The 72089-nt window shown below is 43.1% G+C and overlaps 2 protein-coding genes and 2 pseudogenes across 2 annotated transcripts; 2 read left to right on the top strand and 2 right to left on the bottom strand.

The window, feature by feature from the left end:
- LOC120063542 overlaps positions 1-451 on the top strand; it is a 2859-nt pseudogene extending 2408 nt beyond the window's left edge.
- Positions 452-2885: 2434 nt separating this feature from the next.
- LOC120063540 (kinesin-like protein kif7) lies at positions 2886-11793 on the top strand. Its single transcript, XM_039013902.1, has 13 exons — positions 2886-3003; positions 3386-3595; positions 4454-5209; positions 5309-5367; positions 5530-5598; positions 5799-5908; positions 9052-9172; positions 10078-10242; positions 10393-10608; positions 10705-10834; positions 10876-10925; positions 11168-11366; positions 11480-11793. Exons 1-13 carry the CDS (start codon positions 2886-2888, stop codon positions 11791-11793), a joined length of 2517 nt encoding a protein of 838 aa, XP_038869830.1.
- Positions 11794-16323: 4530 nt separating this feature from the next.
- LOC120063539 (small G protein signaling modulator 1-like) lies at positions 16324-64590 on the bottom strand. Its single transcript, XM_039013901.1, has 24 exons — positions 64561-64590; positions 61844-61919; positions 51298-51460; positions 50895-51047; positions 50730-50797; positions 50435-50580; positions 48396-48533; positions 47903-48027; positions 45876-45943; positions 45450-45613; positions 40716-40845; positions 36686-36812; positions 36421-36485; positions 36062-36207; positions 34859-34987; positions 34584-34775; positions 34207-34278; positions 23715-25349; positions 23470-23594; positions 23223-23305; positions 22402-22511; positions 20698-20794; positions 19947-20114; positions 16324-17165 (listed from the first exon to the last, which is right to left on the bottom strand). The coding sequence occupies exons 1-24, from the start codon at positions 64588-64590 to the stop codon at positions 17077-17079; spliced, it is 4299 nt and encodes a 1432-aa protein (XP_038869829.1). The 3' UTR covers positions 16324-17076.
- Positions 64591-65589: 999 nt separating this feature from the next.
- LOC120063538 lies at positions 65590-66370 on the bottom strand (annotated as a pseudogene).
- Positions 66371-72089: the final 5719 nt, after the last annotated feature.

Below are 72089 nucleotides of genomic sequence, written 5' to 3'. Positions count from 1 at the left end.
CATCACGGTCCGTGTAACCCCTCACATTCCTTTACTGACGTGGTGACATCCTATCTCACTAAGTCACATCAATACACAACAGAACCTAAACGTGCATGTTCTCTCTAGGACAGGAAATTATGTTGAAATAGTGGTAGCAACTTCCTTTGTGGGGGATTTTCTGGTTATCATGGAGGCTAGGGGAGAGGAGGCTACTCTGCTGACTACAGCGTACAACAGGCCCTAGTCCACCTGGGGGCACGTCACTACTCAGACACCCTGACAGAGACATTAAAGAACGGTAAGTATTTTCCCCCTGTTATGCGTGCATGTACTATGTGTACGTGAACCTCTTTTGACCTTCTTCTCTCAGGTGAGTTGCTCAGCTCAGGCGACAGTAGAAAGGTGGAGATTTGTGTCTGCTCTATCTGGTGTGTGGGAGGATCAAGGTGCACCTGTGGAGTCTGGTTGAAGAGCGAGATGGCCAAAGCTGCAATATCAACTCTTTATCTCTGACACAGACCCACACAGAGAAACAGCAGACAATCTAAATGTAGTTGTTTTCCTGTAAAAAAAAGTGTGAAAAAAGTGTGAAAAATACAACAAATGGGAGAAATCCGAATAATGTAAAAACAAAAGAGAAAACGGAATTTTGAAGAAAAAATACCGAATATAAAAGGCCCTACTAACGTTTTTTTGCTGTGCATGACTGCACTTTAGAGTGTGTGTCATGACTAGCTGCGTGGTTGGTGGGTAGGGGTGTGCATTTTGGGCAAGGTTGAGGTCAGGTCCAATATTGACTATGCACCCAAGAGGAAAAGAGGTTGGCCATCCTACGTTGGGCCATCCATTTAGAGTAATATAATATATATACAATTTAGCAGACACTTTGAACCAAAGCGACTTACAGTCATGTGTGAATACATTTTTACGTTTGGTAGATCCTGGGAATACCAAGATGCATGACAGGGTTATAAATGCTTTGTGAAGCCTCAATTTAATGTGATTTATAAGGCCTTTATTAAGGGGTGCTTATGTCACCCTTTACAAAGCACAGGTTTATGTCTTATTTCAGTTGAAGTCATTCAGTTGTACAACTGACTAGGTATCCCCCTTTCCCTTTCCTTTCCTTTTTTATTTGACATAGTGGGTTTTGTCACGTTTGATATTGGTGGTTAAGGCACACAGTTATGCCACATTTATTAACCTTTTATAAAGCATGACATACGGTTGTAGATGATTTGTAACACATGTAGTGTTTATGAAGGCTTTATAAGCTGCACTTCATTTAAAGCAGGACACAGTTTTGACTTAAATCACAAGACCTGAAAATGATTGTCTAACAATGACTGGGCTCCCGAGTGGCGCAGTGGTCTAAGGCACTGCATCTCAGTGCAAGAGGCGTCATTACAGTCCCTGGTTTGATTCCAGGCTGTATCACATCCGGCTGTGATTGGGAGTCCCATAGGGCGGCACACAATTGGCCCAGCGTCGTCCGGGTTTGGCCGGGGTAGGCCGTCATTTTAAATAATAATTTGTTGTTAACTGGCTTGCCTAGTTAAATAAATAAAAAATTGAATTCATTCAACAGCGAACTTTACAGAGCTTGAAGAATTTGGAAAAGAATGGGCAAATGTTGCAAAATCCAGGTGTGCAAAACTCTTAGAGACTTACCTAGAAAGACTCACAGCTGTAATCGCTGCCAAAGGTGCTTCTGCAAAGTTTTGATTGAGTCAGGGGTGTAAATAGCATACTTATGTAAATTAGATATTTCTGTATTTAATTTTCAATAAATTTGCACACACACAAAAAAACATGTTTTCACCTAGTCATTATGGGGTATTGTGTGTAAATGGGTGAGATTAAAAAAATAACATTTTATCAATTTTGAATTCTGTTTGTAACGCAACAAAATGTGAAATAAGTCAAGGGGTATGAATACTTTCTGAAAGCACTGTAAACATGGCCTTATATTTTTTACAGGTAATATACCACATCTTCTGTCTGAAATGGGTACGAAAGACCTAGTCATGATTCCTGCAATTTCACAGACCCTGCAACCAAAATACAGGTATCGGGTCTGTGAATCGTCTCATTGTTTAAAGGCCCAATGCAGCCGTTTTTATCTGAATATCAAATCATTTCTGGGTAACACCTTACTGTGATTCTTTTCAAACAAATCGTCATAAGAAAAAAAATTGCTTCTTAGCAAGAGCAATTTCTCAAGCAAGAATTTTTATATGACTGTCTGGCAGTGGTCTGAGTGGCGAGGGGGAAAATGAAAATGAGCTGTTATTGACAGAGAGGTTTGGAACTTTTTCTTATTAGGTCTATTAACTAATTTATTGCTTGGGGATGTCACCAGGCAGGCCAAACACCATCCCACCAAAACAGGCTGAAATTTCAGACGGTCTTTTAAAACAGCTCCTACACTAAAAAGGCATTATTATAATTTTCACAATTTCACAGTATTATTACAACCTCATAGTGTGGAAATATATATAAAACACAGGAAGCCACGTTTTTGACTGCACTGGACCTTTAATACCTTCCTAATTTGCAAACAGACCCCATGGTTTAACAACACCTCCTAATTTGCCAGTTACCCACTGATATGTATAAAAGGGGTATACCTGCAAGAAACTATTAAAATAATGGCTGTTTGGAAGGGGGTTGCCTTATATTTTCTATTGGTAATACCGGTGTCTGAATTGTGTATTTGATTCCTTAGAATTTGCCTGCAGTGGCATAACCATGCCGTAAGGCGGCGCTGTAGCATCAGAATGTGTCTTTTACAGCGAATCTCTTTTCTTGGATAGAAAAGCACGAGCTTTCCTTGATTTATCGGTGAAATCCATGGCAACTAGAGGTAGACAACAAAAGTAGTCAGACTACAAGTAACAACAATGGAGATGGACGATAAGATAATGGAGGGGTCTGAGTGGGAGGGGGAACCTGAAAATGTGGTTGATGTCACCATGGAAGGCTTAAACTCCATCCATACAAAACAGGCAGAGATTTCAGGTGCTTTTCAAACAGCTCTTACACTAAAAGGGCATTGTCATTATTTTCACGATTTCACAGTATTATTCCAACATCATAGTGTGGAAATATATATAAAACATAGGTAAAATCTAGTTTTGACGTCACTGGGCCTTTAAAAGTGTGAGCCCAATTGTACTCTTTGACATCATGCAGACGCCAAGTGCATTGAGGGATGATGATGTTCTGACATGAATCCTTGAATAATCTATCTACTATGATTCTACCCTGAACTGTCATTTGAGGCAAATGCAGAGAATTTTATGATTATACAATTATACGATTATATTATCATCAGACAACTCTGCTTTTGTGTTTTCACCAAGGAAGTTGCTCTCTCTCTCTGTACTTGTACCCTTGTTAGCATCTCTGCCGGAGGAGAGTGGGATCATTGGTCGGGTTGCAGCAGATCTGTTTGTGCTCCTGGTGGAGAGGAGGGCTGTGGATGCCAGGGCTGCGGTAGACGTTAGAGTGTCCTACATGGAACTGTACCAGGAGGAGCTCAGGGACCTGCTGGAGGTCCAGACTGGAAACAAGGAGCTGCACATCAGAGAGGATGACAGGGGCAACACTGGTTACTCACTCTGTCTGTGCTAGGGTGTGTGTGACGTGTCAAGTGTGTGTGTTTAACCCCCTAAGGCCGATGTCCGCGCCCCATAAAAATCTGTCAGTTTGCATGGGATGTGTCTCAATCCACTGCATCTGCCTATGTCGTACTTCCGCATCTCTGGTGAAAGGTGACAGAGCTAGAGCGTGGTTTGTCAGACCATAAGACATCCCGAAAATCGGTCTTCTCACAAAATCATCTGTATCATCCGAACGGTTTGGCCTACAAACTATGGAAAGATGAGACTCTCAAGAACACGAGGGTGTTCTCCGGTTTCCTCTACGCCCTCCACAAGTGTCAGGAGACTCGTCTGAAGTCGGTACAACCAATCTGACATCTTCTGTCTGTAGTGTCCGAACTGTTAGGGCTAAACACTAATATGACCCCTCTGTACAAAGGTGAGACTCTCACACACATGCTTTGCTCTAGGACGCCCACAGGCCTCACAGGACTCGTCTGAAGGTCCCCCCGGTACCAGTTGAAAAAATGAATGGAAGTACAGTGCATTCGGAAAGTATTCAGACCCCTTGACTTTTCCACATTTTGTTACTTTACAGCCTTATTCTAAAATTGATTAAAGAATTTCCCCCCCTCATCAATCTACAGACAATACCCCATAATGAATGACAAAGAAAAAACATTTCTAAAAACCTGTTTTTGCTTTGTCATTATGGGGTATTGTGTGTAGATTGATGAGGGGAAAAAACAATTTAATCATTTTTAGAATAAGGCTGTAATGTAACAAATGGGGGAAAAGTCAAGGGGTCTGAATACTTTCCGAATGCACTGTATGGAATCTGACTGTAGTGTGTGGGTTTGTTTCAGTGGTAGTTGTGGCAAGAGAAACTGTGATTACCTCCGCTGAGGAGTTGCTGAGCGTCCTGGAGGCTGGCAATGCCCTGAGGCACACTGGCCCCACTCAGATGAACGAGTGCTCCAGCCGCTCTCACGCTATCGTTACCCTACAGCTAATGCAGCATCACCACGACAATGGCTCCCTCCGCTCCTCTAAACTCCACCTGGTGGATCTGTCTGGGTCAGAGCGGGCTGCACGCACCGGGAACACAGGCCTGCGCCTCAAAGAGTCCGTCCACATCAACACCGGCCTGCTGGCATTGGGCAATGTCATCCGCGCACTCTCCAACCCCCATCGCCGCCACAACCATGTGCCGTACCGTGACGCCAAGATCACGCGCATCCTCCGGGACTCACTGGGCGGCTCCGCCCACACACTGATGGTGGCCTGCGTCAGCCCTTCCCACCACAGTGTCGCAGAGACGCTGAGTGTGCTTCAGTTTGCCTCACGGGCACGCTACGTGAAGAACCAGCCTGCGTTGTGTCCTGCCAGGGCGTGTCCGGGCTGGCAGCCTGGAGAGGCTCATGTGGGGGAGCTGGAGCAGGAGGTCCAGACTCTGAGAAAGGCACTGAGAGAGAAGGATAAGACAGGGAGAGGGATTGCTTTGAGTGACAGCACCAAACAGGCCACTCAGGAGGAGCGTGATGACAGGGGGGCGGCTCTAGTGGAGGAGTCCCAGTACTGCTGCCTTGCACAGGATGCTGCCTTCCAGAGTTCCACCCGGAGTCCTGCTCTGTAGCAGCGTTTGCAGGAATGGCTGGAGAGACACAGGGAGCTTAGCCACTCTGGCCACACTGACTATAAACAACCTGTGGGGGGTGCAGGGGATGAGTCTCAACAGATCACCATCCTCCAGCTCAGACGTGAGCTCAAGAACTGCCAGGTAGTGTGTATAGTGGGCTCTGTTTCTCAGCTTTGTTTGCTCAATATAATCTGTTTACAAATGATATTCTAAACATAGGTATAAATTGTATTTGTCTCTCTTTTTCTCCCCCCCCAACTCTATTTTACTCAGTCTCTCTCCCAATCTCCCTCCTTCCATCAGGATACTCTGGCTATAGACAAGCAGGTGTTTGACCTGAGGGAATCTGAGCTGGAGCAGGTGCAGAGGCAGGTGCAGACACTGCTACAGGAGAAGCAGACACTGCTACAGGAGAAACAGACACACCTCCAGTCCTGACAGGAGGAGAGGGAGCACAGACGCATTCAGGTAAAGAGAGAAAGAGGATAGCGAGAAATTGAGATACAAAGATTGAATGGGGCATTTCTACAGTGGTTGATGACTGATGTTTTTTCCGTTGGTTGGGCGTGCAGAAGGAGCAGCTGGTGGAACAGCAGCTGTTGATAGATCGTCTCTGTGGTGACCTCCTGACCTTCAGGATGGGATCCTTTAGACCCTCGCTGGACACTGGGGCTTCTGGGAAGTCAGCGAGGAGACCTCACAGTGTTCCCATGATCAGCCAAGGCCATGGTTGTACGAGGAAGTGTAGGAGTAATTGATACATATGTAGGTAGATATCACACTATTAAACAATAGACAGGTGTACACTAGAAAATAGGAGAAGAAGGCAGACGTGAGTGCATTTGCCATTCTGGTAAATACAGGAAACCAAAGATTAGCAGATGGCCAAAGTCATACGTGCTTTAAAGTGCATGTATGGAAAAAGCAGGACACCATTATGAAGATAAAATTGACAGGAACAGCCATAAGTGCTTAGGGTAAAGGCCATAAGTGCTTAGGGCAAGATAGACATATATTAATTTTAGGGGACAAGGGGGTCCTGCCCCCATTATAATCTAATCAAGAGCGGATACAGGCGTTATTGGGCGTAGACAAGCAGGAAGCCTGAAATGAAGGATAATGGTGGCAGATGACCATAGGAGAAGTAATTTAATTAATGTATGTAATGATCTCATGTGTGTGGATGTGTATAAAGAGCGAACCAGTGCTCTGGGAAGGGGTGGGATCCGCGGATCGTTCCGGCTTGTGATACATAGTATTAAAAGTCTATTTGAATTTACAAGTTCTTGTAAGTGTTATGGTTTGAACCGATTTTCCACGACAGAAGGTACGTGTCCAGAGCGTGTGTGTGTGTGTGTGTGTGTGTGTGTGTGTGTGTGTGTGTGTGTGTGTGTGTGTGTGTGTAGGGCTGTGGCGGTCACAAAATATTGTCAGCCGGTGATTGTCAAGCAAATAACTGTCAGTCTCCGGTAATTGACCGTTAATTAACATAAACACATTTAGCATCTCCTGGCTTCCACACACAGCCTACAAGCCATTTTAAAAAGTCTAATAAATCCATGTAATATAGCCTACACCTTCACAATAAATGTATTATTTATTTTAGACAGGTCTAAAGAAGCATGATATGAAGAAAATGTAGTCTATTTCAGAAGAAAATAATAGTACAGTATACTCTGAGTTGTTCTGATGTGGCTATGCCAAATGGCTGTGGGCTACACTTGTTCATTTAGCAGACAAGATTTGCTTATAATTCCGTGGCATTATTTTATATTGTTTTATAGTATGAAGAATACAATTGAACAAAGCTGAATAAAATATAAATATTTTCTCCAAAGGATTTGAGGGAGTGCGCACATTCGGCTATTCAGTGTTAAGCGGTTAACAAAGAATTAGGTATTCCTATATGCTTAGTTTAGAGTTATTAATGTAACTTTAGTTGTTCTACAAACATTGGGCTATATGTTTTGATTTTTAATACATTATAAGGCTGCATGATGCGACTAATGAGGATTTGAAAAAATTGACCATATTTACTTTTCATCAGCCAACAAGATGAGAAGGCCTAACGAACAGCAATAACACTAGCCTATGTCAGTCTACTATTCCCCAAAGTACAAAAGTCGACCTCTTCTATTCTGTGCAAGAAATAAATATTCCAAACATAGTCTGGGACAGTTGTGGGATGCGATAGATCCCAAATGAATACAACCGCTAGTATCAAAACCTCTTTTTTATGCAATGTGGCTGTCGCAACAGATCAGAACGTTTAGCTTAAAATGGTGAATAACTATTAGGCTATTTCTTCACATTATAAGGGCAGCAATGCGCACACGGCAGTAGGCTATAAGCATGATTGTTCCATTACTGGAACACACCCTTATCAAAAGTGACCGCAAATACAATTATGCATGTAATGCTTTTATTATAAAGGTGCATTTTTATGGTGAAAATTATGTTCCCCAAACTTGAACCTCACGCGTTGCTTATATCTGCCAGTTAGGCTCTACACCCCTTGTAAAGCGGATTGATGTGCTTCATTTTAAGAAGTTATTTGGCCACTTTAGTTGTGATAGGCCTATGGGCTAGGCTGCATGAGGGTTGCGACTATGATTTGAAAAAGTTGTTTCTTACGCTGCCCATCATTCACAAGTGATAATGTATAATTCACAAGTGATGGGCTAATATTGTCACCCATCAGACTATTCTTGATTTAATCTCGTCTTTACATATACTAAATAATATATGTGTGACATTTGTTTTGATTTAGAATGGACCATTATCATGCACCTGTATCGAAACAGGGGCAGCAGGAAAAAATACATGTCATCTATGCACTTAAATAGCGAAGGGAGGATGCTTTTTTCCGTGGTTTATTTTCATGCCAGCCAGGTAGGCTATACTGCTGTTGTAAAGAGAAGCAATGTGCTTAATATTAGTTAAGTTGAGTAATAAATATAGTAGGTCTAGCCTATAGAAAGCTGATGGGATCCTCCTCTTTTTATTAGAGGCCATCACTCTGTTTTCTCAATTGCATAGCCTATAGAAATATTGTGAAACATGAGCTCATGGGGTCTCATTAAGTGTTTGATTTAGATTTCAGAATACATTTGCATTGATGTCAGAGTGATTAGAGGGACAATAGAGTGCTGAGTACCAGGCAGTTAGCAAGTTTTGTAGGCCACTAATGACCAGCAGCAGCATCAGAGTTTGGAGAAGCCTAATTACTGTGACTAAATGGTAATTTGACTGCCTTCATGACTCGTGACCGCCGGTGTGGCGGTATGTGTGCAACAATGGAGTTTCTGTTTGTGTGTTTCTTATGTAGATCCATACTAGTCCTCCGGCCTGTTCGTTGGAGAGGGTGATGGCTGCCTTTAAGACCCGCAGTCAGCTGCTGCTGGCTCAGATAGAGAAGAGAGATGAGGTCCTCTGCCCTCAAAAAACACTGAAGGAAAGGAGGGAAGACGAGGAAGAGGAGGGGGGAGAAAGGGATTGAGGTGAGCGAGACTGTAGTACTGTAACATCCTGCTTCAGAGCTATGTAATTGTTCTGCTTGCTCAAGACAGACTACTTCTTTAATCAGATGGATATATTGCAGGCGCTCTATGAACCGCACATTGACAAGCAGACAGAATCCAGCCTGCTTTGGCCAGAACCAGGCACAAAATACTAGTTTGGACCAGATTCAGGACGGGCTCCAGTTACTTCAACCGTCAGAACGCCCTACAGGTAAATACAGTTTTTACTACACTATGAGTCTTAGGTGGAATATTTCCTGTAATTTATGTTTCATTGCCAAGACCGGCCTGTGCCTTCTGTAAGGTGCAAGGAGCGCAGAGAGAGGCGGAGTCAGACGGTGACCCTGCTGCGCCTAAAGAAGGCGGAGACACAGAGCAGGGTTAGCCTGCAGACCAGTGGCTCCAGTAATCTGCACAAGAACAAGGTCAGTGCTAACAATATAGCATTCAAAGAACACTCATAGAGCATTAAACACTCATAGAGCATTAAACACTCATAGAGCATGTATACAGACCTCCTACAGCATTTATACAGACCTCATAGAGCATTTATACAGACCTCATAGAGCATTTATACAGACCTCATAGAGCATTCATAGAGCACTCAGAGTATTCATATAGCATTCATACATCACTCAGAGTGTTCCTAGAGCATTTATACAGCACTAATAGAGTATTGAAGGAGCATTAATACAGATCTCCTGTTGACCTTTCGGACGGTCAGTCTTTGCATCCATATAGCCCCATCTGTGAATGTGGTTACATTTCTCCAGTCGCATCCTTTAGCCTCATAGCAAACCAAGTGGTGGGGCTGCCATTTTGTTGTCTTTCATTAAAGAGAATACATCCTGTAAACAGCATCCTGTGTTGCAGGACCCGAGGACAGACAACAAGGCTGTCTTTCAAAATGGAGACTCTAAAGAATCAGAGGAAAAGGTAGAATGACGTTCCACAATTAAAAGTGTGGCCACATTACATTGGCAAAGGATCACAGGTTTGAGGTGCCCATCCCTGCAGGATTACATTTAAGTCATTTAGCAGACGCTCTTATCCAGAGCGACTTACAAGTACATACATTCATACTTTTTTGTACTGGTCCCCCGTGGGAAACGAACCCACAACCCTGGCGTTGCAAGCGCCATGCTCTACCAACTGAGCCACACGGGACATACAGCCACACAGGATGAGTTTGTTATGGAAATGTTCACCATGCAGTCATGGTGATTCCTTAGATCTCATTTGGATATTCAACATAGTTAAAAATAAGCAAACCGTGTGTGTGTTTTGACGTGTTGATGTGTTCGTTTTGCCCCTGTACGATGCCCAGCAGTCTGAGAGACGTGTGTGGCTGGAACACGAGGAGGAGCGTGCAATGCATAGGAGGAGGGGCCTGCAGGAGCTGGAGCTGAGGTGCAGAGAAGAGGTGCTGCAGCACCGAGAGGCCGGTGTCCAGGAGAGGAACCAGCTGCAGATCAAGAGGCTTCGTTCCAGCCAGGTAAACACAGAGCGGGGCATAGAAATCCAAAGTATTGACGTATGAAAAAAAAAAAGAACCGTACATTTTGTGTGTGTGTAAGTTACGGCATTCCAATGTTGTTATCTGCAATTGAAAGTGCGTGTGCGTACGTTCACGTGTGTTCCTCAGACTCTGAGTCAGGACTTGCTGCGCGTGTCGGCCCGTCTGGGAGATCTGGATGAGGAGCTTGAGGAGAGAGGAGGGGTAGAGAGGCGACTGTCCTCCTCTGCAGCAGGGCTGTGTGGAGTGTCCGCGGAGGAGCTGCTGAAGGAGAGAGAGAGCCTGCATCGGAGGAGGGACACGCTGGACACGCAGCTGAGGGACGGCAGGGTGCTCATGCCAGAGGTGAGCTCCTTAACGTTGCCTATTTTCCTTCAGCCTGGATGTCACTCTGACTACAGGGGGCTGATGTGGAAATACATGGTGTGTGTGTGTGTATAGGAGGAGCATGCTCTGCTGCAGTCGGAGGAGGTCTTGGAGGCTCTGGATGCTGCAGTAGAGTTTAAGAACTATTCCATCCAGGAGAGACAGAGAGACCTCGGGGACACGTCGGGGACCTCGGGGGAACTCCGCCCACGGAGACGACCACAATGACGTCATGAGGGCACAGAGAGCTGTCACTTCCAGAGGCCTCAGCACTGTTGGTCAAATACTTCAACCAGGTCAGTCCCAACACACACACTGGGCTGGGGGGCTGGGATTGAGATTAAGGGGTCGAAAAGAGTTTGGGGCAGAATTGAAACTGGAAAAGGATTTGGGACAGAAGTGGGACTGGTTTAAAAGCTCTCCATAGGCAAACATAAAAGAGATGGTTCACTGCACTACTAACCTTCCATTACCCTCCTGCTAAACTACCAGTCAATAACTGAGCGGATAGTTGAAAGCGTTGCCTTGGCCCCTCCAGGTGCTGTGTCTGCGGGAGTTGGAGCGGCGGCTGCAGCTGCACTGTGAGGAGCTGCAGCTGCAGAGTGGAGAGCAGGAGGCGGTGACCAGGGAGATGGAGGCAGCTCTACAGCGCCTCACTCTGGACACAGACCTCCGGCTCACTGAGCAGCATCACGAGCACCAGCACAACATACAGATACTAATGCAGCAGCTCCAAGGTCAATTTGTACGCGTCAATGTGATAAATGTTTATGAGTGGGGTATTCCTGCCCCTTCGTTGTGTTGGTCTGTTTTACAGTATTCTCACTGCTCGTTTTGTCCTCGTGTGTAGAGGGTGGCTCAGGGGACAGTGGACAAGCGGTCCAGGCTAGGCTGCAGCAGCTGGAGAGAGACCTGTCACAGCTAGTCACCGACTCCCTCCGCCCCCAGGCTCCAGACCTGCAGACCCAGGGCAGGAAGGCGGCCAGCGACGGAGCATTGGACAGCCCCAGCCCGCAGATTCCCAGAGTGGAGCTGGCCCCGGTCCGTCTGTCCCATAGAGAGCTGAGGCAGATCTCACCCTCTGCCTTCTGCAGCACTAGGAGGCACTCTACCCTGAGGGCCAGCAGAGGCTCATTCCAGGAGGACTCCATCGTAGTGCCCTGAAGCACTGACCACGAGGCTCCAGCACACACTGACCACTTCTTTCCTTCGTCCACACTAATCTAGAAGAACAGGTTAGTTGAAACTAAGGGCTCTTTTCAATCAGAGCCGCTTTAGCCGACATCCACATAGCGGTTGTTTTGGAAGAGGTGGAACTACGTTAGAGCTGTCAAATCCAAAAGTGGCTCACGACAGTATACCTAAAGCTGGACATTGCCATTAGCTGCACGGAGTCACATTAAGTCATCTCATGCAGCCACGTTGAAACAGCGTAATGTGAGATGTAATCTACACCTCCATTAGGATGATAGAAATCCTCATTATTTAGTTGAATGATTTCAATTTGAGTGTAATTACAATGTATATACAAAAGTATGTGGACACCCCTTAGAATTAGTGGATTCGGCTATTTCATCCACACCCGTTGCTGACAGGTGTATACAATCGACCACACCGGCATGCAATCTCCATAGACAAATATTGGCAGTAGAATGGCCTTACTGAAGAGCTCAGTAACTTTCAACGTGGCACCGTCATAGGATGCCACCTTTCCAACAAGTCAGTTGGTCAAATTTCTGCCCTGATAGAGCTGCCCCGGTCACCTGTAAGTGCTGTTATTGTGAAGTGGAAACGTTTATGAGCAACAACTGCTCAGCCGCGAAGTGGTAGGCCACACAAACTCACAGAACGGGACCGCCGAATGCTAAAGCGCATAGCAACACTCACTACCGGTTACAAACTGCCTCAGGAAGCAACGTCAGCACAAGAACTGTTCGTCGGGAGCTTCATGAAATGGGTTTCCATGGCTGAGCAGCCGCGCACAAGCCTAAAATCACTATGCGCAATGCCAAGCGTCGGCTGGAGTGGTGTAAAGCTTAACCTCATTGGACTCTGGAGCAATGTAAACAAGTTCTCTGGAGTGACGAATCCCACTTCACCATTTGGCATCCACCGTTTGGCGGATGCCAGGAGAACAGTTCCTGCCCCAATGCATAGTGCAAACTATAAAGTTTGGTGGAGGAGGAATAATAGTGTTGGAAAATGTTAACACTACAGCATACAATGACATTCTAGATGATTCTGTGCTTCCAACTTTGTGGCAACAGTTTGGGGAAGGCCCTTTCCTGTTTCAGCATGACAAGGCGAGGTCCATACAGAAATAGTTTGTCAAGATCGATGTTGAAGAACTTGACTGGCCTGCACAGAGCCCAGACCTCTACCCCATTGAACACCTTTGAGGTGAATTGAAACGCCGACTGCGAGCCAGGCCTAACCCCAACATCAGTGCCCGACCTCACTAATGCTCGTGGCTAAATTGAAGGAAATCCCTGCAGCAAGTCCCTGTTACAGCAGCAAAGTGGGGACCAACTCCATATCAATGGCCTTGATTTTGGAATGAGATGTTCGACGAGCAGGTGTCCACATACTTTTGGTCATGTAGTGTATTTCTATGTAGCCTACTCTTAACCGAGTGGGGCGGGTGTGGCTTCATGACAATGATCGCAAGAGCAGCTGCTCACCGATTTGACGGCTCCGATGCAGTTACACCTCTGCTATCACCGGTTAATGCTTGATTTGATTGAATCTAGGCACAAGTCAAATAGGACTCCTCTATTTGTTGTTCTCACTTATGCAGTGCGATTCAGATCAATATGGATGAAGAAGAGGCTGCAAGGAATGGAAGCCACTAACTCTGAAACTATTGAGACGCACGTAGACTGATCCAAATCGCAGAGTGAAAGCCCTGTTCACTTTGCAGCACTTAAAGCAGACGGAATAGCACTTCAAACTGCAGACTCATCACTTACTCTGAGACCAGATGAGCACACAGCTAAATTATATCACAATCATGTGTATTATCAATAAGTTGTTTAAATCATTTCCTTTCTTTTTTTTTTTTACTTTTAAAGATGATTTAAAATAATTTGTTTTTTTTGCCTTTGTTTACAGTGTGTTTTATACAGTAGTGTGTTTGCAGTGTTCTAGAACTTCAGGCCACTCGATAACCCTAATCAAGCCATTGGTCCATTCGTGCAATAAAATGTACCTTCCCCTGCTTCCGTAGGTGTGGTTTGGTTATTTTAGCGTTGCACAACTGTTGACATCAAATGAATTGGATCAAACCTCTTAATTTGCAGTAGTTCACTAATTGGATGTACATTTTCTTTGCAGACTGCTGGTTAATGCAGGTGGAATCTGCAATCTGCAATGGTCATGGTTGCATGGTTTAATGGTAATTTCAATAATTGATATACCGGTACCCATTGATTCTTGAAAAATACTAATGCATGCCTCTAAAATCATAAAGCCAAAAATGTTAGTCTGATGCCTAGTAGCCTGACTGACACACAAGGCTAGTGACCCACCATCACCCCTGAAATGTTTTTGTTGCAAAACAAAAATGTTAAAATTCTAAATGTCATTGTTGGTGGAGATGTCATTCATGCTTGTGTAATGTAGTTCTCAAAATATGAGCTGCAGAAATACATCTAAGAAAGGCAATTGGAAAAATAAGAATCATTCCATACATTTTTTTTTACAAATACATATACCATTTAATATCTATATATTTAGAATTTGATTGTTTTCATTATATTTTCTTTTACTGACCACAAAGTAACAAGTATATAACCTTTACATACAAAAGCAGAAACTTCATGAATAAATAAATAAATATGTTAACTAATAAATAGATGTTAGAAGATAATACAATTGTTTGGTTTTCTAATTCTGGTGTAACATACAGCAGTTTGCCTTCACAGAGAACCATCAATACTCAATGCAACAGGTGTCAACACATTCATGAAACAACACTGGTAGAAGTGAAATGATGTTCTACCTAGGCAATGGAAAACAGGAATGGTGGTCCACGAAATATATTCATTTACAATTAGCATTAGTTTAAGGGAATGACAGCGCACACATGTTCCCCACAAACATCTTAACTAGCCAGGCTACTTCAAGATATAGTAAAACACCCTAATCCTTCATCTGTTTCCTAGATTCACCCGTTTTAGATGGATTTCTAAGGCCATATCCATATCCGTCTTGATCTTGCTGGCCAGGGATCTAAGCATCCCCCAACCTTAAATTGGCAACCATGATTGGCAATTGTCACAGAGCACAATAGCTGGGATATCTAGTAGGATATTCACCATTATGTTCCAACTTGTAAAGCAAAACTGAATACATCATTCTTTTTGGAATCCTATTTCCACTCTCTCTGCAAATGCAGCCAACCACCTCTCCAAAAGACAAACAAAAAACATTAAGAAGTGGATTAAAAGAACAGTGGAACATGAAATGCCAGAAGACAAGACGAGGTTCTGAGAAAGCAACACAGCTGACATAATATAGAGTGGCTCACTGGAGTATATCAATAATTTAAAAAGAAATAAGACCAATGTTAAATAGTCAACTGTTTTTTTGGGACCCATTTCTGCTCAGACAACTATAAGTCACATGTACGATCATATATGTATCATAAATATGTTTTGAAGGTTGAAGGTTTAAAATTGCCTTTGTGTAGTTCTCATTGAAGTACAATTAATACACAACAGTATACAGAGACATAATATAGAATAGACAAAAGGCAGAATGAGAAATACTCAAAACTCTGCCCATTACTAAATGACTGACATGGTTCCAACTGATTCATGACTCCTACCAGTGTGCAGTGCCACACGTCGTGCCCATACACACAGGTTTACAGGGGATACAGACAAGTGGCAAGTGTCTGTTAGGACCTGGCTGATTTGGGAGTTTAACAAATACAAATGATGTAGAAACCAGTGATTTAATCAAAGATGGAAGGAAGAGGAAAAAACTATTTGAACTGTCTGACTTTTCATGTCTCCGCGTAAGAAGTTACCATTCTATCTTTAAAGGGTCAACCTGCCGTGATCGGGAGTCCCATAGGGCGGCGCACAATTGGCCCGGCGTCGTCCAGGTTTGGCCGGGGTAGGCCGTCATTGTAAATAAGAATTCTTAACAGACTTTTCTAGTTAAATAAATGTATCATGGATGGATCAGTCCTTGCATCCATAGCTCTGTCTATGAATTTGAGAGTGGTTACATTTCTCAAACCCCATCCCTCAGATTTTTACCAAAACAGGGGTGGGGAAATTGCTTTGTTATTGTTTCTACTGCTGATTTCAGCTTTAAGCAACCCAATGAATAATTTTTCTTCATTTCAGTTTAAAGAAATTCTCAAATATATTGTGATATAACACCTACCTACATGCAATAACAACTTACTTGGGACAAGGTTACTTACGAGGTAGTCCACTTATTCAACACATCTGGTAGGTACCTTACCTGTCAACTAATTTACGTAGGTAAACTACTGCTCCAGACAGGCTGTAAATGTAAGTTTAAACTCCAACATTATGGACATTTCACTCAACCAGGTTAATCCTACTCCTGTACTGAATTGCATTTAGTAAAGATTCATGGTAACTATCACATCTTAAAATATTCCAGGACTAATTGTTAATCTTATTTTGACAAAATGAAATAAAATGGTTAACCGATATTCAGTTCTTGAGTAACTATGGGAGAATTTTTTTTCTATATTCATTTGAACTGGGTCTGTATATTCTAACCCCACTTCAATCAAGACAGGCCAGTGTATACAAGGCATACCACATACACATCCTATGATGACTAAGTATATGTCACAGTTAACAATTAAAAATAAATCAAACTTTCACTGACAGAATAACTGGAGGTAAAAGTCACCATTCCCTTGGTGTTCCATGACATGACCTGAAATGACAGAGTACCGGTATAGCATGAAATGTTATACCCTGGCTGGTATTACATAGATAAGGAGAAGGTAGTGAACAGTGGAGCACATCTCAGTCATGTTCATCAAGGCACGCAATTGAAAACGTTTTAAAACATTTGGTGACTGAAAATGAAAGTGACAGTTTCTTATAGGACTAGTCTAAGTAGTGCCTCCCTACGTCTGTTTTATTCCATTTGGTGCCTAATGAACTGGACCCTGATCTTTCTGTTCGGTTGCAGCTGTTCAATATGACCATAGAGAACGATAGAGGTCTCTATTAGTCAAAATGCTGATTTAGCATGGGCAGCACCGTGTCATCAGGAGAGATCAGCCAATCGTAAAGAAGAAAATGGACTACTTTGAAATGGAGATAGCCTCAACGGCACTGCCCATGCTGTCACAGACGCTATAATGGAACAGATACAAATATGAGTCCTCTATCTATCTCTATGTTTGAGAAAGACTGTTGGGGAAGAGAAGTGGATGACTCCTGGAGATCACTTGTTCTCAATGAGAGTCTGCACCTTGCACACCAGTTCCCGGGCCAGTGTCAGGATCTGCTTGCTGTTGTGATGCTCAGCCATTTCTGAAAGGAGATGAGAGAAGATTTCATTCCCGCTGGACCACTTCCAACATTGATGCACAAGGCTATAATACCATATTTATTTTGTGTGTGTGTGTTATTCATTGAACCATTAACTTACTCAGCACAGGTACTCATTCAACATTATTATTTGCCTTTCAGCTATTGACAAAGTGGGAAATTACTACAAAAAAAATTTACTTTAAGATTTCTCTAGGAAATTAAAGCAGTGGAACGCTCCACATCAAAAATACATCTATAATCTACAGTTTACCATAAAAAAAGGTATACTGTAGTACTGTACACATACAATTTGAGATCAGAATTTAGACATTCACAGTGTTAAATGTAAAATGTTCTTAGAAATGATATGTGACCCATAGGTGTGTAATGGTTCACCAAACCCATGGTTTGGAAAGTAGTGCGGTTTTGGGGTCACGGTTCAGTTCAGGTTTGGGTACAGCGGGAAAATATAATCCCATTCACAATGTTCAGCATTCACAATGTTAATGGCATTGTCTGTTGTGACAGGATTGTTATGTTGGGCCTCAAGTTTCCACTTTGATGGGAAACTTGTCTGAGTCGTGTGAGCGAGAGGAGAGGGAGCAGCACACACTTAGTGGAGACAAAGCAGCAGTGGGAAACGACTTGTAGCGAATTACATACATTTGCTCTGAGGTGGTTTAAACTGCATTCTAATGTTGACTTGGTTTAAACTGCATTCTAATGTTGACTTGGTTTAAACTGCATTCTAATGTTGACTTGGTTTAAACTGCATTCTAATGTTGACTTGGTTTAAACTGCATTCTAATGTTGACTTTGCTTAAAGAAAACGGTATCAAGCTAAGTGTTTTATTCATGCTCAGTTCTTGGGTCTTGGGAGCTGCCCGAATTGAAATTTGAAATGGAAGTTTTGGAACTCCCTCGCGTGGTTCATTTTATGGGAAAAGTCCTCAATGAAACTGATACTGTACATTTGCATCTGTTGGCCATCAAGTAGCCTATTCATCTATATGCTATTGTAGGCTACCATTTGATACAATAAATATGTTGAAATTACACTACTGTTCAAAAATTTGGGGTCACCTAGAAATGTCCTTGTTTTTGAAAGAAAAGCAAATTTTTTTGTCCATTAAAATAACATGAAATTGATCAGAAATACAGTGTAGACATTGTTAATGTTGTAAATGACTATTGTAGCTGGAAAAGGCAGATTTTTAAAATGGAATATCTACATAGGCGTAGAGAGGCCCATTATCAGCAAACATCACTCCTGTGTTCCAATGGCACGTTGTGCTAGCTAATCTAAGTTTATCATTTTAAAAGGCTAATTGATCATTAGAAAACCCTTTTGCAATTATGTTAACACAGCTGAAAACTGTTGTGCTGATTAAAGAAGCAATAAAACTGGCCTTCTTTAGACTAGTTGAGTATCTGGAGCATCAGCATTTGTGGGTTCGATTACAGGCTCAAAATGGCCAGAAACAAAGAACTTTCTTCTGAAACTTGTCAGTCTATTCTTGTTCTGAGAAATGAAGGCTATTCCATGCGAAAAACTGCCAAGAAACTGGAGATCTCGTACAGAGCTGTGTACTACTCCAGTCACAGAACAGTGCAAACTGGCCCTAACCAGAATAGAAAGAGGAGTGGGAGGCCCCTCAGTGGTTAGAGCGTTGGACTAGTAACCAAAAGGTTGCAAGATCGAATCCCCGAGCTGACAAGGTAAAAATCTGTCGTTCTGCCCCTGAACAAGGAAGTTAACCCACTGTTCCTAGGCCGTCATTGTAAATGAGAATTTGTTCTTAACTGACTTGCCTAGTTAAATAAAGGATTTTTTTGTTGCAGAATTCCCAGCATGCCTTTCAAGTGAATGTGAGAGATACCCACCCATGACTGTGTTGTTAGTGACAGAGCCATGGTTGTTGCATTCAATAACTAGTCCTGAAGCCTTAACCAAGTGATTACCTAAGTGAGTCTTTCAATTAAAAATAAACCCTCTATGACCATATATTATACATTTTATAAGCCCTTTAGTTGTAGCCTGGTTATCCCCAACATTGTGGCCTGAAAATAGTGGCTCATGGGCCACATCTGACCTGCATGTCACAATAAGATGGTTAGTGAAGTGATTAGTAATTCCTATTGGAATCCAGCCAGAGCGAGGATATTCAACACTATGAATATTTTATCACCCACAACCTGCATTCAGAATGACTGCAATGGTGAAGGACTTGATAAACAAGACTACCTAAACCATCTAAACTGGAACAACCATTTTAGTAACAGGTGCAATAAATCCAACCATTTACAGATTGGATTCGTTTAGAAAAATGTAAGTTATTTATCTTTGTATCGTATAAGATCAATTAATCAATCAATGTGCATGCAGAAACGTAGATACTAAAACAATCTATTAAACAAAATCTACCTGCAACAAAGCATTCTGGGAAGAATAATGAGGCCCCACCCATGTCTTTTACACTCATAGAGTTAACGAAAATCAACTCGACAGTTGAGTAACAACTACACGTAGTGTTGACTCCACTGTGATTCCACTGTCCTAAGCTCTCGATATGCTGGTTGAAATGTTTTCGTTTTTTCTTGCTAGCGTCACACTGTAACACTGTGGGAGCAGGCTCAATTTAAGTTTGATCTTCTTAAAACCACCTGCGTCGCGGTGAAGGGTAACTTTTAAACTAGGGCAACTGTATGAAGAAAGACTCCAGACTTCCAATGCTCCACAAACAATTGAATGAATGTTGATTCATTGTTAAGACAATGTACCGTTGAAAAACTTAATGATGTCGGTGAAGTCCATGTTGTTCTCCAGAATGATGTCCCGGTAGACCTCCACCAGTGCCAGAGCGATGAAGAGGACAAAGTGGCCAGAGGAGGCGTACTTCGCTGCCCAGATGGTCTCCCACACCGCAAACACATCGTCATACACCAGCTCTGAGAGAGAAAAAGATACAGTGGATGCAGAAGTCAGGTGTGGTTGGGGTATGGCAGAGCCGGATTAACAAATCAGCCCCGGGTGGCCCCCATTGATGTTGTTAGTCACTCTCACTCAGATATCAATAACATGGCATAAGTCATGGCAAAATGTGTCGAATTTCAGGTAATTGGCTTTAAAACTGAAAAAAAAAAATGCCTCTCTGCCCCATGGCAAAATGTGTACAATTGCAGAAAATTAACTCTCTCCGCCGTCAAGAGGGGGGGGGGGGCAACTAAAATATTTTGCCCGCCCGGTGGGTGGGCCCCCCAACCAATTCTCGCTTAGGGCCCCCAAAAGGCTAGGGCTGACCCTGAATCAGTTACCCAACCAAGGCAGGGCCCCCTAGTTACCCAGGTGGGCCTGTTTTTCCTAAGTGATCTTACATATCTTTTATGTGGAAACGGCTCATTAGAACTAGGTCTTGTTAGCCTTCTTCTTTGCTGTTTGACATTTGGTTGACGGTATGAAAACACTCTCCTTTAAGTTTAATTGGCATTTGCTATGGTATAAAATCCCCTAATAGCAGGATGTAATTATTACCACGCTTTAAGTCTAGAAGGAACCATCGGTAGCAGAAGTAGAAGTGGGTGTAGTCGCCATTTTGGTGCATGAGCTCAAAGAGCTCCGAATCCAGGATCTACAGAGGGGTAAGAGGAGAGAGGAAGGAGTAGGAGAGAGGGCACACAGACAGTTGAAGGAAGAGGGATGGTTGGGGGGAGTAGAGGAAAAGGGTCGGGAAGAGAGGAGGGGGAGGTTAGTGGAGAACAAAGTTGGATGTGTTATATTCACTGCATCCTACTATTCATGAAAACAACTGGATGCATGTCAAAATATACACTACTTGACTAAAAGTATCATGGGAATTAATATGGAGTTGGTCCCTCCTTTGTTGGTGCATCCTGTTTCCATTGATCATCCTTGAGATGTTTCTGTGGTCAATTTAATTGATTGGACATGATTTGGAAAGGCACACACCTGGCTCTATAAGGTCTCACAGTTGACAGTGCATGTCAGAGCAAAAATCAAGTCATGAGGTTTAAGGAAATGTCCGTAGAGCTCCGAGACAGGATTGTTTCGAGACACAGATCTGGGGAAGGGTACCGAAAAATGTATTCAGCGTTGAAGGTCCCCAAGGACACAGTGTCCTCCATCATTATTAATTGGAAGAAGTTAGGAACCACCAAGACTCTTCCTAGAACTGGCCGTCCGGCCAAACTGAGCAATCGGGGAGAAGGGCCTTGGTCAGGGAGGTGACCAAGAACCCGATGGTCACTCTGGCAGAGCTCCAGAGTTCCTCTGTGGAAATGGGAGAACCTTCCAGAAGTACAACCATCTCTGCAGCACTCCACCAATCAGGCCTTTATTGTAAAGTGACCAGACAGAAGCCACTCCTCAGTAAAAGGCACATGACAGCCTGCTTGGAGTTTGCCAAAAGGCACCTAAAGGACTCTCAGACCACGAGAAACAAGATTTTCTGGTCTGATGAAACCAAGATTGAACTCTTTGGCCTGAATGCCAAGCGTCATGTCTGGAGGAAACCTGGCACCATACCTACAGTGAAGCATGGTGGTGGCAGCATCATGCTGTGGGGATGTTTTTCAGTGGCATGGACTGGGAGACTAGTCAGGATCGAGGGAAAGACGAACAGAGCCAAGTACAGAGAGATCCTTGATGAAAGCCTGCTCCAGAGCGCTCAGGACCTCAGACTGGGGGCGAAGGTTCAACTTCCAACAGGACAACGACCCTAAGCACATAGCCAAGACAACGCAGTAGTGGCTTCGGGAAAAGTCTCTGAATGTCCTTAAGTGGCCCAGCCAGAGCCCAGACTTGAACCCGATAGAACATCTCTGGAGACATCTGACAATAGCTGTGCCGAGATGCTCCCCATCCAACCTGACAGAGCTTGAGAGGATCTGCAGAGAAGAATGGGAGAAACTCCCCAAATACAGGTGTGCCAAGCTTGTAGCGTTATACCTCAAAAAACTGTAAAGGGTCTGAATACTAAATGTAAATGTGATTTTTCAGTTTATTTTTGTATACATTTACAAAAAATGTGCAAACATTTCTAAAAACCTGTTTTTGCTTCGTCATTATGGACTATTGTGTGTAGATTGATGAATTAAATTGTTTTTTCCCTTCATTTTAGAATAAAGCTGTAATGTAACAAAATGTGGAAAAAGTCAAGGGTCTGAATACATACATTAGTGTATATATAGAAGTTACAAAGTGTCTCTGTGGCCTCACCTGGATGAGAGAGCGCATGTTGGCAAATTGAGTGTCCATGCCACCGCCATGGGGGAAGTTCTGATTCATCCGCTTCATGAGCTCAGTGAAACAGCTGAAGGCCATGGCCTCTGAGTGAGAGTGAGTGAGTGAGAGTGAGAAAGAAATAGAGAAAAAAGACACAGGGAGAGATGAGGAAAGACCAGGAGAGAGATTGAGGAAAGACAGAGAAATATTGAGCGGTCCACTTCCATCGCCATTTCTGCTGTCCTCCCCGAAGCACAACAGTATCCCTGTCCTCTGTTTCATAAGATTATATTCATTGTACTCTTTCTTTACATTCCAATACCACCGTATGATATAGAGCCAGTCTATGATGAGTCTCATTGACTGATTGTTGTTTGACTAAGCTTATGTAGAATCTTAATTTGACCTATTGCCACAGAAAAGTAATCCTGTCGAAACAGGATTTGAATGTTTAGTCCGTTATGTTCCTTGATCGGTGGTTAGGCTATTAACTGGCCAAAAGTAGGCTACATGAAGTGAAATACCGTTAATGTAACCGTGCGTTAGTGTGGGTTTTCAGTGAAATTATGTCAATCACGAAGCTCATCTGCACTTCCTGCAATTTTCAGCAACAAAAGAGTGATCAAATTAAGATCCTACATCTGTATGTGTGCGAGTTAAAAAAAGGACTGATCAAATCAAATTTCGGAAGGCAAAATAATCTTGAAGGTTGACACATTCTTCTTCCATCGCAGAATTCATATCGCAAATACCAAGGAGGAGAGTGAGGGAGGAACACACACAGTCACAGCCTTGACTCAACGGCGTTAACTCACCATCATCCAGAATGACAAGGAGGGGAGCCAGCAGGTCACACATGCCCTGCACATAGCCAATCTCCAGGTGCTGCCAGATATAGCTGAGAAGAGAAGTCAGCATCATGTGTGGGTGTAACTCATTCATTCTTCCTATTTTCCCATTTGACATTGAGCTCCACACATAACATAATGAGTCATAGATTATTTCCAAACCTTTCTGCAAAAGAGCACTAGAGAATCATGAAAGACATGGTTTTTATTTTACCTGCACATGATGTTGCGCAGTTTCTCCAGGTTGGTAGGGGTAAAGTACCAGTAGTTTCTGTCACATCGCTGGACATCCTTCTCAATGCGGTGCAGGTTCATCGTGTACATGTCCAAAAGCTCTTGCTACAACAAAGGCGCAACCCCCCCACACACAAAATGTTAAAGCATAACTTACTCGTAACTGTAAAACCAAAAACCAAAATAAATCTGGATTATTCTGAAAATAAAATGCCAAGTGCCTACAGAATAGGTGGTCCCGATGGATGACACTGGAGAGATGTCCTCGTTTTTCAGCTCTCTGCCCACGGTCAGTGAGTCAAATTGTGGGAAGATGCTCTCCATCTCGGGCTCCTCAGACAAGTTGGACTCTGTGCCCTCTGGGCTGGTTTTGCACTGCTCCTCCTCCTCCAGTTGGAGCTCCAGATGGGGGACTGAGCCCTCAGAGAGAGCAGCCCCGACCCCGGAACTATCGCACGGACCCATCCTGTCCCACAGTGGGGCAATGGAGACTTTTGCCATCTCAATGGCTGAAGGAGACTCCTCAGATTCTGTGGTGGCCACCCTGGTGTCTGCCTCGGGGCTTGTATTCTTCTCCGTCTCTGGCCGCTTGGTCTCCTCCTCCTCTCTTTTTCCCACTTCCTTAGATTTTGTAATGTCCTCCACATTTTCCTCTGAAACATCTTTGTGTGACACCGTCTGGACCACCTTTGTTTCGGTTACCTCTTCAAATTTTAAAGTCTCATTGGCTTCTACTTCTTTCTGAGTTTCTGTCTTTTCCATAGTCTTTCCTTCGGCTTCCTTTACTTCTGATGTTTCAGCACTCTTTGTTTCTCCAGCCTCTGAAGTTCGCTCATCCTCGAGTTCTGATGTCTTGTCCTCCATTGCTTCTGCAGTCATCGTTGATGTCAATGCCTTCTCCTCTTTTGGCTCTCTATGGTTTGTTTGGGATGTTTCATTCTCTTCTGGATCTACAGACTCTGGTTCTGATCCTTCGTCCTCGGTTTCTCTTGACTCTCGAGTTTTCAATGTCTCTGGTACCAGTGACTGCAATTCCTCTGTGTCTGCTAGCATGGTTGGCTCTCCACCCAACATTTTCACCACTTCGGTCTCAGGCACTTTAGCCTCCGTTGTTTTGAACTCATCTGTTTTGGACTCCACCCTTTCTTCTACAGCATCCACTTCTGCTTTCGGTAACTCAATGTCCCCCTTTTCATTGATCCTTACCTCTTCTGTCTCGGCAGGTTCAGTCACGGAAGTATTTTCTGCCTCTATTTTCTGGCTCTCTAACGCACCTAGGTCTGCTGCCTTGTCCTCTCTTGTCTCAGTTTTTTTGTCCATTTCAATCTCTGGCACCTCTGTCTTCTCTGTCTTTTTGTCAATTTCTACTTCTGGCATTTCTGTTTCCACTGGCTCTACTGTCACTGTATTTTTGTCTATTTCTATATCTGGCACTTCTGTCTCGTTGCCCTCAATCTCCTGGGTCACTTCGGTCGCACTCTCTTTTTCCTCCTTCTCTGGTGGGTCCTTGGCCTGGAGGTCCTTCTCCTCCTGCAGGGCCGGGGGTTGGGCTTTTGGGCTGTCTGCCTCCAACTCTTCCTCATGGGCTTTGACTGGGCTCTGTGGGGCTGGGGCCAACTGTGGAGGAGTGCTGGTGATGTTTTTAGGGGTGGTGTCAGGTGCAGTGCTGTCCTCTGTGCTCAGAGAGCGGTCTGACAGGCCCGAGGTGACTGAGAAGTTGCGAGAGGAGGGGTGCCCCGAGTCTGGGGAGCTGGTCCCATTGGGCAGGGCTCCTCCATTGGGGATCTTGGGCACCTGTTTGGCCTCTTTGCTCTTGGGCTCGGTCTCGATCTGATCCACCTCCTCCACAGACTCAAACACCTAAAAGAACAAGCCAAAGGGAAGCAGGCTAGTCTAAGGGATGGGAGGATGTGAACTGAAGAACTAGCAGGCGAGAGAATGTGGGGTTGAGCAGGCGAGATAATGTGGGGTTGAGGAATACTGGTTCAAAAAAGCAAAAGATCCCTTTACACATAATATAACAATATCAATATAACTGTAATAGACTAGAGCAGCGTTTCCCAAACTTTTCTTCTTCTTCTTTGAGATTGGGTTGGTGGATCGCATCCAACTTTTAAGGTGCATACACCGCCACCTACTGTACTGGAGTGTGAGGCCAGTCACGGCCTACCTCATTCAATTTTCTCTAAGAACGTGAAATAGAGCCCTTGACAACATTTCCCTCCCCTTTCCTCACCCCACCCCACTACACTACCTAAACCCCAACCCCGTCCAGCCTCTCTAAACCTTTCACACAACCTCTCCCTATCTACGTCATACAGTTCACAAAATATCAACACATGCTCTACAGTTTCCTCCATTAAACACTCATCACACAGACCTGTTTCATGTCTCCCAATCATCCACAAAATGGCATTCAAACCCGTGTGCCCAAACTGTAGTCTATTCAGCACTACATCCCATACTCCCCACCTCTTCCTTAGCTGACTGGTGCACGCAATAAAATTGCCTCCCCTCACTATTAGCATCCCACTCGCTTTGCCAAAGATCGAGCACTTTTGCCTGGATAAAGGACTTAACTTCCCTACGGCCCATCAGGACCTGAATATCTACCCTCTCTCCTCACCGCACTCTTAGCCACCACATCAGCCTTCTCATTACCCTCCACACCCACTTGGGGAGGAACCCAACAAAAGCTTACCACCACTCCCATCCTCTCCAATCCCATTAACAGCTCCATCATCTCCATACACAAGTCTCCCCTATCCGACCTGCCTGTCTTCACACTACTCAACACTGCAGCTGAATCAGGACAGATCACCACTCTGAATGGTTTCACCTCCTCCACCCATCTCAAACCTATAATCATGGCCATCAACTCGGCAACCTACACTGACACATAATCAGTTAATCGCTTACATACTCTAACATTGAAATCTGGGATATACACTCCTGCCCCCACCCTACCACTGACTGGATCCTTTGAACCATCTGTGTATATATATATATATATATATATCCTTAAAAACAAATAAAAAAAGATTTTATAAAATATATATACATATATATATATATACATATATACAGTTTAAATCGGAAGTTTACATACACTTAGGTTGGAGTCATTAAAACTCGTTTTTCAACCACTCCACAAATTTCTTGATAACAAACTATAGTTTTGGCAAGTCAGTTAGGACATCTACTTTGTGCATGACACAAGTAGTTTTTTCAACAATTGCTTACAGACAGATTATTTCACTTATAATTCACTGTATCACAATTCCAGTGAGTCAGAAGTTTACATACACTAAGTTGACTGTGCCTTTCTGAAAATTCCAGAAAATTATGTCATGGCTTTAGAAGCTTCTGATAGGCTAATTGACATCATTTGAGTCAATTGGAGGTGTACCTGTGGATGTATTTCAATGCCTACCTTCAAACTCAGTGCCTCTTTGGCTGACATCATGGGAAAATCAAAAGAAATCAGCCAAGACCTCAGAAAGAAAATCGTAGACCTCCACAAGTCGGGTTCATCCTAGGAAGCAATTTCCAAACGCCTGAAGGTACCACGTTCATCTGTACAAACAATAGCACGCAAGTATAAACACCATGGGACCACGCAGCCATCATACCGCTCAGGAAGGAGATGCGTTCTGTCTCCTAGAGATGAATGTACTTTGGTGCGAAAAGTGCAAATCAATCCCAGAACAACAGCAAAGGACCTTGTGAAGATGCTGGAGGAAACAGGTACAAAAGTATCTATATCCACAGTAAAACCAGTCCTATATCGACATAACCTGAAAGGCCGCTCAGCAAGGAAGAAGCCACTGCTCAAAAACCGCCATAAAAAAGCCAGACTACGGTTTGCAACTGCACATGGGGACAAAGATCGTACTTTTTGGAGAAATGTCCTCTGGTCTGATGAAACAAAAATAGAACTGTTAGGCCATAATGACCATTGTTATGTTCGGAGGAAAAAGCGGAACGCTTGCAAGCCGAAGAACACCATCCCAACTGTGTTGGGGGTGGCAGCATCATGTTGTGGGGGTGCTTTGCTGCAGGAGGGACTGGTGCACTTCACAAAATAGATGTCATCATGAGGTAGGACAATTATGTGGATATATTGAAGCAACATCTCAAAACATCAGTCAGGAAGTTAAAGCTTGGTCACAAATGGGTCTTCCAAATGGACAAAGACCCCAACCATACTTCCAAAGTTGTGCCAAAATGGCTTAAGGACAACAAAGTCAAGGTATTGGAGTGGCCATCACAAAGCCCTGACCTCAATCCCATAGAAAATTTGTGGGCAGAACTGAAAAAGCGTGTGCGATCAAGGAGGCCTACAAACCTGACTCAGTTACACCAGCTCTGTCAGAAGGAATGGGACAAAATTCACCCAACTTATAGTGGGAAGCTTGTGGAAGGCTACCCGAAACGTTTTACCCAAGTTAAACAATTTCAAGGCCATGCTACCAAATACTAATTGAGTGTATGTAAACTTCTGACCCACTGGGAATGTGATGAAAGAAATAAAAACTGAAATAAATCATTCTCTACTACTTTTCTGATATTTCGCATTCTTAAAATAAAGTGGTGATCCTACCTGACCTAAGACAGGATTAAATGTCAGGAATTGTGAAAAACTGAGTTTAAATGTATTTGGCTAAGGTGTATGTAAACTTCAACTGTATATATATATATATATATATATATATATATATATATATATATATATATATATATATATACATACATACATACATACACACACACTAGTGTTTTGTGGATACTGTTTAATGAAGCTGCTAGTTGAGGACTTGTGAGGTGCCTGTTTGTCAAACTAGACAATCTAATGTACTTGTCCTCTTGCTCAGTTGTGCACCGGGGCCTCCCACTCCTCTTTCTATTCTGTTTAGAGCCAGTTTGCGCTGTTCTGTGAAGGGAGTAGTACACAGTGTTGTTCGAGATCTTCAGTTTCTTGTCAATTTCTCACATGGAATAGCCTTCATTTCTCAGAACAAGAATAGACTGACGAGATACAGAAGAAAGTTCTTTGTTTCTGGACATTTTGAGCCTGTAATCGATCCCACAAATGCTGATGCTCCAGATACTCAACTAGTCTAAAGAAGGCCAGTTTTATTGCTTCTTTAATCAGCATAACAGCTTTCAGCTGTGCTAACATAATTGCAAAAGGGTTTTCTAATGATCAATTAGCCTTTTAAAATGATAAACTTGGATTAGCTAACACAACGTGCCATTGGAACACAGGAGTGATGTTTGCTGATAATGGGCCTCTGTACGCCTATGTAGATATTCCATTAAAAATCTGCCGTTTCCAGCTACAATAGTCATTAACAATGTCTACACTGTATTTCTGATCAATTTGATGTTATTTTAAATGGACCAAAAAATTGCTTTTCTTTCAAAAACAAGGACATTTCTAAGTGACCCCAAACCTTTGAACGGTAGTGTGTATATATGTATACATCTCCACACCCCGTCTCATGTCCTCACCCCATTCTCTCCTTCCCTCAATCATATCCACAGCTACACTTGTTTTCGGAAACAACCTCGGAGGAACGTTCCCCAATGCAATTGCCGACCCTATCTCGCTCTCCCCTAGTCCATATTCTACCACTTTCTGCCCAATTGTCCACCCGTACGCCTTCTGCTTACCCACTCCTCACTCCCAACATTCCCCATTTGCCATGACCGCAGGATATCTTTCTGAACTCCTTTTCAACCTTTCCGAGTACGCTAATGCAAGTTTGTCCCGCTTTATCCTCAGTGCCAGTTCCCCACTATCAACCTGCAATGCCTCAACAGGTGTCGTCCTGAAGGCACCAACACACACTCTCAGGGCCCTTGACTGTATCCTATCCAGGCGCTGTAGTACCGTTTTGGCTGCCGATCCATATACAAAGCACCCATAATCCAAAGATGACCTGATCAATGCCTGATACATATACAACAGTGTTTGTCTATACGACCCCCAATCATATCCTGCCACTGCCCTCATGAGGTTCAACACCTTCCTCCCCTATTTTCAATATACTCAACATGTCTCTTCCACGTAAGCCTCTCATCAAACCACATACCCTAAATACTTCAACTCAGACACCCGATCTATATCCTGAACGTATATTTGCAGCCTAACATCTTTAACCTTCCTCCTATACAAACACCATAAAGCAGGTCTTGACCACAGACGTCTTAAACCACCATGTTAGAGACCAATCTTCCACATCTCCCACAGCTTCTTCCTCATCACATATTTCACATTCCTACCTCTCTCCCATACAGCCCCATCATCAGCATACAAGGCCACACCAAGTCCGTGTCCCACCTTTTTAAATATATAATCTATCATCAGGGTGAACAACACCGGACTAACCACACGTCCCAGAGAAGTACCATTGTCCACTTCAAACCACATTGACAATTCTGGACCACCACACGTTTCCACCCAGCAGATATCACCCCAGTCCGCAGCACCTTATTATACAACCCTAACACTCCTTCCAACACACTGTCCGGTGCATGTTAAACATCACATGACACACCCTATCTTATCAAGGAGCAGTCCGCCCGCATCCCTCCAACGTCCTTGTCATATCATACATAGAGAACTCTGCATCCATAGCTTCTCCGTACTCCCCTTTTTTCTTTGAAACATGTCCATGCTCCTTTTAACTTTTCCCAACGTCTCATCTTTCTCTCATCATACAGGTGCTGACATCAATGAACCACTGCAAATGCACCACCTAGGACAGTTGGCTTTTCTTTACTTGACACAGCTTTGACATTTGTTTCTACCAACACTGGAATTCCATCATTTTTACCCTTCCCCATCATTTTCTTTCTTTTACATTTTCCAAAACTCTGTGCACATTTTGGTTTTTGCCCTAACACAGCTGATCAAAGCTGTCAAAAACCAAAACACGCACGCACCCCTTTGGTTCCCGAGGACAGGGTTTGGGAAACCCTGGACTAGAGTTATTCAATAGGTTTGAAACATTAGGAATATCATAGTTGTATGAATGACAAAAATTGAAAGATTTTTTGTATGAGAAAAAGCAACAAATTGTGTGTCGTAACGATTTCTAGCTTTTGGAGGCGCTCTTAGATGTTTATCTTGAAGCCATAATACAACATATTTCCATGAAAATAGTGATTGCGAGACAATCGTTCTACAGTTCACTTTTCAGTATTGAGGGACTAAGCAGCTTAGTGTATGAGTCATTCTACAGAAGTGGTGCAAATTGGGGGTTGGAAGAAAAACTATTCCAACATACAGTATATATTAGTCACACACTTTGAGTGTATTGCCTATTTGAAATATTTACCTGAATTCCTTATCACCCCACTAAATTTGTCACTACCAAAACATAGTGAAAAAGTTGCAATGAAGGGAGAACCATGCACAGTAGTAATTATTTTTATTAACCTTGTATTACAGATACAGTAGCAGTCAAAAGTTTGGACACACCTACTCATTCAAGGGTTTTTCTTTATTTATAGCTATTATGGCAAGAACAGCTCAAATAAGCAAAGAGAAACAACAGTCCATCATTACTTGAAGACATGAACGTCAGTCAATCTGGAAAATGTCAAGAACTTTTAAAGTTTCTTCAAGTGCAGTCACAAAAACCATCAAGCGCTATGATGAAACTGGCTCTCACGAGGAACGCCACAGGAAAGAAAGACCCAGAGTTACCTCTGCTGCAGAGATAAGTTAATTAGAGTTAACTGCAACTCAGATTGCAGCCCAAATAAATGCTTCACAGAGTTCAAGTAACAGACACATCTCAACATCAACTATTTAGAGGAGACTGGGTGAATCAGGCCATCATGGTCAAATTGCTTCAAAGAAACCACTACTAGAGGACACCATTAAGAAGAGATTTGCTTGGGCCAAGAAACACGAGCAATGGACATTAGACTGGTGGAAATCTGTCCTTTGGTCCAAATTAAAAAATGTTGGTTCCAACCGCCGTGTCTCTGTGAGTAGGTGAACGGTTGATCTCCGCATGTGCGGTTCCCACCGTGAAGAATGGAGGAGGTGGTGTGATGGTGTGGGGTTTCTTTGCTGGTGACACTGTTAGTGATTTATTTAGAATTCAAGGCACACTTAACCAGCATGGCTACCACAGCATTCTGCAGCAATATGCCATCCCATTTGCGCTTAGTGGGACTATCATTTGACCCAAAACACACCTCCAGGCTGTGTAAGGGCTATTTGACTGAGGAGAGTGATGGAGGGCTGCATCAGATGACCTGGCCTCCACAATCACCCGACCTCAACCCAAGTGAGATGGTTTGGGATGAGTTGGTTCGCAGTGTAAAGGAAAAGCAGCCAACAAGTGATCAGCATATGTGGGAACTCCTTCAAGACTGTTGGAAAAGCATTCCTCATGAAGCTGGTTGAGAGAATGCCAAGAGTGTTTATTCCAATATTTTTATGTAACTAGGCAAGCCAGTTAAGAACAAATTCTTATTTACACTGACAGACTACCTCGGCCATACCCAGACGATGCTGGGCGAATTGTGCACCGCCCTATGAGACACCCTGTCACGTTGGTATGAAGAGATTCTGGAGACAGGCGCAGGAACGCGTAATAGTTTTTTTTATTAAGCCCAAATTACAGCGTTCCGTGTAAAGGCAAGGGGACAAAGACCAAACAAACACGTAACAAAACACAAGGTAGAAACCCAAAACAAAAGAGCGAGGAGTACCTCGAATAAATAACACACGTGCACAATGATTATCACACGGGACGAGACCCGTAAACATCTGCGCAATCCTCAAGGGCACAAAAGCCCAAACCACACAGCGCAGGTACTCACACACACCAACTGATGGAAATCAAAGGGCACACTTATACAAGTACTTATCAGTGCGAATAGGGGACAGGTGTGCGTAATGAAAGTTCCGGAGGGATCCGTGACACTCCCAATCACGGCTGGATGTGATATAGCCTGGAATCGAACCGGTGACTGTAGTGACACTATTTCATAGTTTTGATGTTTTCACTATTATTCTACAATGTAGAAAATAGTAAAAATAAAGAAAAACCTTTGAATGATTAGGTGTGTCCAAACTTTTGACTGGTACTGTACATTTTATAAATGCTATTTGCATACCATGTAACTAGATTTTTTTAAACTGAATTTATAGAAATATAATCTCTATTGTTCTCTGTTGACTGTATGAATCTGGAACGTGTTAATTGATTGAATTACTTATGCATCCAATTAATGATGTTGTTAGATGTTTCAATTATTACTTGGGTCCAATGGGTGGGGATTGCTATGGGTTGAGAGTGATCAGCCAATCATCAGAGAGCATTGTCTTCTTCAAATTGGGTTGCTTATGGTTTGTAAACCAAAGACTAAGGTAATATCCTGGCCAAGACCAATATTTATACCAGGACATTGGTCCCAAGATCCAGACCCAGTGAGTTAAGACTTTATTTTTGTTATGTCTCAAGACCAAGACCACTAAATCAAGAGTCCATGGGCCCTTTCTTCAATTGTAAGAAACTCAAATAGAGTAAATTTGAGTACAGTAGGATACAGTACAGTACAGTACAGTAGGGCACATTATAGACGTCTATGTTTTGGCCAAATAGATTTGGGTTGGAGCCCCCCTGCTGGCTATACATTTCAATACTCTACACTTTTTCCTGAAGTGTACACTTGTCCCCTACCCACATGGTGGTCCTCTGTAGCTCAGTTGGTAGAGCACGTCACATGCAACTTTATAAGGGATTTATCCTCAATGGCGCTGCCCGTGCTGTCACAAACGCCATACTGGCACAGATACAAATATATCTCTATGGTGTCAATTGTCTCAGTTGTGACCATTTCAGTTTGTACAATTTTGACTTATTTTGTATTTAAAAGAATCCCCATAGTTAACATATGTCTGGCTATCTTTCATTTGGACGGATGTACATCCCAGCAAACATATATTTTAGTCACAAAAGTGTACTTCTTATACTTCTTGATACATTAGTGACACTGTAAAAATACATGAAGATTTACCAACTTGCTCACAGATTTTCTCCTAAAGGTTTGCAGACAGACTACTCACCATGTTTGGTGCAATCTCATCACCTGGTGATATTTGTAGGGGTGTGACTTAAGGCACATTTATTCTAAAGTCGTTTAACATGTGTGTTTCAGTAGTGACATCAAAAAGTGAGACAGCCTTTTTTGAGAAAGCTGTTTAAAAAGAAACAAAACGACTTATTAGATCAGTATATTTCAATGTAATAATACAACTCAAATCATGAATTGCTTTATTTTCAATTAAGTTTAGGAGTCAGGGTTTGGGACAGCCACCTCTCAATAAAAACAATTACTTTTTACTATAATATGTACTATATTACTTTGTATAATATGTTTGTTATTGCCTTGGATTGAATTAGAACACATCATGATGTAAATAAATGTCCCAAGTTTGGAGACTTAACCGTTTTTTAAATAGTTTTTGCGGGAATGGGACTGTAATTTGCTCAACTTTTGTAGAATCACCTGTATACAGGCAAGTGTGTATTCAGCCCTGTGCGTGTTATTATTCGCATTGTTAATTATTATGAATAATAGCTACTTTTAATTATGTGAGCATAGAGGGGGATAGAATGACATACAAAATCAATGTAACATTTCATCTACAGTATTTAATAGGACTCTCAGAGTGCATGAGGGGTACCTGGGTGCTGCTGCTGGAGTCACTCTGCAGGCGAGCCAGGCTCTGTCTGTCTGAGCTGCAGCTCCGGGAGGACTGGCATGGTTAGTACCAGAGAACCAGCAGGGGAGAAAGCAGGTCAATACAACCTGGCACAACACAACATTCTAACATGGACAAGTCATTCTGTAGGCCTGTATGTAATGATACGTAACTGTCATAAAGGTAGTGTATTATTGGTGCCCCAAGTTAACACTTCACTATATACTTTGTATTTTCATATTATTGAGGCGTTGGAGATATAACATCTTGGTCAAAACAACATATTGGACTACCGGGTATCCTGTGTGCCACAAGACTATTTGTGCGTGTGGACAGGAGTGAGCGTGCGCGTGTGTCACCTCATTGCTGATGCTGGAGTCATGGTGCATCCTCTTCTGGACAGGGTTTGGATTATCCACGCTGGCCGAGACAGACAAGCACTTGGCCAGCGCCGCTGCATGCTGCTCCTTCTCCCGCTGCCGCACGATGGCCTCGCAGCCCAGCCACTCGCTCATGGTCTGCTCGTAGTACGCCCGCACCTGCTCATCCACCTGCAGTGTCACAGGGCAAGGGTCAGGGGTTGGAGGTCAAGGGGTTTTGGTGGTGACATTTAAATGGCAAGGGTGACACCAACCTCTTTCCTGTCAGACTCAGACATGCCAAACTGGTAGTGGCCCAGGAGGAAGGGCCACACCTCCTTACGCAGCGAAGGATCAACACCGCCGAAGTACACCAGGCGCAGCAGCTCCTGCTCGTTATAGGCCTGGAGAGCAGAGAGGGACAGGCCTCAGTCAATGAGATATAGAAAGGCCTCTGTACAGACTTGGGTTCAAATACCAGTAGTAGTTACTAGTTTTGTGAGTTTGATCGAGCCTGTCTGGAGTGCGGATTTCACTTTTAGGACTATTCCATTGGTTCCATTGTGCTAGGTGAGCCCAGGTCGGAATATACTGTACAGTACACACAGTGACGTACCCACACATGAATAGACTAACGTTTACATATACAGTACACTGACATAAAACAATTCACAAGAACACAAAAAAAGGAGGCCAGTGGCTTATCTAGAGTAGATCAGTTATTCTGCAGAATGGTTGTGTATCACTGGATGTCAGTGGGGGTCCTAATTCACTGTTAAATAATGTATAATAAAAAAATATTTAACCTTTATTCAACTAGGCAAATCAGTTAAGAACAAATTCTTATTTACAATGACAGCCTACACCGGCCAAACCCGGACGACGCTGGGCCAATTGTGTGCCGCCCTATGGGACTCCCAATCACAGCCGGTTGTGATGCAGCCTGGAATCGAACCAGGGTGTCTGTAGTGACGCCTCAAGCACTGAGATGCAGTGCCTTAGACCGCTCTGCGGGAGCCCATAATCTAGCCCTTTTAGCTAAATGCCCAGATTGAATACAGACAGTAGGACTGTACAAACACAGATTGGATGAACTAGATAGATTATTCCTCACCTGAATCCCACCCATTGGTTGATTAGTCAACTGAATCCCACCCATTGGTTGATTAGTCAACTGAATCCCTCCCATTGGTTGAGTAGTCAACTGAATCCCACCCATGCAAATGTCTGCTGTTGAGCTTAATGGCAGGGCATTAGTCACCCTTGCATACGTTTGGTTGTGTGAGTAAGAATGTGTGAGTGATTTGATGATTAATGGGTGAATATAGATGAGTGTGTGTGTGTGTATGTGCATGTGTACGTGCGTGCGTCTGTGCATGCACATCTCGTCGCCAGGGGGTTTGGGCTGGTTGGTACTGTACAGTGTGTATCTCTGATGATGTTAGCAACGCTGCTAATAATGTGATGGTGATACTTACAGTGCAGTCCTGAAGGAACCTCTGCCACACCTCAGCAGTGAGGCCCGTGAAGGCATCGCAGGGCACATCGGGCGCCACAATGGTGTGGTTGACCAGGGCCGAGAGGTGTGTACGTACAGTGGACAGTTGACGACAATAAGCTAGCCCTGAAATATAAAAACATAACCGATTTCAAATGATCCTCCTTTCTGAGATTTTATGTGATAAAGTATTTAATAAGGCGATCCCACATCCGACACCTAATTAATAGTTGGACGCTAGGCTAATTGATGAACTGTTTGAAATTCAAATCCATTGCAACGCGTTGCAAATCATCTAGGGGTAAAAAAGATAGAAGAGTTGTGTTCACAATCACGTACAGCCGTAGAACGCCCGGGAGATTATCTGATACTTCATTTGGTCACACAGCAGCTTCAAAGGGGCTCTGCAGAGGGAAACAGCATATACATCAAAGTGTCCTCCATAATGCCTTCACCGCTTCGATCTTCAGCCTTTACCGATCCTACTGATCTGAGAAGGATACGAGCTCCACAGACCCGGGTTCAAATACTAGTTTAGGTCAGTGGGATCGGTAAAGGCCAGGGATGATGTCTGGGTAACCACCATTGTGTGTCCGTCTCTGACCTTTCGTGGTTGCAACCGTTGGGGGGTCCTCCATCTGAGAAGCTGCCCTGGGTGCAGGATGAGTAGGAGGACTTCCTGGGGATGGGCTGCCATATGTTGGCCCCCTGGTCCATCAGCTCTGGAGCCACTGCATCACAGAACAACACACACAAGCATCATGGTTAGCACACAGTGTGAGGTTTGAAACATATCAGACCCACGTCAAATACATAAATCAAATACTTGAAAGTATTTGAGGTGTACCTGATTTAGCTTGGAGTTGCCATTGTACTGGGCAAACTATATCAATCAAAGCTCAAGTATTTGTGAGTATCTGACTTATATGTACAGGAAACTGCCAAAATAAAGGAAAGATATATTGAAAGCAGGTGCTTCCCCACATGTGTGGTTCCTGAGTTACTTAAGCAATTAAAACATTCCATCATGCTTAGGGTCATATATAAAAATGCCCAGTTGCCCATTATTTTGGCTACCATGGCTAGAAGAGATCTCAGTAGCTATGTTTCCATCCAATTGGCGATAGTTTCATGTGAATATTCAAATAATCTGCATAAACGAAAATATGCATGTTTTCCCACCAGTGTTGTGTTTCCACCAAACTGACTTGTTGCGGACAAAAATCATTTTGCGATGACATGAGCAAAAAAAGGTACATTTTGTGTGCGCTAAATTTTCATGTACCGAATAAAAATCAAAAGTTCAATGTGTTTCCACTGCATTTTCAACTCTAGCGATAGTTTTGTCACAAACGTGCTTACTCTGGTTTTGACACGTACGCTCTAGCCAACAGCTCACAGATACAGTGCGGGTTGGCTGTGTGACTTGGCTAGTCTACAGGATGAGATTATTCATATTTTTAGTGGTCAAAACGGCAGACAAGCATCAATCATCATGTCACCAGAATACGACTCTCGATATTTACTAGAAAGTAGCATCAAACTCATCACCGTGCTCTTTCACCAACCTGTGAAGTCCATCATAATTTATTTAATCTGTAGCCTAATAAACTGCATGGTTTATTGAGTCGTAGTGGGACGACCACACACAATATCATCGCCTTTCCATCGCCGTTTCTCACATAATACAGTTGAAGACGGAAGTTTACCTACACTTAGGTTGGATTCATTAAAACTCGTTTTTCAACCACTCCACAAATGTCTTGTTAACAAACTATAGCTTTTGGCAAGTCGGTTAGGACATCTACTTTGTGCATGACACAAGTCATTTTTCCAACAATTGTTTACAGACAGATTATTTCACTTAGAATTCACTGTATCACAATTCCAGTGGGTCAGAAGTTTACATACACTAAGTTGACTGTGCCTTTAAACAGCTTGGAAAATTCCAGAAAATTATGTTATGGCTTTAGAAGCTTCTGATAGGCTAATTGACATCATTTGAGTCAATTGGAGGTGTACCTGTGGATGTATTTCAAGGCCTACCTTCAAACTCAGTGCCTCTTTGCTTGACATCATGGGAAAATCAAAAGAAATCAGCCAAGAAATCAGAAAAAAAAATCGTAGACCTCCACAAGTCTGGTTCATCCTAGGGAGCAATTTCCAAACGCCTGAAGGTACCACGTTCATCTATACAAACAACAGTACGCACGTATAAACACCATGGAACCACGCAGCCGTCATACCACTCAGGAAAGAGACGCATTCTGTCTCCTAGAGATGAATGTACTTTGGTGCGAAAAGTGCAAATCAATCCCAGAACAACAGCAAATGATCCTGTGAAGATGCTGGAGGAAACAGGTACAAAAGTATCTATATCCACAGTAAAACGAGTCCTATATTGACATAACCTGAAAGGCCGCTCAGCAAGGAAGAAGCCACTGCTCCAAAACCGCTATAAAAAAAAGCCAGACTACGGTTTGCAACTGCACATGCGGACAAAGATCATACTTTTTGGAGAAATGTCCTCTGGTCTGATGAAACAAAAATAGAACAGTTTGGCCATAATGACCATCGTTATGTTTGGAGGAAAAAGGGGGAGGCTTGCAAGCCGAAGAACACCATCCCAACCATGAAGCATGGGGGTGGCAGCATCATGTTGTGGGGGTGCTTTGCTGCAGGAGAGACTGGTGCACGCCACAAAATAGATGGCATCATGAAGAGGACAATTATGTGGATATATTGAAGCAACACCTCAGGACATCAGTCAGGAAGTTAAAGCTTGGTCGCAAATGGGTCTTCCAAATGGACAATGACCCCAAGCATACTTCCAAAATTATGGCAAACTGGCTTAAGGACAACAAAGTCAAGGTATTGGAGTGGCCATCACAAAGCCCTGACCTCAATCCTATAGAACATTTGTGGGCAGAACTGAAAAAGTGTGTGCGAGCAAATAGGCCTACAAACCTGATTCAGTTACACCAGCTCTGTCAGGAGGAATGGGCCAAAATTCACCCAAATTATTGTGGGAAGCTTGTGGAAGGCTACCCGAAACGTTTGACACAAGTTTAAATTGTTTAAGGCCATGCTACCAAATACTAATTGAGTGTATGTTAACTTCTGACCCACTGGGAATGTGATGAAAGAAATAAAAGCCACCATGTCAAACCAAAAAAATCTGTTGCATTTATACATTGGCACCGAAACTGTTTCCATCATAGCTGTTGGGATTTTGTTTTTAAAAAGGTATATCTTTACTTGCATAAAAACTGTGGATGGAAACGTGGTTAGTGACTTTCAAAGAGGGGTCTCAAAGGAGCATAGGAGGTTTAAAAGGTGTGTGTGTGTGTGTTTCAGTCACCAGATAGCAACCCTATTGAACACTTCTGGGAGATTCTGAAGCGGCGCCTGAGACAGCGTTTTCCATCAACAAAACACCAAATCATGGAATTTCTCATGGAAGAATAGGGTCGCATACCTCCAATAGAGGTCCAAACACTTGTAGAATCCATGCCAAGCGCATTGATGCTGTTGTGGCGGCACATGGTGGCCCAATGCCTTAATAAGACACTTTATTTTGGCGTTTCCTTTATTTTGGCACTTACCTGTATTTGACCCGTGTCAAACTCTGACCTATACTGTAACTGCACAGCCTCAAACTCTCAGACACAGTCACATTGCACCATCATGATTTGGACACCTCTGGAGATGATTCTCAAGACACGATCACAGCTGAATTAGACAGATTGGGTATGATACTGGGCATGATTCGTCACTAGATTAGAGGATAGGTCAATAGCTGCCAATAGAGGTTAGGTGGTATTGGAGAACAAATCAAGCACATCAACAAGGACATTCGGGGAATCAAAACATGTCAATCTGTGGAGGGTGTACAACTGTCTGTTGGCATGGTAATGACGACACATTCTTATTGGTCTTTCTTTATTCTGTTAGCCCGCACATACTAAAGTTCTTCACGCGAATTTTTCATTGACGTCAAGGCATGAATTTCTGAGTTGTGTGTGCATCTGAACATAGGATTCAGCCTTTAACATGTCAATTTCAACATTTCCTCTTTTGCTACTACTCTAAACCACTATGCACCTCGACATAACGTTCTGATTTTGCGATTGGAAGACCCGTGGTCAGCCACCTGTTGTCCAAGAGGGACTGAGGTTAAGGAAAGGGGACAGAGAGTGCATGATTAGGGGACTCATTTGTAAGGTTTGCAGGGAGGAGACAGAGTGCGAGGCGGTGATTGAAGCAAAGGAAGTGGACAGACAGACAAATGGAGGAGCTGAGGTGTGGCAACATTACAGCTGTTCCCTGTGGTGGTTGAGGAGTGGTCTCTGGGATAGCTGCAGGAGCGCTTAGGGACCACCAAGATCCCTTTGGTCGGGGGCTGTCCTCTCAGATGGAGGGAGAAGGAGCGGGACAGGAGAGGAGCCCCCGGGGAAACACGGGGAGGGTGTGTTATAGTCACTGGAACGGACAATGAGGACAGTTGGATAAAAAATAAACAAAAAACATCACTCCGGGGCCACCTGAAGTTAACACATGGATAATAGGTGTCATGGAGCAAATGAAAACCAGGATATTACCAGTGCTCTGGAGGAGGGGTCAAAGTCACTTACCAAACTCTGATTGGCTGTTGGGGAACAGGATGCGGAAGACATAGTCTGTGGCCTCATCCTCCTCCTTATCGGGCACTGAGTCCGAGGAGCCCTGTGAACACTTGTTTCTCAGTTTAGGGAACACCTTCCCCTGTAATCAGAAATTAGGTGAATAGTAGATACAGTAAATGCCAACAAAAACATTGTTAGAAGGTGGTAAACTGTAGCTAAACTGTTATTCAGGATCTAAAATGATTAACAACATTCTTTGCTTGTTTAGACAAAACAACTATTAACATTTTTTAAATGATGATTCTGACGGCACAGTGTCTTTAAAATAGCCTAGATTTTTAAAACATCCACACTTTCACCAAACAGGAAGACTGCTTATACAGTATAAGCCATATTTAATATGTTCTGTCTTAAAGCAGCCATGTGTGGTTAGTTGTTATCATTTATTTTGCTCAGTAGACATGATGTAGTCTTTACAGTCTAACACATACAGTGCCTAGTGAAAGTCTACAAACCCCTTTCCCAATTGTCAAAAAAGGGATTCAATTTGATTTTTTTGCCCTACAGATTTACACAACCTGCTCCACATTTTCAAAGTAAAAGAGAAAGTATAGAACACTTTCTAAATTAATAAAAAATTCACACCAAGAGTTAATACTTGGTTAATACTTGGTGGAAGCAGCTTTGGCAGCAATTACATATTCTACTCTGTACAACTCTGTACAACTCTTAGGGCAACATACTCTATATATACACAAAAGTATGTGGACACACCAAATGAGTGAAGAAGCAATTTCAGCCACACCCGTTAGCACACTGCCATGGAATCTACATAAACAAACATTGGCAGTAGAATGCCCTTACTGAAGAGCTCAATGGCTTTAAATAAAACATTTTTTTAAGAGCTCAATGACTTTCAACGTGGCAATGTCATAGGATGCCATCTTTCCAACAAGTCAGTTCCTGAAATTTCTGCCCTGATAGAGCTGCCCCGGTCAACTGTAAGTGCTGTTATTGTGAAGTGGAAACATCTAGGAGCAATAACGGCTCAGCCGCAAAGTGGTAGGCCACACAAGCTCACAGAATGGCAGCAGCACAACTGTTCAGGAACTTAATGAAATGGGTTTCCATGGCCGATCAGCAGCAAACAAACCTAAGATCACCATGCGCAATGCCAAGTGACGGCTGGAGTGGTGTAAAGCTTGCCGCCATTGGACTCTGGAGCAGTGGAAACGCGTTCTCTGGAGTGATGAATCACACTTCATCATCTGGCAATCGATTCGGCGGATGCCAGGAGAACCTGCTCCAATGCATAGTGCCAACTGTAAAGTTTGGCGGAGAAGGAATAATGGTCTGGGGCTGTTTTTCATGGTTTGGGCTAGGCCCAGGGAAACCTTAGCACTACAGCATACAATGACATTCTATACGATTATGTGATTCCAACTTTGTGGAAACAGTTTGGGGAAGGTACTTTCCTGTTCCAGCATGACAATGCCCCCGTGCACAAAGCGAGGTCCGTACAGAAATCATTTGTCAAGATCGGTGTGGAAGAGCTTGACTGGCCTGCACAGAGCCCGAACCTCAGCCCAATCAAACACCTTTGAGATGAATTGGAACGCCGACTGCGAGCCAGGCCTAATGACCCAACATCAGTGCCCGGCCTCACTAATGCTTGTGGCTGAATGGGAGCAAGTCCATGCAGCAATGTTCCAGCATCTAGTGGAAAGACGTCCCAGAAGAGTGGAGGCTGTTATAGCAGCAAAAAGGGGACCAACTCCATATTAATGCTCATGATTTTGGAATGAGACGTTCAACAAGCAGGTGTCCACATACCTTTGGTCATGTAGTATACAGTGCATTTGGAAAGTATTTAGACCCCTTTTTCCACATTTTGTTACGTTACAGACTTATTCTAAAATGAATGAAAAAAAAATGTTTACTCCTCTATCTACACACAATACTTTTAGAAATGTTTCCAAATTTATTAAAAATAAAACTATTCAGACCTTTTCCTATGAGACTCAAAATTGAGCTCAGGTGCATCCTGTTTCCATTGATCATCCTTGAGATGTTTCTACAACTTGATTCCATTGATTGGACATGATTTCGAAAGACACACACGTCTGTATAAGGTCCCACAGCTGACAGTGCATGTCAGAGCAAAAACCAAGCCATGAGGTCGAAGGAATTGTCAGTAGAGCTCAGAGACAGGATTGTGTCGAGGACACAGATCTGGGGAAGTGTACCAAAAAAAATTCTGCAGCATTCTTAAATGGAAACATTTGGAACCACCAAGACTCTTCCTTAAGCTGGCCGCCCGGCCAAACTGAGCAATCGGGGGAGAAGGGCCTTGGTCAGGGAGGTGACCAAGAAGCCAATAGTCACTCTGACAGAGCTCCAGAGAGTTCCTCTGTGGAGATGGGAGAACCTTCCAGAGGGGCAACCATCTCTGCAGCACTCCACCAATCAGGCCTTTATGGTAGTGGCCAGATGGAAGCTCTCCTCAGTAAAAGGCACATGGCAGTCTGCTTGGAGTTTGCCAAAAGGCACTTAAAGGACTCAGACTATTAGAAACAAGATTCTCTGGTCTGATGAAACCAAGATTGAACTCTTTGGCCTGAATGCCAAGTGTCACGTCTGGAGGAAACCTGGCACCATCCCCACGGTGAAGCATGGTGGTGGCAGCATCATGCTGTGGCAATGCTTTTCAGCAGCAGACAAGTCAGGATCGAGGGAAAGTTGAACGCATCAAAGTACAGAGAGATCCTTGATAAAAACCTGCTATAGAGTGCTCAGGACCTCAGACTGGGGCGAAGGTTCACCTTCCAAACGGACAATGATCCTAAGCACACAGCCAAGAAAAAGCAGTAGTGGCTTCAGGACAAGTCTCTGAATGGCCTTGAGTGACCCAGCCAGAGCCCAGACTTGAACCCGATCGAACATCTCTGGAGAGACCTGAAAATAGCTGTGCAGTGACGCTCCCCATCCAACCTGACAGAGTTGGAGAGGATCTGCAGAGAAGAATGGTAGAAACTACCCAAATACAGATGTGCCAAACTTGTAGCGTCATACCCAAGAAGACTCAAGGCTGTAATCACTGTCAAAGTTGTTTCAACGAAGTACTGAGTAAAGGGTCTGAATACTGCTTTGTCATTATGGGGTATTGTGTGTAGATTGATTAGGGGGAAAACATTTTTTTTAATCAATTTTAGAACAAGGCTGTAACATAACAACATGTGGAAGTCAAGGGTTCTGAATACTTTCCAGATGCACTGTTTTTGTAAAAAATTGCTCAATATCTGTAAATTCGGTCACGAATCATTAATGGGCAGCAATATTCAAAACTTGTCTTGGATTTTCAAGAAGTTTAAATGTCAAGACTGAGACTGGACCCCTCAGGAACACTCAACACCTCTTGGAAAGCCATTCTGGTGTCTTTGGCATAATTTTGGGGGGGGAATTGTCCTGCTGAAAAATGTAATTACATCCCAGGGTTATGTATTCAGGAGACTGGGGCAGGTTTTCATCTAGCTTTAATCCTGGGCTTTGCTCCTTTCACATTATTTTGATCCTGACAAACTCCCCAGCCCCTGCCGGTGACAAGCATACCCAAAACATGATGCTGCCCCCACAATACTTGAAAATATAAAAGGGATCAACAACATTGCATTCACTTCACATTACTGGATTTTTTTACAAAGTGAAAAAAAGGAAGCCTGTGTTAAAAATATATATTTCCAGTAATACTGGAAGACATGGCAAATAAATGTACCTTTTGGCTTAAAATAAAAACTGCAGGTTTGGGACAAATCCAATAAAACACATCACAGTGTATATTTTTAAGTATTGTGGTGGCAGCATCTTGTTATATGTACGCTTCTCACCGGTAGGGACATCAGGAGTTCGTCAGGATCAAAATAAATATGAAAGGAGCAAAGCCCATGTAAAAAGCTAGAGGAAAAGCTTTTTCTGTACTTCTATAATTTTCTATACTTTTTCTTTCACTTTGAACATGTGGATCAGGTTGTGTAGATCTGTAGGAAAAATATCAATTTTTATCCCTTTTTAGATTTAATTTTAAGGCAGCAAAAATGTGAAATCTATGCAAGGGGTGTATAATCTATGCATTGGCCATTAAGAGGCTTTGAAGTCACCGGTCAGCCATATTGGCACTCCCCAGTAGGAGCAGTCCTCCATAGGAATGAATGGAATTCTACAGTATTTAAATTCAATGTTTAACTGACAAAATCCCATGTATTTATGTATTTTTTGTTTTAGTGAGGACAGTAACATTAAGGATTTTTGAAAAATATATTTACATTTGTATGTTTAGTTCACATAATATAATTTAAAAGAATGCATTAAGGTGTCTGTAGTAGAGTCAATGTTGTAAAAACTAATGTAGACATTAAGAAATGCATTTCTATAGCTTTAAAAATATATTTTACAATAGTGGAAGAGTGCAAAGATGGAGTCACGGTGGCTTCAATACTGGGCCCCCCTATCAGTCAAGTGTATATACAGTACATATACATATATAAATCACTGATGTGCATGTTCCAAAATAACCCAATATTTGCCCCCCCCCCCCCAAAAATTGAACAATTCAATTAAATAATATTTGGCTCTGTCAGGGACCCCCCATTCACATGGTTGTATTGAACTGTTGGATGACTAAACAGAGCATCCCCCGCATGTGTCACCCCTCAGATAGTCCCTTGTGAGTAGACATCCAGGGCTGACCTTTCCTCTCTGGGACCAGAGCGGAGGATCCAGCTGGCCATGGGGCAAGAGGCCATTCTCCAGGCAGGAAAGGAACTGGAGCAGATGCCCCCCTCTAGGGAAGTGCAGTGGGGGTCTCTGGATGCCGTCCTGGCTCACCAGCACCACCGTGCCCCCGCTGTCCACTGCAGAGACAATATTATACCTTTTATGGACCTTTTAAACCTATTATTACATTTTTTATGGGAAAATCATTATGAAAAAACTGCAAATGGATTATCCATTGTAAGGATATGAACAACTTTATAAATGAACCAGAACTAGCTGTTGTTGATATCAGTAGCTAGCAGACTAGCTCCATAAAAGACACGCCAATTACATTCCAGACATTACAATGAGCCTGTCCTGTGAATGCTAACCTCCACTAGCCTCTGCTGGTGAACCTACCCTGCTGATGACAGTGCAAATAAACAATTTCCTCCAGACGGATGGTCATAGCGTAATCCCAGTACACACTGAAAGAGATGGAATCAAAGCCGGGGTTATTGAGACATCACTCACCTTGCCACAATGAGCTGAACAACAAAGTTGGCCAAAAGGATATGTGTATTGTATTACTCTTGGTGTGTGAAGAACTCTGAATATGATCGGTGTTACTGAATGTAGAAACGATTTAAGTTGGGGTTCAGTATTTTGCATAAGTAAGTGGAGTGAGGGGCATTTAATTGTACATTGAGAATGGGGAGCTAAGAACCAGATGTGTGTTTTACATGTTCTTTAACGCTTTGACACGTACGAACACACAGGTGTGATCATTCTACAGTGGTCCCTGCAGCGTACGCTCAAACCGGTGTGATTAGAACACTTATTTAGAATGTCTAGTTACGATTGACACAACAGTCAGCGTTTGAGCTGGCCACACTGTTTTTTCACAGAAACATTTTGCACAAGCACAGTCTTTACAACGTTATGTCCTCAATGTGAGCAGTTTATTTTTGGATGCAATGTTCAGACATTCATAGCAGTAGCAACAGTATCACACAATTCTCATCCAAACTGGAAAATGTAGGCTACATTATATGAATTAGCTAATAGCAATAACTATTTACAATTCATCACATCACGGGTGACCTCACCAGTGATTGAAATAATTGATTAAAAATCGAAAGTTATCTGACGATGCGTAGTTTGTGCACACTGCCATGTTAGTTTTTTTTGCGTTAACCAAAGAAAAATAGGTTACAAGATGAGTTGGGTCTCTTTACAGTATGCATGTTGAAGGGGGTGTGTCGTCTACCATCATTCACTTCCGTCATTCACTTTACTCGAAAGACGAGTGAACCATCCTTTCACTTCGTTTTGTTATAACATCTTCGGTCTGACAGACGTTTACGTGACAACCAGAATGCATTGCATGTCAACAAATATGGCGCTACACATAGCTGGTAATTAGCTTAGCATAAGCTCATCATAATCAGTACAACCTTCCAAAAAGTATTTTACAGACATCATATGTGTCCATTACAATCTATGCAAGAATTGGAATGCATGATTTGTCACTAGTACTTGAAAACGTGAATAAAACAGTAAATACATTATGCTCCATACATACAGTGTGCTACAGTAGAAACGACAACACGATATACATAAACTATAAAGATAACGTAATAAGGCACTTAACTCTGATAGGAACACACACATATCCACACACATATTATTAGTAGTGAAGGCAAATCGGGCGCCAGATGGAAAATGTGCCAGGGAGGAAAAAGTTTGTGCTTGGGCTCTCGTCAAAAGAGAGAAGTTTGTCTAGCTCAGTAATGCCTCAAAAGTAAATTGTCCACAACAGCGAAATGGGCTACGTCTATGTGAATTAATGAGGAGGCGGAACACACCTCAATTCAAATTGTTGTCCGAAAATAAAACTTGTTAAAATATAATTGACAAGTTGAAACATAGCCTATAGATAATTGGCAGGCAGCGGGCCTTGGTTTGAGGGCAGCGTGGGTTAACTGTCATGTGGCGTAACAATCACATTTTGGAACAGTGAGTGCATTCTGACATCACCCGCATAAAAAAAAGAACTTGCGCTGGGGGTGACCGTTAAGAGATTTTGGAACTCACGTGTGAAAAGGTTAATACAGCCACAAACATTACCGTCTAAGAACCACAGTCACTAAAATAATATGACTGGTTGATTTGAAATATGCATGAACATATCCCCATCAAAACCGTTCCCTTGTTTCCCCTGAAAGCAACCCTCATTATATCCCCCTCTCCAGAGTTGACTCCAGGACACAGAGCCCTCCCGAGTCTCACTCAGACAGACACGCTGCATGATTTAGTGACACTGAGCTGCTGCACCAATTGTAGACAATAACTACAACACACAGGTGGTGCATGTCATCGCTCTGTTGTGCCACCTTGACGTACATAAATAAGAGACATGATTATTAGTGAATTGCTCTCCACACCTGTGCTCATAGTCCAGGTCTCCCACAGAGCCGTTCATCAGCTGATTGGGAGTCCACTTCAGCGTCATGATGTCGGCGGTCTGGTGCAGAGAAAGGTATCCTGGGATAGCCTCCATGTCATCCCTCTGTAACAGCAAGAAGGACATTAGTTTGACAATCTGTTTTCTATAGTGAACTATGAAGAAATGTTTGACACTTTTACAGTCGTACACTTTTTGCTTCAGATTGGCATTTGAAATGTGTCTCCAAATGGGTCTACTGTTTTGTGGTGTTAACTGGTATATTCGCTTTCACTGAATATTTGAGAGTTTTCCGAAAGCTATCATAAATATGGAGGAGTCCGGGCACTGACAGATCAACTTCCACAGCAACGACAATATGACCAATCTCTCGACATAGTTTATATGGCTCTGAGCATGTCTAGAGATGCTCATTTCTTATTTGTACAGTACGTAGAACACTCCTAGAGATGGGAGAAGGATGAAATGTTTACCGGCTGCACCAGGACGTTGTTCTTTCCAAACAGCAGGGTGGCTCTGTTGTTCTGGTGCAGTGACTCCACATAGTCCCGGGCTGAGGGCGAGGGGGAAGGCCGCTCATCAATGCTGCTACTGGAATGCCTCTTCTGGATCTGGAAACGCAGACAATGTGGATGTTTTTTACCCCCATTCCACTCCATCCATTCATCCATCCACCCATCCAGCTTCCCTATATTGGCAAATTAGTTTGTAGGTGAAAACGTGCTTTGGTGATGACATATCACTTCCTTATATATTCGTAATCTAATACATCCGCTAATAAGCACCGATGTCTGTTGACAGAGGGTTGCAGTGAAACTTTTTAGGATTTTACATTTTGTTGTCATCTTCCAAGTTGTTTCCGTGGGTCACAAATAGCAAAATTAGCATGAATTAAGTGTAAAAGGCTTTGGAAATAAAAAGCTTGTGGTACGCTCAGTCCTCCGCTGACATTTCACAGAGATACGCTTGTTTTTGTGAAAAGGAACAGGAACTTCACATTAATTCGAAACTTTAGAATTAAGGCAAGGAGGCCCTTTATCTACTTCCCCAGAATCAGATGAACTCATGGATACCATTTTTATGTCCAGTATTAAGGAAGTTGGAGGTAGTTTTGCGAGCCAACGCTAACTAGCATTAGCGCATTGCACTAACGCTAGTTAGCAACTTCCTTCAAACTGCATGCAGAGACATAAAAATGGTATCCACGAGTTCATCTGACTCTGGGAAAGCAGATAAAGGGCCTCATTGCCAAAATCCCAAAGTATCCATTTAATATGAACAGCGTATAGTAAAATATGAAAATGCTGTATTTAATATCTCAAAATCGATATCTATCTTAACTCTATATTGTTTTATGTCGTCTGGATATGAGAAGAAAGATGACGAGTTCAATGGTGAGCCTCACAGGTAGCCTTAATTCTCGCACAGCATCCAGCCTTGTTGATGGGATGCTATTTTACAGATGTTTTAAAACTTTTTTCCTCTGGCCTCTAACCCTAATTTTGACCATCCTACAAGGGTAAAAACTCAGATACCTTTTGAACGGGGTATGATAGAGACATGAGGTTTGGACCATTCATTTTCTTAGAGAATTATCTACACAATTAATATATCATTTTATCCATTGGTCAAAATATGCATTTTTGATTGGACGCCCTACACATCAATGGTACAAAATGTATGTATTGTGCCATATTGGGGCGGCAGGTAGCCTAGTGGTTAGATCGTTGGGCCAGTAACTGAAAGGCTGCTAGATCGAATCCCCGAGTTGACAAGGTCAAATCTGTCATTCTGCCCCTGAACAAGGCAGCTTAACCCACTGTTTCTAGGCTGTCATTGTAAATAAGAATTTGTTCTTAACTGACTTGCCTAGTTAAATAAAAAAATATTGTTCATTTAGCGCATTTAGTTTGTTTGATACTATTTACCACAAAAATTATCCACTGGGAATGAATTAGCGATGATTAAACTTATTCAACTCTGTAAGAACCCTTTAAGCCCTGTATTTGAGTCAGGTTGCTACACTTGCATTTGCTTGCTTGAAGAAAAACTAAATGGGAAACCATCTCGCCACTTTGGTTGTGCTGACAAAGCCCATTACATTTGCCTCTGGGGTAAAAAGGATACAATGCTGCAATAAGCAACTCTCCATTGTCAACGTAGCATGGGAGTGGGATACGTGGCGAGATGTTTCTAGTTGCAGGGGTCATTGACAATATGAAAATACACTCTTGTCCTCTCCCACGGGACGCACTGTGCTCCTTAATGCATTGACAACAGCAGGTCTATCTTCTACGGAAAGAGAGAAGCTGAGGTTGGCTTCAATGACAGGATTGGTCACTGATGTCCCCGCTAACTGAGCTAATTGTGTGCAGTGTCAGCAAAACAAAGTTGTGAAATAATCACTAAAGCGATGTATTTGGGATAATATGCTCATGGCCAATCCTATTTGGGGGAGTTTGGTAGACTTGTTGGATGAGATTCAGACCCCTACTCTTCCCAGGAACCTTACACAAAGGGCAGGCCTCTTGGTGGGGGAGTCCTGTCTGCAGTGACCACTGTGGATGCGGTGTCTCTGGACCAGCTCGTCTGCTGAGGGGTCTGTCCAGAAGTGGTCTGCCGTTTTCATCTTCGTGTACTCCAAGGCACAGGGCCCCACTGCCAGAGTACAGAACAATGGCATGAAAGGATGCATGTGAGGAGAATCCCTTACATCAATTGGTGCCCTGTGTGAGTAGAATCCCCTTCCCTACACTGATATAATGTCTGAGATGAGATGTATGTGAATAAAAGCTTAACAATGTTACCTAACAAAGAGGCCAGAATGGGTCCGTCCACCGGATCCATCAGAATGGCCTCTTTTTCGTAGAATTTACTGGAACATAAAGATGTGATGGAGGTGAGCCATGAATTTCTGCATTTTAATTTCCTCCTCCTTGCAGGTGACCATGCCCCCCCCCAATATGACTCACCTGCTGTTCTCCACGAGGTAGAGCACGATCTTGTCTAGCACCTTCTCGATGAGGGCCGTGCGGATCCACAGGTTTCTGACCACCTGCGGGCTGATGCTCGACAGCCTGGGCAGTCTCCGTACGCTGTCCTGGTTGGGCATGCTTTGGTTCCGTCTGAGGGAAGGAGGAACCCAGCAGTTTCCTTTGTATTACAGTATGTTGCATCTTTGTTGCATCAGTAAACTATAAATATGTGTGAGTAGATGGGTGCCGTATGACAGAAATCGTGACAAGGACTTGTTAGCAGTACTATACAGTAACAGCTCTTTGATTTTGAGTGCTACAGTCTGTCTGTACAGGGACCCGGTGGTGTGTGTGTGTGTGTGTGTGTGTGTGTGGATATGGTGTGTGTGTGTGCTCTCACTTGCGCTCGATGATCTGTTCCAGCTCCTGAGCCTTCCTGCACAGCTCCTCTGCCGGGGTGAAGCTCTTCCCCACCTTCATGAAGAGCGCTGCTATCTTGTTGCTACGCAGGAATCCCGCCACTCGTCGCTTAAGCCCATGTAGAACGCAAGCCTCCACCGCAGCTGTGTACACACACACACACACACACACATAATAGTCACTTCTAAAGATTGATGGGAAACACCACAGGAGAGTTCACTGAAAGTATTTATCATGATGACAAGGTTATGTTCTGCATTTTCATTTACTTTTATTATTTGTTAACTTGTCGACAAGTTAATAGGATATTTATTGTAATAAGTGATATTGAATTGTGTTTGGTTGTAGACAAACTGGAATTAAAGCCAGACTAAGTCAGTGGCACAGATGGAGTTATCCAAGCAGGAGATAAATCTCCTTCAAATGTTGATATTTGGTTGGGTTGATAATTCAATATCACTAAATATCATTACATTTGAAATCAGAGGTTGAAACCCTAGGCCCAATGTTCCCACTCATTTTCAGGTCTGCTGCAAATTTCAGGTCTGCTGAGCGCAAACTTGATTGTTTTGAAAATTCTGTGCATCTTCCAGCGTGCGTTTACTGTGAACACTGAGGCTGTAGCCGCTTTAAGTTACAGTTTTAACAGTGGTCAAGTAGGCTACTGTAGCTATTTGATCATAATGTAGGCCTACCAGAGTGGCCTACCATCAAAAACAATGGAGAAATCACATTCAGCCTACAGTAGCAGCCAATGTGTGGTGTTCAATGTTCAGTAGGCCGACTTTTGAGAAAACATTAACCTGTTTATCCACTTGTCCTTCAGACAAGGTGACTGAAAATGTTGTTTTGTTGTTTGATGCAAGAAATCAATTTACAAAATAAAATGCATTATTATTCCCATACCATTATTACAGAGAATCAGACAAATGATTCTACCCTCTGCCTATTCGCTACTTTGCTTATTCAAGCCGGTCTCAAAATACAAAACTGCCCCTTTAAGACAAAAAAAATCTCTTTACCTGACTTGCTTTCAAAGAAATAGGAAGAAAGCGCATTTCATGGCTTGTAAAAGTGTTGAGTACAAAGTGTTGACAGTGCTGAGTAAGAACTTAAACATAAACTCACTCATAGAAACAGCATCTCTTTGCTGTATTCGTTGACAGTCTCTCTCTAGTCTTGTTTTAAACGTTTTGAAATCTCACAGTATCAACTTTGCTGTAGCTCTCTTTTACGCCTGCTACCTTACTGCAGACATGGTCATCTGAGCCATCCGATTGGCCAGCGGTAGGCCTATAGTGCACTTGATTCTGTGAACCATCAGATCCTCCTCTCCACCCTCTCCGAGTTGGGCATCTCCGGTGCGGCCCACGCTTGGATTGCGTCCTACCTGACAGGTCGCTCCTACCAGGTGGCGTGGCGAGAATCTGTCTCCTCACCACGTGCTCTCACCACTGGTGTCCCCCAGGGCTCTGTTCTAGGCCCTCTCCTATTCTCGCTATACACCAAGTCACTTGGCTCTGTCATAACCTCACATGGTCTCTCCTATCATTGCTATGCAGACGACACACAATTAATCTTCTCCTTTCCCCCTTCTGATAACCAGGTGGCGAATCGCATCTCTGCATGTCTGGCAGACATATCAGTGTGGATGACGGATCACCACCTCAAGCTGAACCTCGGCAAGACGGAGCTGCTCTTCCTCCCGGGGAAGGACTGCCCGTTCCATGATCTCGCCATCACGGTTGACAACTCCATTGTGTCCTCCTCCCAGAGCGCTAAGAACCTTGGCGTGATCCTGGACAACACCCTGTCGTTCTCAACTAACATCAAGGCGGTGGCCTGTTCCTGTAGGTTCATGCTCTACAACATCCGCAGAGTACGACCCTGCCTCACACAGGAAGCGGCGCAGGTCCTAATCCAGGCACTTGTCATCTCCCGTCTGGATTACTGCAACTCGCTGTTGGCTGGGCTCCCTGCCTGTGCCATTAAACCCCTACAACTCATCCAGAACGCCGCAGCCCGTCTGGTGTTCAACCTTCCCAAGTTCTCTCACGTCACCCCGCTCCTCCGCTCTCTCCACTGGCTTCCAGTTGAAGCTTGCATCCGCTACAAGACCATGGTGCTTGCTTACGGAGCTGTGAGGGGAACGGCACCTCCGTACCTTCAGGCTCTGATCAGGCCCTACACCCAAACAAGGGCACTGCGTTCATCCACTTCTGGCCTTCTCGCCTCCCTACCTCTGAGGAAGTACAGTTCCCGCTCAGCCCAGTCAAAACTGTTCGCTGCTCTGGCACCCCAATGGTGGAACAAACTCCCTCACGACGCCAGGACAGCGGAGTCAATCACCACCTTCCGGAGACACCTGAAACCCCACCTCTTTAAGGAATACCTAGGATAGGATAAAGTAATCCTTCTAACCCCCCCCCCCCTTAAAAGATTTAGACGCACTATTGTAAAGTGGCTGTTCCACTGGATATCATGAGGTGAATGCACCAATTTGTAAGTCGCTCTGGATAAGAGCGTCTGCTAAATGACTTAAATGTAAATGTAAATGTTGATTTGCTCTCTGGGCCCGCCAGGAAGGCAGAGTTTGTACCTTCAGACACATGAAATGGTTCAAAATCGCAATAGTTCGCCTACCTGGCCAACAGCCCGAGACGAATACAAAAATAAAATAATAACAGGAACACTGGGCTTTATCGTTGGGATTTTAACAGAAATGTTTGGCGGTCGACTAGGAATGCCTTGGATCACGATCGACCGGTTGGTGACCACTGCTCTAGAAAGTTGAGTGAAGTTCAATCTCTCTGTGGGCTGATATTTCTGCACCGGCAGTCTCGGGCTACTGCGCTAGGGAACATTGCCTAGGCCAAATTGTATTGTCTATTTTATTGTTGAATTCAAAACAATAACTGTTGATGACTTTACAAATGCTATACAGGCCTAAATAGCGTCATTGATGTTATGGGTGATAAACTATTGTCACATTTCATTTGCTCTGTTAAACCTACCCTTTGGAATGACTTCGATAGCAACAGTGAATCTATTTCGTTTTTCAGTGGAGATCTCTCAACATTCATTCTCACGATAGCACATTGGTAATAGTCAGTGACAAATGGCATAGCTAAACTGGGTGTGGTTAAAACTCTGGATGGGAGACCAAAAGTTTGCTGTAGATAGATCAATGCTCCAGTAGGAAGTGCTGCCCAATTATACTTTTTTCTGATAGTGGATTTAACGTTGAAGATCTGATGTTGTTTTAAAGGTACAAATTCAGCATATTTTCTACAAGGTTTGTCTATGTAGAATATTGGTTACAAGTTTTTTTTTGAATCCAAATGTATTTTCCATGTAGATTCCACTTCACAACAGGATGACAAATTACGTTGAAACAGTGTTGATTCAACCAGTTCGTGCCCAGTGGGTAACTTCTGTGTGATTATGACTCAGCCGCATGATAGACACTTCAGACAAAGCTTTGCGGCTTGAGGCTCTTCTGAGTGGCTCAAAGAAGCCAAACATTTTTATCAGGTTATCCATAAACGTGAGCTTTGCAGTAAATACAAGTGCACAGACACACACACACACACACACACACACACACACACACACACACACACATACACACACATCTTCCTATAAGGCCTATGTGGCATGCCTTGAGCGATGTTGACATTTGAGCTCTCTCTCAGGACTAATCCTGTTGCTCTGCTCACATGCGGAAGGCCGTGGTCGTCATGGAAACCACTGCTGATGGAGAGCTTCAGCACTGGGACTGAGAGAGCAGTGGATGGAGGTCTCTCTCTCTCTCACTCCCTCTCTCGCAAAGGACATTATATTGTAATTGCTATCTGGTTGAAGCCACATCAAATAACTAGATTACAACAGGATAAAGGCGTCTTTTTTAGGACTACAAAAATACATGTTAAAGGCCCAGTGCAGTCAAAAACGTGATTTCCCTATGTTTTATTTATAATTTCCACACTATGAGGTTGGAATAATATTGTGAAAACTATGATAATGCCCTTTTAGTCCATGGTGACATCGTCATGCGGTAGATTAGTTAGTAGACCATAGGGTTGACCCCATTTTGTCCACTGGTCAAGATTTTTTTTGTAGAGCAGTGGCAAATATCTAAAAACAAAATGATGGTACACGAGACACCTGTCTGATTCACACCTGTCTGAGTGAACTAATCCATTGCGGAGGATTAGTATCACTAGTACTTTACTAGTGTACCATTATTTTAATTTCTCATCTACAATGTTTGTTTGGTTACAGACATTTCTGTTAATGAATTCAATATATTATTATTAGTCTTACCGTTGTCATTGTAGGAGTGGACACGTAATTTGCAGAGTGCACAACCTAGGCTACACTTGTGAGGAAAAAGTTTGGGTTTATTTCATGTTTGGAGCGCTCCTGTCAATCTTGAGTAAGGACCTGATTACGCATAGAACTAGGCCTAGGCTACCTGGCCTGCGTGCAAATGTAGGCCTATAAATGTGCCCATTTGGGGATCTGATACTATTTCTGATTGTCTTAACTCACCACCACCGTGGAGCTTCTCAAAGTACTTTTGTCTTCGCCTCAAAAAGCAAGTAAACAAAGTCTGTTTTCACATCCATTGAGAATGACAATAGCTCCACAACATAGCCTATTGGAAAAATCTTTCCAGCTCTCTCTTTCGATAACCACTCAGCATGAAAGGGGAAAAAATGTCATGCTTTGATCCAGTAGACATGTCATAAAAAAGGCCCACCTGATTACTTCTTATCCCTTATTATTACTTCTTATGGGGCTCCCGAGTGGCGCAGCGGTCTAAGGCACTGCATGTCAATGCAAGAGGTGTCGAATCCAGGCTGTATCACATCCGGCTGTGTTTGGGAGTCCCATAGGGCAGTGCACAATTGGCCCAGCATTGCCGGAGTAGGCCATCATTGTAAATAAGAATTGAAACATGGTGAAGCCCCAAAATTGCCCTCGCTAGAAGCCTGTGTTTCAGACAAAAGGAAGTGGATTGCTGCAAATGTTCTACTTTTAAACTCGGACTAAACAGAGATGCTTGTTCTAGGTCCCAAGAAACAAAGAGACCTTCTGTTGAATCTGACAATGAATCTTGATGGTTGTACAGTCGTCTCAAATAAAACTGTGAAGGACCTCGGAGTTACTCTGGACCCTGATCACTCTTTTGACGAACATATCAAGACTGTTTCAACGATAGCTTTTTTCCATCTACGTAACATTGCAAAAATCAGAAACTTTCTGTCCAAAAATGATGCAGAAAAATGAATCCATACTTTTGTTACTTCTAGGTTAGACTACTGCAATGCTCTACTTTCCGGCTACCCGGATAAAGCACTAAATAAAAACTTCAGTTAGTGCTAAATACGCTCGATAGAATCCTGACTAGAACCAAAAAATTTGATCATATTACTCCAGTGCTAGCCTCCCTACACTGGCTTCCTGTTAAGGCAAGGGCTGATTTCAAGGTTTTACTGCTGACCTACAAAGCATTACATGGGCTTGCTCCTACCTATCTTTCCGATTTGGTCCTGCCGTACATACCTACATGTAGGCTACGGTCACAAGACGCAGGCCTCCTAATTGTCCCTAGAATTTCTAAGCAAACAGCTGGAGGCAGGGCTTTCTCCTATAGAGCTCCATTTTTATGGAATGGTCTGCCTACCCATGTGAGAGACGCAGACTCGGTCTCAACCGTTAAGTCTTTACTGAAGACTCATCTCTTCAGTGGGTCATATGATTGAGTGTAGTCTGGCCCAGGAGTGTGAAGGCGAACGGAAAGGCTCTGGAGCAACGAACCACCCTTGCTGTCTGCCTGGCCGGTTCCCCTCTCTCCACTGGGATTCTCTGCCTCTAACCATATTACAGGGGCTGAGTCACTGGCTTACTGGTGCTCTTCCATGCCGTCCCTAGGAGGGGTGCGTCACTTGAGTGGGTTGAGTCACTGACGTGATCTTCCTGTCTGGGTTGGCGCACCCCCTTGGGTTGTGCCGTGGCGGAGATCTTTGTGGGCTATACTCTGCCTTGTCTCAGGATGGTAAGTTGGTGGTTGAAGATATCCCTCTAGTGGTGTGGGGGCTGTGCTTTGGCAAAGTGGGTGGGGTTATATCCTGCCTGTTTGGCCCTGTCCGGGGGTATCATCGGATGGGGCCACAGTGTCTCCTGACCACTCCTGTCTCAGCCTCCAGTATTTATGCTGCAGTAGTTTATGTGTCGGGGGGCTAGGGTCAGTCTGTTATATCTGGAGTACTTCTCCTGTCTTATCCGGTGTCCTGTGTGAATTTAAGTATGCTCTCTCTAATTCTCTCTTTCTTTCTTTCTCTCTCTCGGAGAACCTGAGCCCTAGGACGCCTCAGGACTACCTGGCATGATGACTCCTTGCTGTCCCCAGTCCACCTGGCCGTGCTGCTGCTCCAGTTTCAAGTGTTCTGCCTGCGGCTATGGAACCCTGACCTGTTCACCGGACGTGCTACCTGTCCCAGACCTGCTGTTTTCAACTCTCTAGAGACAGCAGGAGCGGTAGAGATACTCTTAATGATCGGCTATGAAAAGCCAACTGACATTTACTCCTGAGGTGTGACTTGTTGCACCCTCATGAACTACTGTGATTATTATTATTTGACCATGCTGGTCATTTATGAACATTTGAACATCTTGGCCATGTTCTGCTATAATCTCCACCCGGCACAGCCAGAAGAGGACTGGCCACCCCTCATAGCCTGGTTCCTCTCGATGTTTCTTCCTAGGTTATGGCCTTTCTAGGGGGTTTTTCCTAGCCACTGTGCTTCTACACCTGCATTGGTTGCTGTTTGGAGAATTAGGCTGGGTTTCTGTACAGCACTTTGAGGTATCAGCTGATGTAATAAGGGCTATATAAGTACATTTGATTTGATTTGATTTAGTTAAATAAATATAAATGAAATCCCTTGCGCAAATAGCCTAAAGCTGTGTCTGTCCAGAGCTCACTGTCTCCAGGAAACTCTGAGGGCCCAGAGATTTGGCAAGTTTGCTAGTGTGAGCTTCAGGCCAGATCCAAGTTAATAGTTGATACAATGTTTCAAGTTCCTTGCAGACAGGCCATGCGTAGCCAATGTGATTTATATAATATTTATTTTTATCAGGATATTTTCTACCTGCAATGTTTTTATTTGTTGGCTTTACGTAGGCTTTTTTTTCATATTGGCAATGGCAATAGAAGTTACTTTTAGATTTGTATCATTCTCATTTAGATAGAATTTTGATTAACCACATGACATTGATTGAGATATTTCGACTTTATTATAAATTAAATGAAACTGTTCCAAGGAAATGTGCATATGAAAATCATAAGTGGCACGCAGATGTGTAGAAATGGTACGATAACATGGCACTCCAAATGCAAAAGGTTGCTGACCGCTGGTGTAGCCTATTACCGGCAACTTCAGGAGCGTAACGGCAGAATCTGCTAAGGCCAGTAGCAGCGGAAGGAGGGGAGACAGGTTTTTTTTCTTCTGGTTAGGCTATATTGATCTCTGGCTCCCTCTTTAAGGTATTTTATGTATCTTCATTTTTAATTGCAGTGCTTAAAGCATCAGACAAAGTAGCCTACATATAGTTGATTTTATTCAAACATCTATATATGGAATAATCCACTTTTAACATTTTGACCAATCAATTGGTCAAAAGAACGGATGACTCTGTCAACCAAGATTTTTTGGGGTCGGGGACAGCCCTAATAGGCCAATAAGAGAGTTCCAAACCCCTCTGCCAATAACTGCTAGTTTTCCATTTTCTCCTCTCCACTCAGACCACTCCCAGACAGTCCTAGCAAAAGTTTTGCTTGAGAAATAGCTCTTTGCTAAGAAGCAATGTTGGTTTCTTTTTTACCATTTTAATTGAAAGCAATCACAGTAAGGTACCAATCACAGTAAGGTAAATTATTTGATATTGAGATAATAAAACCTGACCATGACTTCCTAAAAAATGTCAGCCTGTGATCTATTTCTTTTACCAACTTAGCCCCCCGGCTCTACAGTATCCTCATAACATAGCCTATATGAAAATCATTACCATACCATGTCCATTATTGCACTGAATAACTAAACTTATCATGTATAAAAATAGCAACAACTGTAAAGTTTTTACAAATCTGCAAATAATAAATGAAACCATGTAATCAGAGTTGTTATTATATTTTCCAGTTGTCCAGTAGCTTTGTAATCATAATGTTGGAGCAGTGTTCTGTATTCACTCACTGATACAGTATCTACTCTCTCTTCCTTTCTCTTTATCTCTGTTGTCTTTTCCTTATTATTACAGGGGAGAGAAGCGCCATTTGTAATAAAACTCAAGAGGTCTCAATAGGATGCCCCTTCTCTTTCCAGCTATTAGAAAACACATTCACATATTGAAAACAATATTCCAGAGGGTGAAACCTCCTTGGCTTTGTGATACTTTGGCTCAACATAACCCGGGGACGATGCAACAAAAGCAATATTCACCGCGTCAAACATACCCTGTGGTTTAAGCAGTCACAGGAAATGAGTGGCTGGACCCGGTCCTCTTTCTACACAGGCACTCTTATTAAAAAGGTAATCACAGCTACTGAAGTAATGACCCCTAATCAGCACGTGTCTGTGGCAACAGAACACATTAGGGGACTCAGTGTGTGTTGCTGCTGACCTGGACCGGCTCATCTAGTGCTACACTCACAGGAGATTTCAGCACAATGACATGAACACATTCTAAACCACCATATTGGCTTAGATGAATTCTTCAATGTGCCAAAATCACGACTACCCTGGGTGCCTTATGGAGTTGGCAAAAGAGCAGAAACAGATCGGACTCAGGCTACGTCACGACCACACCTTTAATACTATGCTTAATTAACAATTGGATGACTGTTGACTATCTCTGTCACAGCAGTGAAAGGAATAATAGTTATTTTGGTGGGGAGAAAAGGAAGAAGAGACGTGTCAAACGGCTAACGCTTGACATTTTCCCAGGCGCTCCTGCCTTAGCGACTTGTAAATGTGACCATGATGATAGAGGCTAATTACTCCCCGGTGACCTGCCCAAGCAAGTCCTCTCCTCCACCCCTCGCCCTACCGGTCCATCCTGTGATCTCTGCACAGACACATCTCTATTGTGACAGCTTGGTGTAAAACGTGAGCAGAGTAGAATATGTGGGAGTAAAAGAGCCACAACAACACAGAGAGCCCATGGGGGGATGCAAGAGGGAGCTAACATCCACCACGGTGTATGAGCTCGAGGGAAAGCTCTTACTTCCATGTCTGTTAAAAGGCAAGCTACTCTACTGTTGTTGTGCGAAGGGAGATCCTTATAGATGGATCTCACAGTTATCAGCTAGCAGCTGCTCAAACGTTCCACCCACAGGTTGACGTGATATGCAGATTTGGTATCTTCCTTTGCCACTTTTATCAGTTGATAAAATAGCCTGAGGACCTCGGTAGGATGTCAGTGAGGCTTGATGACTAACACGTCACCCAACCTCCCCCAGGTCAGAGTCTGTGCAGAATCTCTGAGTGACTGTGAGATGATTCTTTCACACCCCAATGCAGTGCAACAGATTGTCATTATCACCTATCCTTATGCTTACAACAAGCCTTTTTCTACAAAAGTGTTAAATCACCTAAACTCTTCACAGGGCTTGACGACCTTGTTCCCTGGCTGTGTTACATAAGAGGCTTCCCAGCAATGGTTGCAATGACATGATTCTGACAGATTCTCTTTGCGATGTCAGGTTTTATAGACATATTTTAAGGTACCAGAAAATGGGAAACCAATATTATTCTTATACCAAATATACACTGAGTGTATAAAACATTAGGAACACCTTCCTAAAATTGAGTTGCACCCCCCCCCCCCTTTTGCCCTCAAAACAGCCTCAATTCGACAGGGCATGGACTCTACAAGGTGTTGAAAGCGTTCCACAGGGATGCTGGCCCGTGTTGACTCCAATGCTTCCTATAGTTGTGTCAAGTTGGCTGGATGTCCTTTGAGTGGTGGACCATTCTTGATACACACGGGAAACTGTTGAGCGTGAAAAACCCAGCAGCGTTGCAGTTCTTGACACAAACCGGTGCGCCTTGCACGTACTACCATACCCCATTCAAAGGCACCTAAATATTTTGTCTTGTCCATTCACCTTCTGAATGGTAAACATACACAATTCATGTCTCAATTGTCTCAAGGCTTAAAAATCCTTCTTTAAATCTGTCTCCTCCCCTTCATCTACACTGATTGAAGTGGATTTAACAAGTGACATCAATAAGGGATCATAGCTTTCACCTGGTTTCACCTGGTCGGTCTATGTAATGGAAAGTGCAGGTGTTCTTAATGTTTTGTCCACTCAGTGTACACCTGAAAAAACACCTGGCCTATGGGAGCTGACTGACTCATGTCTGACAGGAGACCTGTTCCTTCTGATTGGCACAATGACCAAAGATTATATTTTTAGCTGATTAATGAACAAATATGTCCCAATAGTCGAATCTCACCACAAAACGAGACAATGTGGCTGCTGTCTTCATGTACAAACTTCCTGGTGACAGCCTCCTCCATGATCTGCTTCACCTGTGAATGACAGAGGGAGACACTCAGACATTCTCGATGAAACCACTAGTCTACGGAAACGAGGAAAGGACTTACCAGTAAATTTATACAGCATTTTTTCAACATTGGTAAGAGATAGGAGCGGTGGAGGGAAGGAGGAAAGGAGAGAGTGAGAGAGAATGAGATGAGTGCGTGCCAAGAGTACACGCCAAGTTAGATGAATGAGTCACCCAGCTCGCATCAAGCTGATCTCAGATGGATAGGACTGAAGAGGGTTGAGGTTGGATGGTTAGGTGAGTGGGCTACTTGGTGGCTACTTGGTGGCTACTATACTAGCTACTATACCCACACCTCTGGGGCCCACCTCACAGCCTGGCTTTATAATCAAATCTCTTTAGATGTGAATGGAGAAAGAGAGCGTGAGAGCACAGTGTCGCCGGCTTTTCATGTATCATCGAGGCTGGCACCATACGACACCTGCAATTGAGTCAGTGACGTCAGATATAGCAGAAACCTCACTCGTGCAGACACAGCTTCGGGGGAAAAAAACAGGAGTAGGGGGTCAGAGTACGACTCTTTTGAAGGGTTTGGTTTTATCGAAACCGTGGTTTCCCCCTTGCTGACCTGGACACAGGCTGTGCTCACAGGGACAACATCAGACCCCAGATGACTGATTACTCTGACCCTGGTGAATACGGGGACATCTCCTAGCACTGCCACTGCTCTACATCTGTGAAATCAGCCTGCATATAGAGAAGCCCAGATAGCACTAATTTCCTGTTGTAATGAGTCTTTCCTCTGAGGAGATATTACCCTGCACAACGAGAGATGGTGCCTGCCTAGAGAACACAAAGACACAGACACACACGCACAGCTGTGCAGACAGAGGAGCATTGAATATCACTACGGAGGGCGGATTAAAAGTTCAATGTTCCATTGAAGCAGAAGCAGAAATGACTTGATTGTGTATCTCTGATTGTTAATATAGTATGGTTAAACAGATGTGGAAGTATTATTGTCTGTCATGAGTGTAACAGAGTAGCCTTGCCTGAGACCTGCACAGTAACTTGCTAATTCCTAGGCTTAGATCAGTGGGGAGTCTTTTGGCATTAAGTCGGGTCACAAACAAACACACAGCCATTTCAGTTTGTGGAAGTAAAACATTCCCATTTCATGATGGCTGGAGTACATTGGTGGCACCACATTCCCGGAGTTCCACTTCCTTGATCTGTTGGCTAAGACGGTTGGCTGTGAATGGTGTGTGATGTGGTGCAGAAGGTTGAGAGTTCGAGCCCTGCTCAGTGCAAATGCACTGTGTCATATAGATAACTAGTCAGGGAAAGGGGATACCTAGTCAGTTGTACAACTGAATGCATTCAACTGAAATGTGTCTTCCGCATTTGACACCAAGACAGTCGTGAAGAGGGCACGACAAAGCCTATTCCCCTCGGGAAACTAAAAAGATTTGGCATGGGTCCTCAGATCCTCAAAACGTTCTACAGCTGCAACATCGAGAGCATCCTGACTGGTTGCATCACTGCCTGGTACGGCAATTGCTCGGCCTCCGACCACAAGGCACTACAGAGGGTAGTGCGTACGGCCCATTACATCACTGGGGCTAAGCTGCCTGCCATCCAGGACCTCTACACCAGGCGGTGTCAGATGAATGCCCTAAAAATTGTCAAAGACCCCAGTCATCCCAGTCATAGACTGTTCTCTCTACTACCGCATGGCAAGTGGTACCGAGGTGCCAAGTCTAGGACAAAAAGGCTTCTCAACATTTTTTACCCCCAAGCCATAAGACTCCTGAACAGGTAATCAAATGGCTACCTGGACTATTTGCATGGTGTGCCCCCCCAACCCCTCTTTTTACGCTGCTGCTACTCTCTGTTTATCATATATGCATAGTCACTTTAACTATACATTCATGTACATACTACCTCAATTGGCCCGACCAACCAGTGCCCCCGCACATTGGCTAACTGGACTATCTGCATTGTGTCCCGCCACCCGCCACCCTCCAACCCATCTTTTACGCTACTGCTACTCTCTGTTTATCATATATGCATAGTCACTTTAACCATATCTACATGTACATACTACCTCAAATCAGCCCGACTAACCGGTGCCTGCATATAGCCTCGCTACTGTATATAGCCTCGCTACTGTTATTTTTCACTGTCTTTTTTACTGTTGTTTTTATTTTCTTTACTTACCTATTGTTCACCTAATACCTTTTTTGCACTGTTGGCTAGAGCCTGTAAGTAAGCATTTCACTGTAAGGTCTACTACACCTGTTGTATTCGGAGCACGTGACAAATCAACTTTGATTTGATTTGATCAGAGAGGTGCGGGGGGTTGCCTTAATTGACATCCACGTCTTCGGCGCCCGGTGAACAGTGGGTTAACTGCCTTGCTCAGGGGCAGAATGCAAGTTAAAGCTTACTGTTAGCTAGCTAGCTAACATTAGGTGGCTGGCACATTAGCTAACATTACATGTATGATCTGTGAAGTAATATTATCTCAGAAAGCCATTTGCATTGCTAGTTATAGCCTAATGTTAGCTAACTAACCAGCTAACACCAGCTAACGACAGATTTTTACCTTATCAGCTCGGGGATTCGATCCAGCAACATTTTGGTTACAGGCCCAACGCTCTAACCACTAGGCTGCCGATCTCTAGAGTTCTCATAATTAACAAAATGAGACAAAACAGAAAAATTAGGGTAGGGAGGTGAAGAGAAAATTAGGGAAGTGAAAACATCATATTCTACAGATGTAGGATCTGAATATAATCACTCTTTCGTTGCTGAGAATTTTCCTGCACCGCAGGAAATGCAGATGAGCTTAGCGATTTACATAAATTCACTGAAAACCCACACTCACGCATTAACACGTGCGATTCTCACAATTGTATATGTATTGCGATACAATATTGAGATTTTATTGCGGTTCCATGGTCCAAACATATTGTTTACCATGTCTGCTGCAGAGGGACAAGAGAGCCATGTGAAAATGAGCTTTGATCAGTCATGGAAATAAGTGCTGAAAACAAAGAATATGGAGAACAAGCTATGAAGGAAAAATACTGGAGTTTTGTTGCAGGTACAGCCAACTATTGCAGAAATAATATTGCAATATTGTCAAAACGATACAATATATAGCGTCAAAAATAATATCCTGATATGTAACTGTATCATTTTTCCCCCCAATCATTACCAACACGGTTATATAAACAGTATTGCACTTTTCATGTAGCCTACTTTTACTTTACTTTACTGACTTTATTGTCCCCATGGGGGAATTTTGTTGCAGTGTCATGTACACATTTTAAAGTGGTGTTTAAATACCAAAAACAAATTGACCATACAACTTTCATAACAGTTACATTGGCAAGCTAATAGTTTAACCACCGATAAAGCAACATTATGGACTAAACGTTAAAATCCTGTTGCTGCTGGATTATTTTGCTCTGACAATATAGGTCAAGTTAATTATCTGTACACCTCATCACGAAATTGCATAACATTTGCCCAACTCAGTTTCTGATTATAGTACATATGCACATTATTTAATATCCCTCTGTTGGCAATAATATTGCAGTTTATACATTTAGACTTTCATTTAACTTATTATATATATTTTTTGGTCCAGCTTCAGGTCAAGTTGCTTTACATTTAGAATGTCACTATCATGCCCTCTCCACCCCGAAGAGGATGGGTTTCTCCTCAGCAGAGCAGTCCCTGGTCTCCAAAGCCACCCGGACTTTCTCCCAGAAGACCCCAGTGTGCTCCCCAGCTCTGGGCCAGCTCAAGTAGGTGATTCTTTTCACCAGCCTCATCATGCGATGGTAGGACGAAAGCTGCTGGTCCGGGAACTAATCCAGAAACACCAGGATCAGCACATGCTTCTGCTCATCAAACAGACTGAAGCTGGCCATCTGCATCTCCCGAGAGCACCATTCACTCTCCAGGTAGCGACGACTGATCACGCTGATGGTCTTGCGGCTCCCGGAGATGGCTTCTGTGATGTTGTCTATGATGGGTTTGCCTGGCTCGAAGTACCGGTGGTGCAGACAACCTCCAGCCCTGCTCTCTCTCCAGCTTTGGCAGAAGCTCCCTCAGGACCCAAGGCTCATCGTGGGCATTGTAGGAGACAATGGCATCGTACTGACCTCAATGAGGCTCATGTGTCTTCCTCCTCTTTGTATCGTGGAGATAAGCCAGGAAGAGGTAGTAGGCATAGACCACCTTCCATCTCAGGAGATGGTAGGTAAAGGACCCCATCAGGATGAGGAAACGCAGATAAGTGGTGGAGATTAAGTAGTAGAAGCCTATGTCTATTGAACATTAGTGGGTGTCAAGGTCCAACAGTTTGGTACCTCTTCGGTCAACTGGGATGATACAGGCATAATCATAGGCATCAACAACTTGCCATTGGTTGTCTGTTTTCACTGGGGACGGGGGTGACATGACCTCCCCACATTCTGAAATAGTTTTCTAATTGCGCTGTGATACAAAACGTGGCTACAAAACGTATGCTATAGGACCATGCGGACGCCTCAGGGAGGTCAGGTAGGCTTTTTTCCGGTTTCAGCCTGCTGAATATAGGACCGCACAGACACCGCAGAGCATACGGACATGCTGTATAAAGTCAATGCTTCTGAAAGGCTGGCGTATAGGACCAGCATAGGAGAGATGAACAGAAGCAGCTGCTGTCTGTGTTGCACTTTTTCTCAGAGTTGTAAAAGCAAGCAGAGCTGAAACTGGCTACTCTTTAGTTGACTGATGTAGCTAGCAAGGTAACTGCTGTTTGACAGAAAAATAAATATTTACTCCCAGTGCTGAGCTACTAAAGTAACTGACATGTTACGTTAGTTAATGTTTCATCCCCCCTCAACTGAAGTGAATGAAAGACTAGCAGCTAGTTAGCTAGCTATTAGCTACCACAGCGAGTTCAGCTCTAGCTAGCCTCTAGCAATATGTCAGGTAGCAGTATCTAACAGCTGTCGTGTGTATGGAAATGTTTTGTAGCCGTTGTTTTGTCCCATTTCAACGGAAGTAAATTTGATGATGTATCATTGTACCATTAGTTAGCAGAGCTAGTCAAAAGTTAGCTAAAGTTAGCTAGCTAGCTAGCTCACTGACTTTAGCTATTATTTTTGACTCAATCACACTAGACCTGAATCAAACGATGAAACCAGCAGCCAAATGATTGAAGACCGACATTCTGACGTTTTCTCTGCGTTTTTATTAGTCAGTATAGCAATGTAACGTTATCAATCTGTCAGTTTCCCTAGCTAATTCCCTACTTTTCACACTGACACGGTATAAACAGCTCTACAGGTGTCACTGTCATGGTGCACAGTCAGTACGCAACACTATGCTCATCACGTCTTAGCAGGATGAGATGGTGACAGGTGTCCCTGCAGGGTCAGACAGCCAGGAAAGACCACTCTACAGAGCTCAGGTACATTTTGCAGTATATTATAATCAGAGAATGGATACAAAGTTCCATCTTGAGTTGATGGATAGACTACAGTCTGGGATCTGGGAATGATGGTAATTTCATGATGGTAATTGATTATATTCATGGATAATATAACGTGTACACCAATGTAATTCTTTGACATGCCTCATCTGAGCAGGATCAGATGGTGACAGGGGTCTCATCAGGGTCAGGCAGCCAGGGAAGACCAGTCTGTGATGGAGCTGAGGGGAATTTTAGCAAATACAACACTATTTTCTCTGCGACAAACACTGGACAAGCAAGAAGCTTCAAAGATTGAAACTATTTTAAGGCAGTCTGACAAACCTCTAAAGTTGATTTCCAAACTGTATCAATGGTTGATAGAGGCTTTTCCTGATGACACACAACAAGTAAAACAAAAATGTGAGGAAGACCTGGGAGACGCTATTGATGATGATGAATGGATACAGATATGTTAAAATGCCCAGTCATGTTTATATAATCCCAGACATAAATGACTGCAGTTTAAGACCATCCATGGAACATACTATATGCCAGTGAAACTGAATATCATGCACACAAATGTAACTATTCTGCTGGAGGTGTAAAACACAAACACAGGACCTATTTGCAGACAGTGCATTCGGAAAGTATTCAGAACCCTTGTCTTTTTCCACATTTTGTTACGTTACAGCTTTATTCCAAAAGAGATTAAATTGCTTTCCCCCTTATCCATCTACACACAATATCCCATAATGACAAAGCAAAAACAGTGTTTTTAAACATTTTTGCAAAAGATATAACATTAGCCATGGAAAACTGCAAATGTGTTGCTACTGCTCTCAATAATAATGCTGCTATGAATTTATCAGGCGCTATCGACAAAGGTCAGTGGGAAAAAGTTGTGATGGACTACTTTCAGGAGGACTATTTTTGTGGCATTGCACATGGTCAGTGTGAACCAGAGTGACTTGACAAAACGGGCCAAGCAAGCTGTATAAAAAAAACAGAAACTACACAGGACGTCTTATATAATGAAAGGGATTGCAGTCTGCCGTGAAGCGTTCATTCATGTACACGGGTAAGAGTAGATTCAAATATTATACATTTCTAATTTTGTCAGAATGTTGTTTTCAATGCAAGTTCAAGCTTCTAGCTAGCTAACATTAGGTGGCTGGCACTTAAGCTAACATTACATGTATGATCTGTGAAGTAATATCTCAGAAAGCCATTTGCATTGCTAGTTATAGACTAATGTTAGCTAACTAACCAGCTAACGACAGATTTTTACCTTGTCAGCTCGGGGATTCGATCCAGCAACATTTTGGTTACTGACCCAATGCTCTAACAACTAGGCAACCTGCCACTATGCTAAAATGCTATGTTACAATATTTGTATCTAGAATTTGTCTTTCAGCATCAGTAGAACACTTGGTATGTAAAGCATAAACAACACGTTTTGATTATTTAATTTACCTCCAACATGATTGGCACTAATTTTATTGATCTCACATTATTTCTGTATTTGCACCATATATTCACCAACTACGGAATTGGGGAAACACGTGTGGACCTGAATTGTGATAACTGCATTGGTCAAAAAAATAACACGTTTGTGGTCTCGAGATTGCTGGTGTTGTGAAGGACAGCACTGCGACAGGGGTCAACATCCCATAGCTGTTTGGACTAGAGGATGGTACGGTGCTAGTGAAAAGCTATGGCTGGCAACAACACCTGACTCCGTACTTCAGGCCGCTGCCACAGATCAAGCAGTACCAACACTTCAGGAGAATGTCATTTTCATTGCATTGTATAAGGTTATTCTTCTTATCTAAACTTGAGAGGTGAATTGATGTTTTGCAAGGTTGTAATTTCTTCTCAATTTGTTTTCTTATTTCCTGTTTTACATCTTTGATGCTCTGGAGCCTGGTGTTGTTGCCAAGGAGCGTTCGGACTCAGTCGGGACCAGGTTTCAGCTCCTGCGCAACGCTGACATCATTCCTCCCATAGATGGTCTGCCTGTACAATCACCACTTGGACTGGAAACAGCTAGACAAACTTATCTTTTTGAGAAGATCAGGTAGTTTTGCGATGAAGAGGCTATGGACATCACATGCCATGCACCAAAGTCAAGGGCAGGACAGAAACAGGCTCTCCGAATATAGATTCCCTTGTTCATGCGCGGTTTGAACGGACCAGTTCATCACTGGGGGGCGAGTTCCCAGTCATCAGCACTATCTGCAGTGCCTCTATTCACTCTCCTAACACACACGCCATACATTGCGGCTACTATTTATTTTTTATCCTGCTGCTCAGCCACTTTACCCGATTGTACGCATCTATCACCAGTATCAATGATATCGTTATTGTTCTTGTACATACTGTATATTATTTTGTTCTTTCTCTACTGGCATTGACACTTTTTCTTATTTTCTTCATATTGACACTATCTATTTTTGATATTGCTACTATGCAAGTAACCATTTGTCTGTATCGTTTACACCTTCTGTAGAGACCCATCCACTTAGCAAGATGTGGCTGGGGTTATAGCATTTCTTTCACATGACCCATCAATTTAGACAAGTGTGTCTGGGTAAGCGTCATCTAATATTTATAAAATATTTGTTATCTGGAAACTTTCTGTTCACCTGGAATTTTTTCTTATTGTAGTCTCCAACTTTTACCACTTTTAGTCTTAATCTTTACTACACTACTCACTGTTTAGCACATGACCTCACATGTGAATCCTTAAAGAGATGGGTGGGGCTGGCTTAGGAGGGTGTGAACAATGCTGAATAGGTGTAGACAAAGTTCTCTCCAGTAGGTGTACCAAAATATTCAAGAACATTTTCTCAAAAGTGGGATTACAAGTTTATCAAATTTCAAAGCAGAATTACTTTCCCATTGTTCTTCAAATGCAGTGTATGATATACCATTTTGTAGCTCTGTGTCTGCTTTTATCCAATGTCAAAAACACAATTTCAAATTTTGCTACATAACACCGAATCAAGGTGGTCAGGCACAGTTAAGGATACTATAGGCCTACTTATCATGTTTCACGTTAGATTTATTAACTACTAAAAGGTAAAACGTGTTTTTAATTCTGGTGCCGCTCTGCACACACAAACTTGTTAGCTAGCTAGCTCAAAAGGACATTCAATGTGCCTTCATAGAAGCCAATTCTCTAGGTATAATTATGTGGACATAATTCAGATAATGCATGTCATAACAAGATGCCCAGCTCTTCAAGCCTCCTCCTCAACCCTCTCTCGCTCTCTCCCCACCTGCAACATTTCAGTCACATCTTGCGCCATAGGCTACACTTGTCTGTCCATCATGCATGTAAACAACTAGTTTGCCTGCTCTATCCGCACTAATTGGTGAAGTAATTTAATGAGATTACTGTAAAAAACTTGAACTCAAAGTTTAAAAATGAAACAGAACCAAAAAAATGATGGTTCTGTTCAGAATGAAATGATTGGTTGGAACCAAAATTATTTTCCAATGGTACATACACACAAAAAGTAGGTTTACATTGGAGAGAGGCGTTGTGCCGTGAGGTGTTGGCTTATTTGTTTTGTGAACCCAGGTTTGCTGTTCACTTGTGCTATATGAGATGGAAGGGAGTTCCATGCAGTCACGGCTCTGGATAATACTGTATGTTTTCTTTGAATATGTTCAAATCAAATTTTATTGGTCGCATACACATATTTAGCAGATGTTATTGCGAGTGTCGCAAAATGCTTGTTCTGGACTTGGGGACTGTGAAAATACCCCAAGCGTGTGTGTCAGTGCTGTGTGTACATTGACTACGCAAACCATTTGGAATTTCCAACACATTAATGTTTCTTATAAAAAGAAGTGATGCACTCAGTCTCTCTTCAACTCTTAGCAAAGACAGACTGGCATGCATAGTATTGATATTAGCCCTCTGATTACAATGAAGAGCAAAAACGCGCTGCTCTGTTCGTGGCCAGCTGCAGCTTAACTAGATCCTTCTTTGCAGCACTTGACCATATGACTGGACAATAATCAAGATAAGATCAAACTTGAGCCTGCAGGACTTGCTTTGTGGAGTGTGGTGTCAAAAAAGCAGAGCATTTCTTTATGACAGACAGACCTCTCACCATCTTTGCAACCATTGAATCAATATATTTTTACAATGACAGTTTACAATCTAAGGTAACACCAAGTAATTTAGTCTCCTTAACTTGCTCAACAGTCACACCATTCATTATCAGATTCAGCTGAGGTCTAGAACTAAGGTAATGATTTGTACCAAATACAATGCTCTTAGTTTTAGAGATCTTCAGGTCCAGTTTATTACTGGCCACCCATTCTAAAACTGTCTACAACTCATTGTTTAGGGTTGCAGAGATTTCACTAGCTGTGGTTGCTGACGCGCATAGGGTTGAATCATCAACAAATTCAGACCCCTTCACTTTTTCCACATTTTGTTACGTTACAGACTTATTCTAAAATTGATTTTAAAAACGTATCTACACACAATACCCCATAATGACAAAGCAAAAACAAGGTTTTAGATATGTGCAAATTTATTACAAATTAAAAACAGAAATAACATTTACATAAGTATTCAGACCCTTTACTCAGTACTTTCTTGAATAACCTTTGGCAGCGATTACAGACTCGAGTCTTCTTGCGTATGACACTATGAGCTTGGCAGCCCTTTATTTGGAGAGTTTCTCCCATTATTCTCTG

This window comes from Salvelinus namaycush, chromosome 18 (assembly GCF_016432855.1).
Source record: "Salvelinus namaycush isolate Seneca chromosome 18, SaNama_1.0, whole genome shotgun sequence".
Taxonomy (NCBI): Eukaryota; Metazoa; Chordata; class Actinopteri; order Salmoniformes; family Salmonidae; genus Salvelinus; species Salvelinus namaycush.
Note: the sequence above shows the minus strand (reverse complement) of the source record. Positions and strands in the feature narration are given on the sequence as shown.

Excerpts from the sequence above, each read along its gene's own strand:
- LOC120063540 (XM_039013902.1), top strand. The coding sequence starts at position 2,886 with ATGGAGATGGACGATAAGATAATGGAGGGGTCTGAGTGGGAGGGGGAA. Across the intron at positions 5,210-5,308 it reads CTTCCAGAGTTCCACCCGGA|GGGATGAGTCTCAACAGATC; the intron begins GTCCTGCTCTGT and ends TGGGGGGTGCAG. Across the intron at positions 10,609-10,704 it reads GCAGGGTGCTCATGCCAGAG|GAGGAGCATGCTCTGCTGCA; the intron begins GTGAGCTCCTTA and ends GTGTGTGTATAG.
- LOC120063539 (XM_039013901.1), bottom strand. The coding sequence starts at position 64,590 with ATGAGAACTCTAGAGATCGGCAGCCTAGTG. Across the intron at positions 23,595-23,714 it reads CCATCGGGACCACCTATTCT|CAAGAGCTTTTGGACATGTA; the intron begins GTAGGCACTTGG and ends CCTTTGTTGTAG. Across the intron at positions 20,115-20,697 it reads CCTTCTAGACTTAAAGCGTG|AGCTGGTGTATGACGATGTG; the intron begins GTAATAATTACA and ends TTTCTCTCTCAG.